At 36.1% G+C, this 60169-nt stretch overlaps 1 protein-coding gene across 1 annotated transcript; it reads right to left on the bottom strand.

The window, feature by feature from the left end:
• Nucleotides 1-613: 613 nt before the first annotated feature.
• On the bottom strand, nucleotides 614-29418 carry LOC132274107 (uncharacterized). Its single transcript, XM_059775275.1, has 3 exons — nucleotides 29063-29418; nucleotides 15592-15869; nucleotides 614-1192 (listed from the first exon to the last, which is right to left on the bottom strand). Exons 1-3 carry the CDS (start codon nucleotides 29307-29309, stop codon nucleotides 875-877), a joined length of 843 nt encoding a protein of 280 aa, XP_059631258.1. The 5' UTR covers nucleotides 29310-29418; the 3' UTR covers nucleotides 614-874.
• Nucleotides 29419-60169: the final 30751 nt, after the last annotated feature.

The following is a 60169-nucleotide window of genomic DNA, read 5'->3' as shown; positions in this document are numbered from 1 at the left end:
GGAAATCTTAAGTCAAAACATTTTGCAACATTCTAACCCCTTGATTGATTGCAGGGACTTCAGCGCAATCCAGAGATTCTTGCACCTAAATTACCGTGTTATCGGTATTATCAACCAATTATATCTCGTTACATAAACAAGAATACAACCATTTCTGGTAAAGCTAACATTTCCATAAAATCACAGAGTCCAGGCCATGCGGTATTACACAGACAATCCAGGTGCGCCCGTTGCAACCAAGTTTTTCCACCAATTGTGATTTCCCAAGGTCAAAATAGTCCAAGAAGGAAAATATCTTTCAGATTCTTCAACTCTTGGTGCTCTAATGAAGCTTTCCCTTCCTTCCCACCATTGCTGAGTCTTGGACAAGGGTATACCAGGGGAACACCAAGTTCCAAGTTGTTATGATATTGAGCCCGAACAACCAGATAACTACTAGTGTTTTTATGTGAGGGGGCTGACGTCATCATGATGGCTGACGCCATGATGATATCATCCCCCACTCACAATCATCCCCCACTCACGTAAATCTCGGACTACATATCATTTTCCAAACAATAATATTAGGGATGAAATGCCAGAATACAAGAGAAAATTTTCAGCACCTGATCAGTCGGTCATGATAATTATCACGGTACTCCTGTAACCATTGAAAAGGTCAATGCTAAGAAAAATATTAAGCAAATTCATTCTAGCCATCTATGTTTAAGTTCTCTGAAATGTGGTAAATAATTTTTTGATTTACAACAAACACAATTTACATATTCAATTCCTTTTGTAGAAGATATATATGCTTTCCCAAGTCCCTGTAAGAACAAAATAATGATAAAAGGGATGAAATTTTAGAATGGATGAGATTTACTTCAGCGCTTAATCAGTCACCATGATGATTACCATTACTCTGCTGGGGATTTTTCTCTTTCCTGTATGCATTGAATAGATCAATGCCAAGATAAATATTAAGCAAATTCATTCCAGCCATCCCAAACAGAGCGAGTGGGAGCGCCACACCCCTTTCAAACTTGTGAGCATCTTTGATCAACTTGGCAGTGATAAGAACATGAGATATCAACCTTGCGAAAATAAAGGCGGCCCAGTTAAGAACCCATTCTGCCTCCACGATTTTGCTCTTGGCATCACGTACACCAGCCATCCGTCTCACTTTCCTCGCGTGCAGAAAGATAGAATGCACCTGTAAGATAACAGCCATTTTAGTTTTAGAGTTATATATAGAAATATATAAGCAAGCTTAGAAACAATATGGTTCAACAAATTCTACATATTTAGCAATTTCAACTAGTCTGACTGCTTCTCAAACCATTTTGGTTGTAAGGAGAATGAGATCCTCTGTTGTGTCAGTCCAATGTATGAGCTACAGGTAGGGATGAACCGATTGAATGTGATTCTGTTGGAATTATTGGCCACTCTAGAATGCATTTCAATCGATTGGCCAAAAGCCAAAACCAGTTGAAATTCATTAATTTCTGGAATTCATTAATTTTGTTCCAGAATGTTTTGGATCTGGAAATCCCAAAACCGGTTTCATGTGTTTAAATCCAAAATGGAAATTGTTTTCAAGACAGACCATTTCCAAATTCTACCTAAACTCTTCCAGACGTCCTCTAATATTTTTACAAGACCTTTTTAGTACTTTTAAGGACTCTCTCTCTAGCTTATAAATAACTAAATTTTGTTAAGGATTTGAGACATGAGCATTATTGAATACTCTTGTGAGTTTTTAAGAAAAATCAAGCTGAGATTTTTTGAGTTTTAATTCTTTGATTTGAGCACACACGTTCACGTTGAGTGTTTAGTGTGGTATTCTACATCTAATTGATCATATCATGAGCTTTGCTACGAAGTTACTCAGTTCGATCACAGCAGCAGACTTCAACGTATCTTCACACGATTCTGTGGAAGATGTGATTGATTACTTAGAGAAGCGGATCATCGTGAGGTGATTGCATTTTCGTGGATTAGTGTTGCTGGTGATTCTGAAAGCACTGAAGTTGGAGAACAGTAGGCCACTGAAAGTTGAAGGTAAAGTAATGGCAGGTGATTCCAAAAGTAATGGAATCAGCAACTCGTGGAGAGCAGTACCCGAAGCACTGGAGTCCCTTGTACTCTTTCTTCGTATAGTGGATTGTTTCGCCTAAGACAGCCAATCTCTGTTATTCTTCCTCACCAAAAAAAATAAAAAAATCACGATATCTTTTCTCTATTTTTATTTATATGATTGTGTGTTATTGATTTATTTGTGCTAAAAATCGGAAAATAGTCTAAAAATCAATCAAGCGAGCAAACCAAACCTATCCCCTTCTACTCTAGGTCTTCTTAATGAGATAAACTTCCACGCCACTTCCTCATGGTGCAACTCACAAGTTTTGATGATGTTTCTCACGGGCTTAAGGAAACTGAAGGATTTCAGAATGATAAAGCAATTTTCCAAGCAAAAGCTTTACACAAGAAGGGCACAAGAGGAGCCTGCAACAACTAAAAACAGGACACAGGACAACACAATATAATTTAGAACAATGCTATTTGTGATTAGGTTTATTGCGAGTATAAAAGTCTAGGTTTTGGAATTCCAAAAGTAGAAGAAAATTCAAATGTTCCCAGGTGGAAAATTTCGTGGTCCTAAAAATGATTGGTTGATGTTATTTCAAGAATTAGTTGCTAGATATTTTCGACAGCAATTACTGTACGAGTTTTGGTGCTTAGGGTAAGGCTAACAGAAATAGGGTTTTGGGATGAACACTAATGAAATTAACAGCTAATTGCACAGAATCAAGAAATAAGGTATTCTAGAAATGTCACCTATGATACCTTAGTCTCCACCACTACAGCTAAAGTTGGATCTTATAATCACTCAAAGCTTCAAAAACCACTCATAAATTCTCTGAACTCAATTCCATTGGATCAAGGGTAGGTTTAGACTTTTCTTTAATTGTAGTGCTAAATTTCACTGCAATTCAAGTCATTTTATTAATTTTATTTTTTGGGAGTAATTACACTTTAACACCATTTGAGGTTTTCCTTAATTACACTGCATTCTTCCATATCAAGAAAACGACGACATAGCTACTATAGGCTTTCGCACTAGTGCGCTCATACATTGCTTGTTTGCTTGTTGGTTTCAGCTCTAGCCTCTAGCTCATCCCTTACCGAAAGAAATAAGCTGCTATCTTTGCAAAAAGCTACACTAACACCCTTGGGGCCTTGTTAGAGTTAATGACATAATGAACGTTAATTGTTTGTCTGAAATGTCATTGTTGCCCTTCATTTAAAGGTAATTTATTAATCAAAAAAAGGGCTAATTGCATTAAACCCCACTCAATTATGACCCGATTGCAAGAAACCCCCTTGAATTAAAAATAACCCCCTGAACTATAAAAATGTTGCATTTCAGTACAATCCGTCAACCAGCCGTTAACGAAAAATTAAAATTACCTTTAAGCCCTTTAGTGGAACGACGACGTCTCTGTGTTAATGGGAATTGATATGTTGACGTGGCAAGGAAATTTCCAATGACCAATAGAAAAATGACAGCACAAATACTAACGTTATCCTTACACAAAAAGGGGCACCAAAGTGACCAAACAAACCCTTACATCAATTTATGGCACCAAACAATTCTTCCCCATCTCTCTTTCACACACATGGCGTCGTGGAAAATGCTTCTCTCAGTCAGATCTAACAACAGCGACAGCAAAGGGATCCTATCTAGGGTTTTGAGTGCTATTTCGCAGTCGTGAATCGTGTACCGAGGCAAGCAAACAAACGTCGAACGCTGCCTACGCAACGATGCGCCTGATGAAGAGCACCGAAAAAGGGCACCCGGATCGCCGGCATGACGTTCCTCATCCTCGTCTTGCGCTTATCGTCGAGATGGATCGCGGTCAGCAGCTCAATGAGCTTGCCTAGTACGAATTGCCCTCTTAGCTTCATGACCTGCTCTGGCTCCTTTGGACATGGTCCGCATCTGTTCTCTTCCTTACCAGATGCAATTTCAAATTACACCCTCTTCTCCCAAAAAATAAACTCTTTGTCCTCACTCACTCGTCTATATGATTTTTTTTTTTGCCTATGAGGCTATCACTTTGAGGATTACATAATTAGTAATCCATTGTCATAGATAAAACAAGCATAAATGAGAATTGAGAAGCAAGATAACAAATTAACTGATGCCCAATCAAATAAAAATGATAATTGATTCCCATGAACAAATTGTGGAAGATGGATGGAGGACAAATAATGGATGATTAATATACCAAGTTAGCATTTACGGATAGATATATATATAATCATAAACATACATATAGAGATAATAAGATAAATAGAGAAAGAGAACACAAGCAAGCTGAATAATCGTTAAGATTTGTTGTTGAACATAAATAGTAGTTCTTAAGATTTGTTGTTGAACATAAATGGTGATTCTTAAAGATTTGTTGTTGAACATAAATTGGGGATTTTCACATGGATAGATATAAAGTGTATATGTATATATAATAATGGGTTTAACTGTCAAGGGTATTTTAGGCATTTTCAAATTGGGCAAGGTCATGTGTGTCACATGCCTTAAGCTAGCATTAAATTTCAGACGGCAATCTAACGGTTTGCAACAATTGGAATAGTTTAGGGGGTTAAGGGTGACAGTTGAGGGGGGTTTTTTGGGAGAGAGAAGTTCAAAAGGGGGGGCCACATTAACCTCTACTAATTGACACAGAAAATATCAACAAATGTTTGAATTGTTCTGCTCTCAATCTGCACATATTTACAGTTTCAACTACCTCAACCGTTTGATTAACAACATAGCAGAAATTCACAGCTAGTAAAGACACTCAAAAGTTGGAAATTGCTCCTTGACAAATGGAAGGTACCCACATTTAGAGCGCCAAAGTATAAACAACCCAACAGTATAAAAAAATAAAAATAAAAAGAGAGAGAGAGAGAGAGAGAGAGAAATCAAGAAGCTATAAGCTTTTGCAATTTGATTCAGGGTTGAGTGGTCATTTGACTCATTTGAGTCTGACAGACCACTAATATGGTAAGGAAATAATTCAAGAGGCTCGCATACGCCACACTAGTAGTTGCAGATGAATATAGGGACCCCAGCAAATAATTTATTTTGAGAACTTAACAAAAAGGAGTGCTCACGGCTTTGCTGATCAAAAAAGTAATATGTAATTGATTAGCACTCAAATTAGCTGATGCACACCTCTTTGTATTGTCTGTAAGACTGCTTACCAACTCTCATCTGTATCTCCTACAGAAATTAAATGCTCATCATCCTTTAAGGGAAATAAACAGTCCCCTTAATTATAATAGTTTTGCTGTTGCTGGTGATGAAGATGAGGATGAGAGTGGTCCATCTTCAACATAGCTGTACAATAAAGGTTTGAAGATATTCAATATATATATGTATATCTAATGACTGTCAATGTTAGCCCTAGAAATAGATGGCCAATCTTCATAGGTTGATCGAATCAATGATTGAATAGCTTTAGAAACCATGAGCGGCAATTTCGATTGATAAAATGCGAATGCGGAGATATTGAGATTTTAGTTAGGGTTTCTATTTGTTCAGGACTTCAGATCTATCTTCATTCTTGGATTTTTTTTTTTTTTTTTTAATAATATCATTTGAATTGAGGAAAGAAAATGATGTTTTCAATTAATTTTCAGGTATTATTTTTTTGCTAATTTGTTGGGTTTTGATCCAAAGAGAAAGGAGAGATCTGAGATACGGTGTGTGTGTGTATATATATATATATAGTGGAAGGGTATAGTTATCCACTAACAAAAGATTTAATGGGATACTTTAGTCATTTCATGTGCTACATTAAAGTTAAAGAGGTTTGAGGTAAAATAGGTTACTGACATATGTTAGGTCACAGATCTAACAACTAGTTAACAGGAGGGGGTGGTAGTCAAACATCAAGATGGTGTTAGTGTAGCTTTCTTTCGCAAACATAGCAGCCGAGTGTAATTAAGGCAAAACTCAGGGAGTGTCAATGCACTTTACCAAATCTCTTATATAATTACAACAAAAAATATTTTCTGGCTTCAGCCCGGCATTGTATTGATTGATTATATAAATATTTATTTGCAGCTAGATCTCTTCTACTTATTCTAACACTCGGTGTCAAATAATTAAATACTCTGGAATTTTTGCTAGTTTGAGCATTGTAAATTGGCTACATCGGAATTACAATGGTCAAACTAGTTACAAAGACCATATATTAAGGTTAAGTATCTAGCCAGTCTGCCCCTCCCATCACCCCGATTAATCATTCCAAATCTTCAAAAGACCACATATTAAGGTACCCAGACACACTAGACCAAAAACAAGATTCCATGGATGACTGATACAATCTATATCCAAATACGGGAATTATTGAACTTTTCTTGACTCAAGGCAAGATAAATTAAATGGAAGAGTGCATCTAGTATATTGTGTGAGAGGTGAATCGAACAGCTATTAGACCACCCATACTTTGTGGCACAAAATGTTGGGTAGCTAGGAAACAACATATGTATAAAGTGAGCGTGGCGGAAATGCAAATGTTGACATGGATGTGCAGTAAGACTAGGAAGGATAGAATTGGAAATGATCACACTCGAGGGATGGTTGGAGTAGCCCAAATTCGAGATAAAATGAGAGAAAATTGGTTAAGATGGTTTGGACAAGTGCAAAGACGACCTCTAAGTGCGCCATTTAGGAAGAGTGACATAGTCCACACTGAGGGTAATACCAAGAGAAGAGGAACGTCAAAGTTAACGTGGGTAGAGTTAGTAAGGAGGATAAGATAGATAGCATGTGGTTTGACAGAGGAAAAGGATATGGCCTAAAATAGAGCAAATGAAAATATAGGAATCATATAGCCAACCCTAGGTAGTTGGGAAAAGGTTTGGATGCTGTTGTAAGAAGATAAGTAAAATAAACATACGACTATACTAACAATGCAACTTTGAACTTAAATAACCCAATCTCTCTCGATCGATTGATCGAGCGAGTGTTATTAGTAATTGTTAGTAGCATATATTTTCTTAATTTCCATGTTTTGTCAATATTCCTAGTAATACATATTGCCTGGTACAAAATCCAAGTTATACTCTTATTGTGGCAAAAAAGGGGGCCGAGGACTATATAAATGGCATGGATGGATTATGAAAGACTGGTTCAACTAGCTAGAGCGGTTTTCTTTTCACCGAGAGACAATAAAGAAGATTAGTGTTGTTAAAGTGCAAAAGTTTACTACATAGATATGTAAATTTATCACACTGCAACTACCATGTAAAAGGATTGAACTATATGTAACCTATTTATGTTGATCTCTTGATTTAATATGTTCATTTCCTTTATCAATATCTTAAAAGGAAAGGTTAAAAAAAATGAATTAATATTTTCGAATCGCCAAATTAAGCTTTTTATTGAAGAAAAAACGATCGTGTTTTGGACTATGCTACTTGGACTCGGGTACATGGATCGGGTACGAGTACGTGTGTAAACGTCATACCTTGCTAAATTCAAATCTTAGGATACGTAGACTCGACTTAAAATGTGCTCAAAACCTTAATACGACTATGTGGACACGTCTTACACACTTGAGAACATAACGCTACATGAAAGTATAATGCATGATGCTATTATTCTTAAAAGATGTTTGATGAAGAACCGGGCAATGGTACGAGAGCTTGAAGTGCACGTGCTTCGCCTCTACGTTTGGAGACGGGGAAAGGATAGATAATTAGGGTTGATTTTCATTTATTATTACTAGTTTAATAATGTTTTAATTTTAGGATATTTTGGTAATTTAATATTTAAGGGTTTTATTAGGATTCTATTCTTATGCTTATTGTTGGAAATCAGTTTTGTGTTTATACATTCTGTTCTTTAGGTCAATATTTTGCTTATTTCCTGCTCCTTTTCCAGGTGTTTGTGGTGCTTGTTTCATGCCATGTTTTTGGCTTTGTCCTAAGCTTTTTGTCTGTTGAGTTATGGCTATAAATAGCATTGTACAATTGTTCATTAGATAGATTCAATATATCAATTACAGTCATATATACATCCTCTCTCTCATTCTTGATCTTACATTTTATATATTTGCTCATATACGAAATTCTACTTGGTATCAGAGCCACTGTCGGAGATGGTGGCATAAGCCTCATCTCCGACGGCGGTCCATCATCATTCCCTTCTTGCAGATTTAAGGTCTCCGTCTTCATTGCCATTCCGTTTTGGTAGCCAGCACTACATGCTTGGCTTCATTTTTAACATTTCTCTTTCATCGATTGATTTTGTTGGAGCTCTCTGTTTTGGGTTGTTTAAGGTCTCTGTTTTGTTGGAGCTCTCTGTTTTGGCCCAAAAGAATATTGCATGACCTTTTTCCTGGCGTTATTCAGGTATTTCCAGCTTTGTTTGGGATCTTTTTCATCTCTCGGATGGATCCCTCCGGTGTAGGGAGGCTCTCCTCCCAGGTTAAGAGCCCTTTTTTTTGGAGGTATCCCCTTAGCATTTGACATGTGCTAAGGGTCTCTCGGTACTGTTTGTGCATTGTTTAGGCTGCCGGTGTGTTCGGTAGCATTGTCCTTTGCCATGTTAGGCTGCCGGTGTGTTCGGTAGCATCGTCCTTTGCCTTGTTGGGCTGCTGATGTGTTCGGTAGCATTATCTTCGCCGTTTCCATATCTCCAATTGTATTTATTGCCTTATTTGGGTTGCCAATGTGTTCAGTAGCATTACAGTCTTATTATGGAAAGGATACGATTGTCTCACCTCTTGATATAGTCAAGCTGAGCTTGGTTGATATCTTCGCTACAGCTTGAGGGGAGTGTTGGAAATCAGATTTGTGTTTATATATTCTATTCTTTAGGTCAATATTGGCTGCCATAAATTGATGGCCAATGTTTGTTGTTTATATATTCTATTCTTTAGGTCAATATTGGCTGCCATAAATTGATGGCCAATGTTTGTTGCTTGTTTCCTGCTCCTTTTCCATGTGTTTGTGGTGCTTGTATCATGCCATGTTTTTGGCTTTTGTCCCAAGCCTTTTGTTTGTTGAGTTATGGCTAAAAATAGCCTTGTACAATTGTTCATTAGATAAATTCATATATCAATTACAGTCATGTATAGATCCTCTCTCTCATTCTTGATCTTGCATTTTCAATGGAAACTCTGATTTATTTTTCACGAGAGAGGCTACCATTTACTCATAATGATCTTTACAGGACAACCACTCACTTCATTGCTGGTTGTTCTTTCTTCTTCTTTAATAATACTTTATACGAACTTGTTGAAAATATCGCATGTGTGTCATTATTTCGACCACATACTTTGCACCTTGGGAACTGGTTTATATCGGGGGAGTTGCTTCTACGACCCAAACCAATTTATGAAGGCAACAATCTGGTGGCAGCCACCGACCTAATAAAGGCTATTATTTTGGATTTGACAAAGACTCTGGTTAAACTTCACAATCGAGGGTTGGTTATTTCAAGAGAATATTTAGCCAGTGTTAGTCCAACATCTCTAAAAGCAATTTGCAAAACTACAACCAACCCTAGGAAGAGGCTGTTCTGCAAGTCATCAAGAACATCTAGGGTCAATTCTTCCAATCCCTGGATCAATCCATATCGCACCCTTGCTACAACATCATCTATATGACTGCGGACGTTAACACTGGGCCAGGAATATCATAAAAATAATACAATTCATATTCAAAGGGTGATCCTTGTGGAATCTTCCGCCACCACAGTGGATAATGTTGCTGCATACTATTACTTATTGTAGCTTCGATTTCCACACGCTCAGCCCCACAATCAGATCTGTCTCATAATTAAATCCAGCTTTTCCTCCGAACTGAGATGCATGTTTTGGTAACACGGTCTTTTTATCCACAAAAGTTGGGTGGTGAAGCAGATGAATGAAATGCTGGAAATCCATTGGCACATTTGTAAAACGTATCCCAAAAATTTCTCCAACTACTCGGGCAGACGATTGTAATCATGTTGAAAGTAGCCATGCATAAAATATATTCGGTCTCGATCGTAAATGTTTCCAACACCATAGCTTTGTATCAGAACAGTCAGCACCGCACGATCATTGACCATGAAAATGTCACGATCTATATCCCAATCTCATGAAGTAACCAACCATCGGTTGTGAAGTTTAACTACAATCTTTGTCAAATCCAAAATAACAGCCTTTACTCGGTTGGTGGCTGCCACCAGATTATAGCCTTCATAAATTAGATTGGGTTGTAGAAACAACTCCTCCGATATAAGTCAATTCCCAAGGTGCAAAGTATGTGGTCGAAACCATGACACACATACGATATTTTAAACAAGTTCGTATAAAGTATTATTAAAGAAGAAGAAAGAACAACCAGCACAGAAGTAGGTGGCTGTCCTATAAAGATCATTATGAGTAAATGGTAGCATCTCTCGTGAAAAATAAATCAGAGTTTCTTCAGTGATAATGCTAAACACCGACAGCCTAAACAAGGCACAAACAATAGCATTAATGCTAAGGGTCTCTCGGTGATGTTTGTGCCTTGTTTAGGCTGCCGGTGTGTTCGGTAGAATTGTATTTTGCCTTGTTAGGCTGCCGGTGTGTTCGGTAGCATCGTCCTTTGCCTTGTTGGGCTGATGATGTGTTCGGTAGCATTATCTTCGCCGTTTCCACATCTCCAACAGAAGTTATTGTCTTATTTGGGCTGTCGGTGTGTTCAATAGCATTGTAATCTTATTATGGAAAGGATACGATTGTCTCACGTCTTAATATAGCCAAGCAGAGCTTGGTTGATATCTTCGCTACAGCTTGAGGGGGAGTGTCGCAAATCAGATTTGTGTTATATATTCTATTCTTTAGGTCAATATTTGTTGCCATAAATTGAGGGTCAATGTTTGTTGCTTGTTTCCTGCTCCTTTTCCATGTGTTTGTGATGCTTGTTTCATGCCATGTTTTTGGCTTTGTCCCAGGCTTTTTGTCTGTTGAGTTATGGCTATAAATAGCCTTGTACAATTGTTCATTAAATAGATTCAATATATCAAATACAATCATATATACATCCTCTCTCTCATTCTTGATCTTGCATTTTCAATGGAAACTCAGATTTATTTTTCACGAGAGATGCTACCATTTACTCATAATAATCTTTATGGGACAACCACCCTCTTTAGTGCTGGTTGTTCTTTCTTCTTCTTTAATAATACTTTATACGAACTTGTTGAAAATATCGCATGTGTGTCATTATTTCGACCACATACTTTGCACCTTGGGAACTAGCTTATATCGGAAGAGTTGCTTCTACGACCCATTCCAATTTATGAAGGCTACAATCTGGTGGCAGCCACCGACCGAGTAAAGGCTGTTATTTTAGATTTGACAAAGACTCTGGTTAAACTTCACAACCGACGGTTGGTTACTTCAAGAGAATGTTCAGCCAGTGTTACTCCAACATCTCTTAAAACAATTTGTAGAACTGCAACCAACCCTGGGAAGAGGCTGTTCAGCCAGTCATCAAGAACATCTAGGGTCAATTCTTCCAATCCTTGGATCAGTCCATATCGCACCCTTGCTACATCATTTATATGACTGCAGACGTTCCTTACAATCAAAAGCAACTCGCGCCCATCTGGTTGAAGGGGCATCTCGTATTCTCTGTCTCCTTTGGCTGTGTGTCTTCCCCATTGAACATTGGGGCCAGGAATATCATAAGGATGATATAATCCATATTCAAAAGGTGATCTTTGTGGAATCTTCCGCCACCACAGTGGATAGTGTTGCTGCATACTATTACTTATTGCAACTTCGACTTCCACACGCTCAGCCCCACAGTCAGATCTGCATCTCATAATTAAATCCAGCTTTTCCTTCATACTGAGATGCATGTTTTGGTAACAGAGTCTTTTTATCCACAAAAGTTGGGTGCTGAAGCAGATGAATGAAATGCTAAAAATCCATGGGCACATCTGTAAAACGTATCCCAAGAATTTCTCTAACTTCTCGGGCCAGACGATTGTAATCATGTTGAAAGCAGCCATGCATAAAATATATTCGGTCTCGATTGTAAATGTTTCCAACATCATAGCCTTGTATCGAAACAGTCAGCACCGCACGATCATTGACTATGAAAATGTCACGGATCTATATCCAAATCTCTTGAAGTAACCAACCCTCGGTTGTGAAGTTTAACCAGAGTCTTTCTCTAATCCAAAATAACAGCCTTTACTCGGTCGGTTGTTGCCACCAGATTGTAGCCTTCATAAATTGGATTGGGTCGTAGAAACAACTCCTCCGATATAAGCCGGTTACCAAGGTACAAAGTATGTGGTCGAAATGACGACACACATGCGATATTTTCAACACGTATAAAGTATTATTAAAGAAGAAGAAAGAACAACCAGCACTGAAGTGGGTGAGTGGGTGGCTGTCTCATAAAGATCATTATGAGTAAATGATAACATCTCTTGTGAAAAATAAATCAGAATTTCTTCGGTAATAATGCTAAACACCGGCAGCCTAAACAAGGCACAAACAGTAGCATTATCTTCGGTGATAATGCTAAGGTCTCTCGGTGATGTTTGTGCCTTGTTTAGGCTGTCGATGTGTTCGGTAGCATTGTATTTTGCCTTGTTGGGCTGCTAATGTGTTCGGTAGCATTATCTTTGCCGTTTCCATATCTCCAACAGTATTTATTGCCTTATTTGGGTTGCCAGTGTGTTCGGTTGCATTGCAGTCTTATTGTGGAAAGGATACGATTGTCTCACGTCTTGATATAGTCAAGCTGAGCTTGGTTGATATCTTCTCTACAGCTTGAGGGGGAGTGTTAGAAATCAAATTTGTGTTTATAAATTCTATTCTTTAGCTTGTTTCCTGTTCCTTTTCCATGTGTTTGTGGTGCTTGTTTCATGCCATGTTTTTGGCGTTGTCCCAAGCTTTTTGTCTGTTGAGTTAAGGCTATAAATAGCCTTGTACAATTGTTCATTAGATAGATTCAATATATCAATTACAGTCATATATACATCCTCTCTCTCATTCTTGATCTTGCATTTCGTATATTTGCTCATATACGAAATTCTACTCTTATATATATGCGGGTTGATACATTGAGAAGACACCTTTTCGTGATTATTGATTAATTAAAAAGATTTGCTTCCCCTCTATTTCTTCTTCTTCTCTCTTCTTCCCTCTCTTCATCTTTCTCTCTCTCAGTCTCTTTCCCATCTTGCATCAATTTTGGTATCGCGTGCATGTTCTGAATAAATATCTCAGTTTTCAGATGTGGGTAACCATTTTCTGCTATCACATTTGAGTGTTTCTTCTTCATCCATCATGAAGATTAGAGGGTCCGGGTATCCAATTTAAATTCGTGTGTCGAACACATATCTCATACCCATATCGCGTCGACTCAGGTACGTAAGGGGAATAGGAGAATCAAGGTAACGCAATTTTGGAGATAACGGATTGCATCAGGGCAATTCATCCATTAATTCTCTCAATTCAAGTATTTGGAAAGCTTTTATGGCAGATTAAAGCACAGGGAAAAATTCTTCACTATTTGTGGAGTAGCCTTCATGGCAAACTCCCGACGGCAGTGAATTTAAAGAAAAGAGAACTTGATGTTGATGGAATTTGTAACAGATATGGCTTGGGGTTGGAATTTGGAAACAATTGAACATATGTTTCATTAGTGTCCTTTGGCCATTAAGGTTTGGAAACTTTGCCCATTTAGATTGATTTGGCTCATAAAACTCCCTCCTCTTGGAGTTTGTGGTTTCAAGATTTGTTGAGATTATGGACTAAATCTGATTAAAAAGATGATTTGTTGAGCTTATTTGCTTTCATCACTTGGCAGCTGTGGATTTGCAGAAACAAAATGATGTTTGAGGACAGATTCTTGGATGAGTACCATATTGTTGGTCAAGCAATGCATCAATGGGAGGAATTCAAAGTGCAAACACCAAACAGCAGTGTCCAATTTCCAACCATACCACCAAACCTATTGTGCACTGGATGGCCCCTCCAGTTGGTAGACTCAAGGTGAATTTTGATGCTGCCTTTGTTCACTCTTCTGGTGTGAAAGTGGGTGGCATGATACTCGGATGCGCAGGGCTTGATTCTCAAGGCAGCCATCCTTTTCTGGCCTTCTGCAGCCTCTGTAGTCATGGCCGAGGCTCTGATGGCACAAGAAGCTTGTCTTCAATTAGTTGAGTGGGGTGCTGAAAATGCTTTGGTAGAAGGTGATTGCGCTGTGGTGACAAGATTATCCTATTCTGACAGGTCCATTGTAGTGACCTCGGATGACATTCAAAGTGTTCTCAACCGATACCAAGAGATGAAGTTAGCTTGGGTTCCTAGACAGTGCAATAAAGTGGCCGACACCCTTAGTCACTATGCTCTGCAACTAAAGCAAAATCTAGTTTTGAATCTGCCATTCCCATAGCTATTAGGGAATCAGCAGCTTTGGATTGTACTTTCGTATAACTTGTTGAACAAAATTTATCTTTGCTTGCTTCTCGAAGAAAAAAAAAAAAAAAAAAAGAATCAACACGAGAGAATCACCAGGATATTAACATTTTCTAGTAACTATGACCTCCATCCTTTTTTTTCTGCTAGGATATTAACTACTTTTTAGAACCTATCAACCCAAAAATGAATTATGCGGCTTGGAGAAGTGAATGGGCAACAGAAAGGCCTTGGAACAAGATCTAATTATTCAATAGCTTAATAATAGATGGAAATAATATATAAATTTGAAGTGGAACATTTTAGTGAAATAGAGAATGAAAAGCATTCCCAAGAATTAAAGTTTGATACAATTTTTTACCCCTAGATATCTGGTAAAACCACTGGCTAATGGGAGAGTGATATCAGATAGGGTTACAGAGAGGATTAAAGGAAGATCCATGCATCATGTATTGAGATAGTTGGGACTATATTTTTGCCTGCAGAAGAAACTAGAATTGTCACTGGAATTCCCACATATTGCAAAACTCTAAAGCCATGACAAAATTCTTGCTTTAAGCATTCTATTTGTTTTATTTACCATGTTAAAAAAAAACATGGTTTGCAAACTTTATCATTTTAAATTAGCATTTATGATCTTTACTATTATTAAAGAGAACTCTATTTGATTTTCCTAAAATATTTCAATAGTACAAGATTCATTGGTTCTGCAAATCTCACTTGGGAGAAAGAATAACTGAAGGAACCCTATTTAAAGAAATTAATTAACTGAATGGAAAATCAAAGGAAAGATAGGGCAAAGCAAGCAGCACAAGCATAATGCATGTAGTTATCTTTTTAAAAATAAGAATTTAATCTCTAGTCCCATCATTCCTTTCTATACCATGCCAGCACCATTTTGCTAGAATAGCTTTGGCAATTAATGTTTACTTCAACAATGAAAAAAAATATGATGCCCGGTATTTACCTTCAAAACCACTGCTTAGTTTATTAATTGACTAAGCTGAAGAATTGGAAACATTCACAAAATAATATAATCTGATAAAAGAACAGGTAAAAGGAAAAAAAAAACAATCACATAGAGATGGGAAATAGCTTCTGAGATGATACAGTGGCATACCTCACAAATGAGAGTGAGAATAAGGTAGTTGATTGTGAAATTTCGAAATAACGCAAGAGTAAAGCAAACAAGGAGTATTAGATGATGCACTAGGATTGAAGGAATCCAACCATGGTATAATCCATAATGCAACATATCCAACTGATCATATGCAAAGTATCCACATGAAAAGCACAAAGCTTGATATGCCAACGGCCAAGTATCCCCAACCAACTGCGAGTGCTCAAACATCGGATACAAACCATTTCTCATCCACTGATTGGCCAGAATGAAAACCACTGTAGAGGAAGTGCATATTTTTTAAAATTATTAAGGATAACATTATAAGGGGAGCCCAAGTAGAAGAGAAACATATGAAGATATACATCAAATGGAACTAAGAAAGTAATGGATAGCATCTAAATATTAGATGATGCAAAAGAAATATATTATTGCGCTCCCCTCTTGAGCACTGTCCATAATACTTTACTAATCATTTTTTTTTTTTTTTTTGTAGGAGTTCTTAGGAAAGCATAATCAATCAGTACAACCAATATTAGGAAACAAGATAAATATATGATCTGGTCACGTAAATTTATAATTTTTATTTCTGAATTCGAATTAAAAATGGGTTGGATATGGATCTTCCTCTAAGTATCCATCATAAATCTGATTCAGATCTGGATATGAATTCTGTAATGAATCAGGTTTTATGCTAGATTCAATCCAAATAAACTATATTTTTCTTTATTAGGATTCTGTCTAAATTATATGGGTCAGGTATGGATCATATCATATTGAATCCAATTCAAAATTTGAAGGATTTTGACATTGAAATATGAATTGGACTTGGGACTCACATGAATCAAAGTTTGCTCCATTTCTAGCCCTAACGAAGGTTAAACTAATTAAAATTCTGTTTTTTGTAAGTTCTACTTTCCAAATACTTCTGGTCAAATCCATCAATCATTTGACAAGTTTGATTGATTGAACTCCCTCCAGCAGCCTTTGAGCGATTTGTCCAGCAGGTTTGATTGATGGACTCATCAGTTGTAGCTCTATGGAGTTGGTTAAAGCGGCAGTCGAGCAATCCATCTATGATCTACATTTGAAGCGCTCTCTTTTTCAACAATTTTATTGTTAACAAATGTTCGATAAATCCATCACAATTTTGATCAATTGTGGGCTTTAACTTTGAGAAAGTTTTTAATTTTAGCTTGAGCCTTCTATAGATCAAACCAAGGTCATTGAAGTTCCAATATATCTAAAAAATTATTCCAACCTGAATCTCTATCAGCTAAGGTCTCAACTTTTTTTATTCTACATGTGTGTTTAAGAGCTTGTCTTCATCATTTTTTATTTCTTCTTTTGAGTGTAGACAAGCTGATTCCAGACATTTTGTTTTTATCTTACAACCCCAATTTTGTGAAGAAAATTGCCAACACGACTCAATTTCCTAACATAACTTCCTGGCAACTATTTAGTGCACCAAAAGAAGATTGCAAGTCTCATCAGCTTCCTTACACATACCAATACCAAATCAGAAACACCTTCCCCTTCAGTACCCAATTGTTGTTCTTTAGGATTCTCCTCAAAGCAACCCCCCATAGGAAGAAAAGCATTTTCGAAAGGAACTTCATACAGCCAAATAACTCTCCAAAGGAAGTCAGAGCCTCCATTAGTGCATCATAGTAGAACCCCTAGACTCTTGTCTTAGAGGGCTTACAAGTCAACGTGTCTTTCCCCAATTTGGCGGTGGCAACATTATACAACAAATAAAATCGTTTTTACATTGAATCCAATTTTCAACCATGTTTGTCTTAAATAACAGAGGATATCGCATCCCCTTTAGTCCGGAAAGGCTAATGACGCATGCATTTTTTCCACTTGCAATAAAGTGACATGTGGCTGCATGTCTACAATACAAAAGGAGGAAAAGATGTTGTGGTACTCATTAATATGCATTAAATGCTGATGAGACAGCACTTGTATCAGAAGAAGACGCAGTTACCTGACTACAGGAAACCTTAAACTGAAACTGAAAGTAAGAGTTTAGAAGGGGAACAACAACTATTTTTAAAGAGTTCAACCTAGTATAAAATGAATTCATTCAGACAATTGAAAGATGTGCTAAGGAGGTTTGGAAATTATCTACATCCAATTAAGCCAGAGTAGGATCTTCCATTTATAGAGAAAATTTGATTCTTTGAAAGATAAAGGGATCATCCAACCAATGTACTAACGTAGCGGAAACGATAAAGAACAGGGTTAAACCCTTGAACTCACAAAGAACACACTCACAAGAGAGAAATTGAAATTATATTGATAATGATGATGTTTGCAGACTTACATCTCTTGCCTTTACATAGGCAAGTCAAAAATAAAATAAAATAAAGAAAGTATGCGTGAAATAATATTAAAGGGGAAATTTGAGATTTGATGGAATAGAATCCTCCTTAAATCTTGCAATGGAGAATAATATCTTCTATTGCTGGCAACTACACCAAATCTCCTTTTGACTTTTCCTTATTTATTTATTTATTTCCTTCTATTCTCCTTACCTTTTAAGCCTCCCTGATTTGCGATGATTCTTTTGACTTTTCCTTATTTTTTTATTTCCTTCTATTCTCCTTACCTTTTCAACCTCCCTGATTTGGGATGATCCTATATGTTCAGATAATCATGAGCTAGCTGTTCTACATCAGTCTCCCCTGCGTAAAAAGAACTCGTCCCCAAGTTACCCGAATCTGGCGGATAATATTCATGTATGTCAGCCACATTGAAGGTAAAAGAAATGGCCATGTCAGTAGGTAAATCAATCACATAGGCGTTGTCGTTGATTTTCTTTAGAATCTGGTACGGACCATATTTCTTGGCTTGCAGCTTGTTGTATGTTCCCACTGGAAACCTCTCTTTTCTTAGATACACCATAACAAGGTCCCCTTCTTCAAATACTCTTTTCCTTCGTCTCTTGTCAGCTGCGGCCTTGTATTTGGTGTAAGTTTCCTCTAGATGTTTCTTGACACTCTCCTAAATGGTCTTAATGTGCTCAACTATTTTTTCTGTAGCAACATTCTTCCCCGGCAACTTTGGTAAGGATACCAAATCCAAAGCAACTTTTGGAGGACAACAATACACAACCGCAAACGGGGATTTGCCAGTGGACCTGTTAACCATGCAATTGTAAGCAAATTCTACCTGGGCAAGAGCAAGATCCCACTGTTTTGGTTTCTCTCCTGAAATACAGCGAATTAGATTTCCAAGGTTTCTATTCACCACCTCTGTTTGGCCATCAGTCTGGGGGTGAATAGTACTACTGTAATTAACAGACGTATCGAATCTCTTCCACAAAGTCCGCCAAAAGTGAGATAAAAACTTGGTGTCACGGTCTGAGGTAATGGACTGTGACACCCCATGTAAACGAACCAACTCCTTAAAGAACAGATTGGCTATATGGACTGCATCATTCGTCTTCTTGCATGCAATAAAATGGGATATCTTGGAGAATCGATCGACCACCACAAAAACAGAGTCTGCTCCTCGATGCGTCCTCGGCAACCCAAGAACAAAATCCATGGATAAATCCTTCCATGGAGCATCTGGAATAGGCAGCGGTGTGTAAAGACCAGTATTCTAAGATTGGCCTTTATTAGTTTGGCAGATTGAGCACCGCCGCACATGGTTCTCCACGTCACGCTTGAGTTGTGGCCAATAATACCGTTCTTCTACCAGCTCTCGCGTCTTATCACGCCCCAAATGTCCTCCTAATCCTCCTCCATGCAATTCACGAACCACTTGCTCCCGCAAAGAGCTTCGTGGAATACACAACTGATTGCCATTAAAGAGAAATCCTTCCTACATGTGCAACCCTTTAAAGGATTGGCTCGTTTTAAATGCTGCCCAGGCTTGGCCAAAATCTTCGTTAGCCTCATATAACTCCTTCAGGCATTCGAACCCTGTGATTTCAGCCTTCATAGTTACTAAGAAAGCTGCTCTCCGACTTAGTGCATCTGCAACTTTGTTCTGTTGGCCTGACTTGTGTTTTAGTGAGAAGGTGAATCGTTGGATATAAGCCGCCCATCGTGCGTGCATCCGATTGACACTGTTTTGATTGTTAATGGATTTCAGTGCTTGGTGATCTATAAACAGCATGAACTCTCGCTGGATAAGATAATGCTCCCATGTATGCAACGCTTGCACTACCGCATAGAATTCCAACTCATAGGTAGTCCACCTCTTGCGTGTTTCACTCAGCTTCTCACTGTAAAACGCTACTGGCCTTCCTTCTTGTGATAGAACTGCTCCGATTCCCACTATTAAGGCATCACAATCTACCTGAAATAGCTTCTCAAAATCTGAAAGGACTAAGATTGGGGCTGTTGACAATTTTTCCTTGATTAAGGCAAAACTTATCTTAGCTTCCCCTCCCCATTGGAATTTTCCTTTCTTCATGCATTCTGTGATGGGAGCCATAATACTACTGAAGTTCTTGACGACCCTTCGATAGAACGTGGATAAGCCAGGGAAACTGCGTTCTTCTCCCACATTCTTTGGCGTAGGCAACTCCCGAATGGCCCTCACCTTCTCCTCATCTACCCGAATGCCATCACTACAAACCACATAGCCGAGGAATACTAGGCTTGGGGTCATAAAGCTACACTTCTTCATATTAATGAACAGTTTATTCTTCTGCAAAGCTGTTAATACCTCTCTTAAGTGCAAAAGGTGTTATGCCTCTGTTTGACTATAAACCAGAATATCGTCGAAATAAACAACTACAAATCGACCAATAAATGGTTTGAGTACCTGATTCATCAACCGCATGAAAGTACTTGGCGCGTTGGATAATCCGAATGGCATGACTAACCACTCATACAGTCCCTCTTTTGTTTTGAACGCCGTTTTCCACTCATCCCCAGGGCGGATTCTGATATGGTGGTATCCACTCTTGAGGTCCACTTTGGTCAAAACTTTCGATCCCGAAAACAATCTTTTGACCAAAGTGAATATGTTGACGGGAACGAAAGAAGTCGACTTCTTTCATCGGACCCAAAACAATCTTTTGACCATTCTTGTATAGAATATACACATTGTCTCTACCACGGTAAGTGGCATCGACATCAAATTGCCATGGTCTGCCCAATATCATATGGCATGCATCCATGTCGACTACATCACAATGCACCTACTCTGCATATGTTTTCCCAATTGAGAATGGAACGGTGCAGGATTCAGTTACTCGCGTTTCTGAGCCTTTCTTGATCCATCCAATTTTGTATGGATGGAGATGTTTCTCTGTTTTAAGCCCCAATTTTCGAACCATTGTTAAGGAAACAATGTTCTCACTTTCGCCGCTATCAATAATAACGTCACATACCTTATGGTTGACAGTGCAACGTGTACGGAACACATTATGACGCTACGGGTGCTCCTCCTCCTTTGGCGTGAACATCAACCTCCTCACGACTAAAGAGTGGGACAACAACTCGTTATTGTCTCTTTCAGTCACCTCTTCTTCTTCAAAGGTAGGGAACTCACCTTCCTCACCCTCGCTTTCCTCATGCTCGACCAGATTTACTGTCGGTCGCTTGGGGCAATTGTTGGATTTATTTCTAGGTTCTCCACATCGAAAACACTTGCCCATACTTAGGTGTGCATAGGGATTTTCTCTCACAGTCGAGGCTCCCCTCCCAGCAGGGCTATGGGTGTTGCGGGTTTGGCCTTTGTTGGACCATCTCCAATGCCTCGCCATGTCATTGGAGCAGGGGCTACCGTGGTCTGTTTACCCATGTCATGTGTAGGACTTTGAGTATTATATGAACCACGAGACCGATTCTTTTACTTCTCCAGTAACGTTTCTGCTCTCTCTGCAGCGGTGACAATCTCAGACAGTTTGAATAACGGTTGCAACACCACTTTCTCTTCAATATCCCATCATAACCCGCCTTTGAAATGGGCCACCATGCTAAATTCGGGTTCCACCAAGTTGTTACAGGATGACAACAGATAAAATTCTTCAGCATATTCAGCAATCGTTCTACTTCCCTGCGTGCAGGACTCATATTTCTGATAAAGAACCTGTTCGTAATCAGGGGGTAAAAATCGAGCTTTCATCAACTTCTTCATCTTAACCCACGTACGTACCGGATCCTTACCCTCACGTGCACGGGTAGTTTACACTTGATCCCACCATGCTAATGCGCCGCCTTTTAACTTATAGGCCACGAGTTTGACTTGCTTCTCCTCCTGGATTTTCATATAGTCAAAGAAACGTTCAACTTCACTAATCCAATCCAAGAATTCTTCAATATGAAAATAACCTTGAAAGGTGGGTAGGTCAATCTTCATACGAAAATCCCTGGAATCATCAAATTTCCCATCGACCTCGATTATCTCCAAACACCTGTACGGCTCGGTAGTTACCAAAACCGACATTTTCCTCATAGGCTGGTTGCCTATTCGGTGGGTTTAGGTCGCGATTGCGAGCAGGATGTCCATGATCATCGTCGTTGGGCAGCCTATTGTTCTCTCGTTTAAGTTCTACCGTTGTCAATCTCGCCAATACTTGACGCATAGTTTCATGCATATCAAGCAAGGTTCGATTAACATTGGTCTGGAACTCAATAAACTCAGCCCTCAAAAGAGCTACCCCATCACAATCACCGTCGTTGGAGGTGTTGCTTCCATCTCGTGAACCGGCCATCGAAAACAAAGGCGAATCTTGGATTCGGAACCTTGCTCTGATACCAACTAACGTAGCGGAAACAATAAAGAACGGGGTTAAACCCTTGAACTCACAAAGAACACACTCACAAGAGAGAAATTGAAATTATATTGATAATGATGATGTCTGCAGACTTACATCTCTTGCCTTTATATAGCCAAGTCAAAAATAAAATAAAAAAAGAAAGCATGCGTGAAATAATATTAAAGGGGAAATTTGAGATTTGATGGAGTAGAATCCTCCTTAAATCTTGCAATGGAGAATAATATCTTCTATTACTGGCAACTACACCAAATCTCCTTTTGACTTTTCCTTATTTATTTATTTATTTCCTTCTATTCTCCTTACCTTTTCAACCTCCCTGATTTGCGGTGATTCTTTTGACTTTCCTTATTTATTTATTTATTTCCTTCTATTCTCCTTACCTTTTCAGCCTCCCTGATTTGGGATAATCCTATATGTTCAGATAATCGTGAGCGAGTTGTTCTACATCAGGTACACAGAATTCTATTTCATGAGGAAGTTGTAATTATTATTCTAAATTCCTTTTCCTCAATCCTTTTGTTGACTTGAGCATTGGAATTCCTCTAGGTACCACACCGTTACCCATATACGGAGTATCTTCTTTTTATTGCAGGATTTTTTTTTTTTTTCCCCCCTTACGTGTCAACTAGAATACTAAAAAGATATGAGAAAGATAAATAATGTATCACGCTAAAAGTAGGGGTGGGAGCAACCTAAGGTCCCGCTAAAAATTTTACAACTGCAGGTAAGGTATTTGATATCATGAGACTTGGATTGGGTTTAGATGACTCCGAAATTATTTCGGCCGGAATTTTGGTAAAGGTTTTACTAACCTGAGCAACCCAAGTAACCTGAAATATAAGGAAGGTGTATAATTTTTATATTTTAAGGACTACACATATTAATATAAAATAAGGTTAAGGCTCAATGAATTATTCTTAAATGGCATAATATGATTGGTAATTATTAACCTAACTTGTGACAAAGTTTTTTTTTTTATATAAGTAATAATCGATTAGAAGAGCGTTCAAAAGTGGAAAGTGTCCCTAATACAAGAACGGAGGCTAAACCTAAGGACCCATAGAGTCCAAAAGATCAACTAAGTCAATGGTAAAGGAGCAAGTGCTTCCTTTCACATAACAAAAAATAGAGCGAAGCATATGAAGTTTCAAGGTCGCCAAAGGCGATTCCTTTCCTTTGAAAATTTTGTTATTCCTCTCTTTCCATATACACCACCAAACACAGTGTGGAACTATCCTCCAATAATCGCGAGCGTGACTTCTCACTTGGCATCCTCTCCACGTGTTAATCAAACCTTTGGAAGACTGAGGCATTACCCAATGCATGGCAAATAAGCCGAAGATGAGGTTCCAATAATCGTATGCCATAGGACAGTGCATAAGGATGTGATCCACAAACTCACCATCTCGTTTGCATAGACAACACCAATTAACACTAGCTAGGAAGCACGAACACTCCAAAATGGGTGAAGAATCCGTGTCCGACACATGTTGGACACCGACACGCGTCAGACACGCCCCGACACGTGTCAGACACACCAAAAAACGTGCCTGAAATTTTTTATGTTTTTAAATTTTCGAACACGTCACGGACACTCCGCGAACACGCGTCCGACACGCCAGGGGTGTGTGTCCAACGCGTCTTATTTTCGAGGGTCTAAAAGATAATTTTTGAAAGAAAATTGGGTTAAAGTATAAATATGTGAAGTTATTTAACAATTTTTACTCACTTATGTGGTCAATACATGATAATTTTAAACTTGTAAGGTTAATATGCAATTTTAGACAAAACAAATAGATATTTAAGGCCAGTCATTACACTATTACAGTAGATGAGTTATGATTTGTGAATTTTTTTCATTATGAGGCTGATGAAAAATAGTAACACTCAATAATTTTTAAAGTACTACATCATATATATATATATATATATATATACATACACACACACACACACACTATTCGATGTGTCCCTGCCGTGTCCATGTCTGTGTCCGTGTCCGTATCCGTGTCCTAATTTTTTTGGATTTGCCGTGTCCGTGTCGTGTCGTATCCGTGTCCATGCTTCTTAGGACACTAGTATTGCCTCTCTTCCTCAAATTGTCTAGCATCAAGATCTTACCCCAGACGGCAGTCCAAACAAAGAATGGCGCTCTAAGTAGAGCCTTAGAGCGCCATATAGTCTTCCATGGGAAAACAGGACCAGCGAAGTTGGAAAGGCATTGTGACATAGTTACTCTACAAGTTTGAAGTAAAGTTATTTTAACTGATATTAAGTTAAATTTATAAAGAATAAGAAGTTTTGAGTCCTTTCCAAATTATAATACGAAAGAACCTCAGTGAATCCGCAAGTTTAAGAGGATTTATTTCAGATAAAGTGTGTATAGTTTTGGTATTTAATGCATTTACTTTAGTATTTTTTCTTTTTTGTAACTTTATTTCTTCGTAGGGTATTAAAATTTTGAACAAGATGAGCAACCAAAAAAAAAAATCCGTGCAACCTATATAGTACGGTGTTTGTTGAGATGTAATGGGTTCCTCGAGATCTAGTTTTGAAGCAGGCTGAGATGTTAGTAGGTTGGGACCGTTGGGTCTGGCATGGGCTGACCCCTTGCCCCCCCGGCCCGCCCGATTCACACCCCCAACTAAAAGCACATCCTACCACCTTACCATCCATTCAACGTCATTTGAAATCCACTCATCTCCGGCACTCCCATATTTTCCGGCCACCACCCACTCTATGAACTTCCCCCCAACTAATGCAAACCTTCATAGCACTTCCCAGCAATGCCTGGTTTAAAATTTCTGTCTTTTTGATTCACAATCCCCCTCCTTCTACAAGGTTGAAAATTCTCTCTCAATCCAGTAAATGACATTGAAATTTATCTCCTAATCTCCTTCTTAGTCCCCCATGAAACTCATCAGAAGCTTTTCAAATCTCACTGCAATATATTTTGGAGCATATAGACATGAAATAAGTATGAAGACAGAATGTAATATCAAGGACATCAAGTATACCTCCCTTCTAATAAGTATTACATTTCCTACCCAGTACCCACCACCCTTTCACAAACCCTTCATCACCAAGCCATAGATAAATTCATCTTAAGAAGCAAGACAAAAGGCTGGCCTATAGTCAAGAAGAGTTCCACCAACTATCCAATATATTTGAGTGTCTTGTTCCCTCAACTCTCCAAGACTCCAATCAAGACTCATTGGTCCTGAAGTAGACTCAAACTCAAGACCGCTTTAAATCGTACCAGAATGCACCTCAAATAGCAAGTTGCTTCTTCTCAGCCCCATAGTAAAGAATTGTAAAGCAACATACAAGAGATGAGAAATCAAAAAAAAGAGCTCTCCACCATTCAGAAATTTCTCACCCACCACTCAAGCGAACAGCATGCTAAAAGCCTCCATAACATAATGACGAGCATACAGACAGGATTTCCTTGTCTGGGCCCTTGAGTCACTATTAAATCAGACTGGGGAGCCAATAACCGAGGTGAAGAACTTGGCTATAGAACATACGTCTATATTTCCTTCACTCGATCCCAAAACCCATCCTCTATAGTCTAAATCATATAATGTAAAAAAAAAAAAAAAAATCACAGTATCACGGGCCTTCTTTTGGTCATCTTGTTGAAAATCCCAGATGTTTTGTTTATAATTCGAGAATCCATGTAACCATTAGCTACCAAATATGCAACAATAATTTGATACCTCCTGCAAAAGCATTTTCAGAATTCAAAATCACTCGCTCCATCCTTCTCAACCTCAACACTAAAATCATAGTCAATGCTTCGTATGCATAACCCAAAAAACTACTAAACCTAAAGGCCGGAATCCATAACCCTTTCATTTGTTAGAACAATAATAAAGCATTCAACATATTCTAAAATTTACGGTTTCAAAGAACAAATGTATAAATGACATAATGTCATCCCTGAGTATGCTCCAACCTCATTCAACTCCGCCCCATCAAGCCAGTCTCATCATAGAAAGATGTTGCTTCTTTCAACCACAAAACTCTAAATTTCTACTTTCAGCTTGTCTCCTAGAAGAAGGCAACCCTCCCTAGCTCCCTCTTACTGACCTTTTTACTAACAAATTTCTCCTCGAATTAACCCCTCTTTTTTCTTTTTCTTTCTTTATTTTTTATTTTTTATTTTTTATTTTTTATTTTTTATTTTTTATTTTTATTTTTAAGATCCAACTAACACACTTAAATTTCCAAAGTCCTTAATTTCTTTAACTTAAATCCACCTAAAGTAGTTTAACTTTCCTATTGTTGAAGCTATCACCATAAAAATACCCCATCATTGCCATAAAACCTCCTCTTTTAACCATGCTCTAGATGTGGCCCATCAAACCTAGCTTTATAGTTGATTCAAGACTAAGGATTAGGACTATGTGTTGGCCAAGATATCCTTTCTGATTACAACTAAGGAACTCTAATTTCTTTGGACTCAAAGCACTAGGCTCTCATAACACATAAATATAAATATAGAGATCTCTCTACATATTATTAAGAGAGCATATAGAGTGATCATATATTTCAGAGAGCATATATCTTTTCACCATGTAGCATCTTGCATTAAATGGTGAGTTGTTATTCGGAGTATTAATCATCAACTTGGGGAATTCCAATCGTCATCAACACCAAATCATACAAAGAAACGACAACCAGACTTTATTAGTCATTGGAAATCAGAAGTTTATGGATAAGCAGATTGAGGAGAGATTATATCGATAGATCAGCAGCTGGAGAGATCCAGGGAGATCTTGGATAAGTCTAAGTTGGGAGGGACTAGGTGATTCTAGGGTGAATCCATTAACTTAGTTGTAAAATCTTTCTTATTGATCTGACCTGCACTAGGTATCGTAATTTTTTCTTCATACAGTTTTCCACGCAAATATCAAGTCTTCATGTGTCATTGCTTGAGTTTTATTCTCGCTCTATATTTAAATAATTGATATTGTTTCTTTATAAACTATAATTGTGATAATTTAAAATTAACTATTTTTAGTCAAAATTCGAAAATATATATTCATCCCCTCTAGAACTGTTCCGGGCTTAGCACACTCTGACGTATCAGAGCTTTGGGTAACGGTCCTCAGTTATCTTATTATTTCTATTATAATAGCTGCGCGCTAATCACATAGTATTCTGAAACAATTTACCACTTCATCCATCGAAATATACTCCTATGTGCAATATCCTCTTTGATTTCTTCGTCTTTGAAAAATCAAGCCTCAACCAATAATCTTCACTTCTTCATTTCTATTTCTAGTTTTGACATTTCTTCAGGGATTGGTTAGTCCTTTAGTGTCTAAGAAGGATGATTAGGGTCATATTCTGCTCCTTTTACAGTTCTCATGGATGAAAGTGCCACTACATATATCTAGTTTCAACCCACTTATCTTGAGACCTTTTGAAATGGTCAGGGGAATTCTCCTCTCTTTGGCAGTCATTCTACTATAACCATAATCACATCCATCATATTTCTCTATGGAAGTTAAGAAAATTCATGACAATTAACTTTCACCCGAGGAAGGCAAAGCTAGATGTGTGTATGTGTATATATTTACACACACACACACACACACATATATAGAGAGAGAGAGAGAGCTTATTAAGACGAATTTATCAAGAATAATGGTCTTGTTTGGTTTTTGAATAAGGAATTTAAGATTGTTGTCATTATAGTCTTGTTTGCATTGTACACAGATTTTTAGTGTACCAAGGATTATTCTTCATCTCCAAATAATGGAAAATGGTTCCCTTTTTTTGCCATTTGGGACAACTGTTTCCAGGAGGTAAGCCAATCTCAGCAGCCTCATCTCATGTTAGCTAATTCCTCAATAGTTTAGCAAAATAATACTATTAATCATAATAATGCACAAATCATTAATCATAATAATGGATAAGAAAAAGACTTATCAAAAAAAAAAAATAATGCACAAATCATTCATGGGTGCTGCCATATTCCTGAACTTATATCCATTATCTCGGACAAAATTTTTATCCATGATTATGCTCCAATTAAAGCAAGTAGAGTCCACATAAATTCCATACACTAAACAATTACCAAAAGATATAAATTAATTCAGAAACTTAGAAAACATCTCTAGTTTCTCTATAACCTAAATTTTGAACTAAACACCTCAATATAGTTTGCTGATCTTATTTTCTTTTTCTGACATGTCCCTTTCTGTCTAATTATTTTAACTACTTTTCCCAAATTGCAACTGTATATCCAACCCAAAATTTTACAGTCCTACACCAAACTATATATATATATATATATATATATATATTCGACAAAGAAACCAGACAAGTAAATCAAAATCATCATAATGTTTCCATTTAGGTGGGAGGTGACCAGTAAATCAAAATCAACATAATGTTTCCATTTAGGTGGGAGGTGGGCACCCCCACAACAACAAACAATTAAAAAATTAAATTAAATAATGGAAAGTCTAAATATGAAGGGAAAAAACAATCATAATCATACCAAAAATAAATAAATAAATCAAAAAAAACAAAACCCACAAAACCCAAAAAGAACACGTTAAAAAATTCAAGAACACAAACAAACACGAATACCCAATTCGTAGGAGAAACCAATGAGTACCCACAATTGAATATTACATATATATATACATTAAAAAAATAGAAAATTAAAAAAAAAAAAAAAATTAAAAAGAAGGAAAAAGAGGGCACCTGAAGCAGAGGTAACGGAGGAATGGAGGAGAGAGACACAAGTATTGACGAAGAGGGGGTCACGCGAGATCCAATTACGGATGACCCAGTTGGCCGATTGGAAGAAGCAAAAACCAGCAAGGACTGTGACGAGCTCTGTTCGCCTATTGAAAAGTATTTCGAAGAATACAGAGACGGACCACATGACCAGTGTGGCCATGAAGAATGCCCCAGCCTTGTTTTGATGATCTTGTTTTCCTCTCGCCATCTCTCTCTCTCTCTCTCTCTCTCTCTCTCTACACTTAAGGGTTTATGCTCTGTTCCATATTTTGATTCCTCGAGAAGAGAGAGCGTATATGACACGTTTGTTTGTTTTACAGCCTCATATGTGACGACTCATCTGTCGACGTTGCTTGTAGAGTTGTAGATAGGAAAATAAGAATCAGATTCATTCTCCTTTGTTTTTTAAAATGCGAAATGTAATATATATATATATATATATTCACAACAAAAATGTTATTGGTTACTGAATAGTGGTTAAATCTAGGTCACACAATTTTTTTTAATAAGTGTCGTTCTTACGGTTCGAACGTATTTTCACTATTACACTCCGCGCGTATTCTCATTCAAATTCTCACTATTTATATTGTCATTAATAATTTTGTCGCTCTCACGCTTAAGTTCTAAAATTCGTACTCGCTCCTATTCTAGTTTTATGTGATTTAGGATTAGATGTTAATGGGGAGTGAATAGTGTAAGGCTCAAGAGACACCATAACAACCCAATCATTTGGACATTTAATTCTTTTATTATTTGCATTAAACAATTATAGAAAAAATTCATAATCATTCGGACATTTAATTCTTTTATTATTTGCATTAAACACTTATAGAAAATATTCATAAAAATTGGTTGTAAAAGTTCCAAGATGTAAAGTAAAATTCCCATCACTAATTTATTCTTTTATATTTATAATTAGGACAGTAATACTATTCGTGCAAAATATAATTAGAAATTTAACGTGAAAAACAAGGAGCTATCCCATGGGTTGCTCCAGTGGAGCAGAGGTGTGAAGTAGCTTCTATACAAAGGAGGAGGTGCCATTTCAAAGACGCATTGAATATAGCACTCTTTCTAAATTGTTCCGGACTCTCCATATAAGAAATTTATCACCGTAGCTAAGCTATAATTTTTTGAGCACGGATTATTCATCTAGTCGTTGGAACTCTTTTCTTTTAGTCTTCGTCACATTAGTATAATCCTATAATCTTGATCTATTAGTGTTTCTTCACCTTCAAAAGTAGAAGATAGAAAGGTTCAAATTTTTTATAAAAGGCGGAGTAAATGTGTGTGAGTTTTAAATAATAAAAAATTATAATATATATACATTTATATAAATGATCTCTAACTCATCCATGAATAAGAAATTTGCTCATCCATAACAAGAAATTTATCCACACGAAGTTATAATAACGTAAAACATGATTAATACACGTATGTATACATATTCACCATTTAAACTGGGAAATAATTAAGGGGACGAAATTAAAGAGATGCACAGTGAATCTATGTCCATACCCTTATTATAATGTCAAGCCATATTTGGATATCAAATTATATGAATACAAATATATATCTAGCTAAATAGTTCATACTTCATATATAATCCAAATAAATCTTACTACTTAGTGTGTGTATAATATATATATATATATATATAGAGGGACAAGTGCAAAAACATCCCCAAAGTATACTCCTTATAGTACTTTTACCTCTTATTTAAAAAGTGTGCAAAATACATCCCTAATATTTTCATATTATGCAAAAATACCCCATCTGACATAGATTAGTATTGTAATATCCGTTTTGCCCTTTTACTCTTCTGAAAATATCCAAGGAAGTATATATACTACTAATCTCATAGTATAGAGGTGTTATGTGCACATTACCTTATATATATATTTTTTTTTTTGAAACTTTTTTCTCTATATATATCTCTAAACATTTTTTTTTTTTTTTTTAAAAAAAACTTTGAGAATTTGTAGAACAAGGATTTGAATTTTTTGAAATTTCAGTTTACTCTTTTTTACTAAAATTTGTTTTTTTCCCCGTACCAACAGTGTTAAACAAACAAAAAAAAAAAATTCCCAAAATCAATGTGCACTGGTTTTCGGAGTTTGGAACTAATTTGTTTTCTTTAGTTTGCACTTTATTTTTATTTTTTATTTTTATTTTTTATTATTTTTATTTTTATCTTTACTTTTCTTTTATACTTTTATTTAATATTTTTATATTTACTTGTCTATTGCCAATGTCCTCCATTGTGTTATTTCCGGTCATTTTATAAAATTATTTATTTTTATATATTTTATAAAATGGTTCAATAAGGGTAAATTAGTCAACTCAGGGTTTAAATTTGTCAAAGGGACCTATTTGTATCAGATTAAAACTTTTAGGAGTGTTTTTTGCACGTGAGGAGCATCCTCTAATAGTGTCTTTTTTGGTCATTTTACAAAATCATTTATTTTTATATATTTTATAAAATGGTTCAGTAAGGTTAATTTAGTCAACTTAGGGTTAAATTTGTCGAAGGGAGCTATTTGCACCAAATTAAAACTTTAAGGGGCTTTTTTGCACACGAGGAGTATGATAGGCACAGTAAATATACTTTAAATGTGTTATATATATATTATGAAAGCCGACAGAAATGAAGCCCATTTAAGCATATATATATATATATATAAAAACTTTAAGAGGGTTTTTTGCACACTAGGAGTGTGATATGCATAATAAATATACTTTAAATGTGTTATATATATATTATGAAAGCCGACAGAAATGAAGCCCATTGCTTAAATGGGCTTCATTTCTGTCGGCTTTCATAATATATATATAACATATTTATGTTAAATTACTCATATCTAAATAAACGTGGCAATTTAGGGTGATATGATCGGGTAGGATGTAAATCGCATCACATGATGTCATGACTTCATGTGCACATGCATTAACTTTCCATTTCTTGTTATGGTCAAGTTGGAGAGAGGTTGTGTCAATTTAGGGTGATGTGAGTAGGATATGGATGTTGATGGAGATTGCAAATCCATCATGTTCCTGCAATCTGCTAATATAATGTCTTTGGAGATGGTGATTCAATCATAAGCTCTAGCCAAGGTTTAAAATTATGTTGGATTCCAAGAGTATATGGAAATCAGGTTGTTCATGAACTGAGCAGAAGTTTGGATACTAGGCCGTTCAAGTTTGGACTTTTGATTGTAATTGTTTATCAGTTATTTAATGATAATTTGGTGCTGTTAAGAAAAAGAAAAAAAAAAACTTGGAAGTTTTTTTTATAATGTATTTCATAATTATATAGACATTTCTATAGAGTTAATGTTGAAGTGGGGAGGATTTTAGAACACAGAAGACATTATAAATATGCTAAATATGTTAGATATTTCAATAGAGTATTCTAAAGAATTATCTTAATCACTTTCCATTCTAAGCAACCGTTAATCGAGTAGCGGAATGTCTATAAAAAGGTTGAGATGCTAACTGTGAGATGAAGATGGTTATTGTTACTAACCAAAAGTATGGATGGTGTTTGGATAAGGGTTGATTGAGTATGAGGCTTCTTCTGTTTTATTAAATTCTTTTGCATCACGGTGGTGAGGATGCAAGAATGAAATATGCAGTCAAAAAGAGTAATTTTTTTTGTTAGCATTCGTTTAAATTTATACTATTTTCTTGTACTCTGGTATGAGCCATATAACTATTAATTTTAAGTTTAATTTTCTTAAAATATAGTCGATTGCATATTTAAATAATTAAATAAGTCAGGCATAAAACTAATTAATGTAATCAACATTTGAGGATTAATCCAATTAAGGATCATATCATATGCATACATAGACTGGCCATCTTGTTCAAAATATGTTGTGTCTAATATATAATAGAAAAAGAGAGGAAAAAAATGCAAATAAATTATTCTGTATTTAAATGTGAAGATAATCACATATGACTTTACGGTTTTATTTTTCCTTTGAATCTGGTGTTGTAGTGAAAAATGGCACTTTCAAATCTGTATAGAAAGCATTGGTAGGCATTTATTAAAAATCATCGTTTGTTTCACATATGGTTATCGGTTCGATTTGTGTTCAGTTTTGTATTTTAGTGGTTTTGTGATCAAATCTTCAGAAAGAGTTGAATTCCTTGGGCTTGAGATCAATTACATTCCAATTACTTTGTGCGACGAATTAGATGTAATTTCTGATTTCTAGTGAAGATCTTAATAGAGGCTTGGGGTTTAAGGTTAACAGGAATTACAATGCAAGAAAGAAAGAGAGTACAACACCTCCACATGATATGCATACATAGACTGGCCATCTTGTTCAAAATATGTTGTGTCTAAAAAAAAAAAAAAAAAATTGCAAATCAATTACTCCGTATTCACTTGATTTCTAGCGAAGATCTTAATAGAGGTTTAACGTTACAATGGGAGACTTGTCCCACATCTGATCCAGATGTGAAGTGAAATGGATATAAATGGGAGGGTATGCAGTACTACCCAATAACTTAAACTTTTAGGTAAATGGGCAAGCGTCCACCTGTTACAGTTGGTATCAAAATCAGACACAATCCTTGATCTGGTACCACGCTAAGCGCTCGGCTCGAAAGACGACCAGGTGTGCCACCCTGGTAGGCAGAGTAACCCGACCGCAACGAGAGCGTTGCGAGTTTTAGTGGGAAAAAATGTTATAAGGGGAGCCTTGTCCCACATCTCTCCCCCATTAGATCCAAATGGGAAGTGAAATGGGTATAAATGGGTGGGTATACAGCATAACCCAATAACTTAAACTTTTGGGTAATGGACAAACACCCACCAGTTACATTTGGGGTGTGTTTAGGGTTTAACACGAATTACAATGCAAGAAAGAAAGAGAGTACAACACCTCCCTTTACAAAATCATTTAATGAAAGAGATGATTCTTATAAATTGGATACCTTGAAGCGGAAAACGCTTGAATCATGAGGATCCATTCCGATTGTGTTAAGAGCTCCACTAACGTATGTGTATTGAACTAATGTTGTGTTTGGTATGCAAGAATGGAATGGAATGCAAGTGGGAATGAAATAAAAGTGGGAATGGAATGGAATGAAATGGAATGTCCATTCTCATTCTATTGTTTGGTTGTAAATATGTAATATGTAGGAATGAAATGATAATAATCATTCTATTGTTTGATTTGACCAATTTAAAATTTAGAATAGAATAAATTTTAAATTGAGTTTTCCAAAATATCCCTCTTAGTAAAAAATAAATTAAATTAACAAAATGACATTCTTTTATGATGTTTAAAAAATAAATAGTGGCAGTTAGTGGATGGTCGTGGAGGTGGAAAGCAGTAGTGGTGTTGGAAGGCGGCGGTGTGGTGAAAGACGGTAGTGGTGTTGGTGGAAAGCGGTCGCAGTAGTGTGGTAATGGTGATGGAAGGAGATATTAGTGTAGGTGGAGATGGTGGAAGCCAGTGGAGGTGAATGTGGTGGTGGTGGAAGACAGTGGAGGTAGCTGTGGTAGTAATGGAGGGCTATGGCAGCGGTGGTGGTGGTAGAAGGCAGTGGTGGTGGTGGAAGGTGGTGGCGGTGGGTGATGGCGTGGTGGAAGGCGGTGGCAGTGGTGGTGAGGAGGTGGTGAAATGTGGTGGAAAGCAGTGGCGGTGATGGTGGTGTAATGCGATGGGGGTGAAGAAAGGCGGTGGTGGTGGCAGTGGTGAAAGGCAGTGGCGGCGGCAATGGTGGCTGTGGTGGAAGGTGGTGGCAGTAGTGAAAGGCGTTAGCGGTGATAGTGGTGGTACATTGTTGTGACAAGGGAAGGTGGTGTCGGGTGGTGAAAGGCAGTGGCAGTGGTGATGGTGGAAAGTGATGAGCGGTGGTGAAAGTTGGTGGCGGTGGTGGTGGAAGAAGACGGCGGCGGTGGTGGCGGTGAAAGGCGGAGATGGTTGTGGTGGAAAGTAGTGATGGTTCTTGAACTTGGAACATGAGGGTTTTTTGGGAAGTTAATTTAAAAAAAAAAAAAAATTTACTTGAGAATGGAATGGTCATTCCATAGGTATAGTTGTGGAATGGATTTTTCATTCCAATGGAATGAAAATTCTCACTTTAAATTGCATACCAAACAAAAGAATGGTTGAAATGGACATTCTATTCCATTCCTACACACCAAACGCAGCATAAGAATATTAGTGACTATTTTGAAATATATATAGAATTGCGAGATGGACAATTTATTTTTTATTTTTTATTTTTTTTTCCCCTGAATGGGATGGTTTTATATAAAAAAGAAAATTTAGTACAAGTGCAGAAGGAGGAAAGCTAGAATAAACCTATTTCCAGTACAAACTGGAAAACAAAACTGAATAATTAACATTAATCTATTAAAACACAATTATAAAATCATCTAAACTTAGTTTGAGGTAAGACAAAACTTCTCAAACTATAGTCTTAGCAACAAATGAAGCCTAAGACATCCATCATGGAGCACAACATTCCTAACATTCCAAATCTTCCAAACAGTAGTTGCAAGTATAGCACTCAAAATCTTTGTCTTAACAGATTTAGTAGAAGTTTGCAACCAAAACCAGTCCACAACTTGCATCAGTGTATCACAAATTGGCAACTCCATTTGTATTACACAGAAAATTTCCTGCCAAATTGCATGAGCATAAGAACATTTGTAAAATAAGTGATCATTTGTGTCCATACTCTTCCAACAATTGTGACATATAGATGTTAAAACCATCCCATGCTTCTGCAAATTAACCAACGAGAGATTTTTGTTGTGTAAAATAATACACACCACCACAGCAACTTTAGGTCTGCAGTACCTCCAAATTAAAGCACTCCATTTCTGTACTTGACCTGTATATCTGCATGCACTCCAAGCTGCTTTCAATGAGAATCGATAATGCTTCCAAGCAATTATATCTGTTCCAGGATTTATTGTAATTGTTTGAACAATTCCACAGGCATAGAGCAGGGATATCCCACCTGCCCTCAGTTATTATATCAGCTGCCATAAGATTTCTGTTAATTTATCTTAACATAGCAGCCCTTAATTTCTGTATAAAAGACTGATTCTTACACCAAGGGTCGGTCAGCAATTTAAAAGCCCTTCCTGTTGGGAAACATGCATGGTTTTAAAAACTTTTGAGGGATTTGCAATTATAGATCTTGATTCATCACATAGAGACAAGTTTTATGCAAAAACAAATAGAAGATGATGTATCATTCAATAAACAGATTGAATACTTACATCAAAGGTCTGAGTAAACATTTTAATCTTTCCTCTAAAGTGAATGTTCTCACTTATTGTAGATCCCTTTAGTAAGATCATTTCTCCTTCTTCTTAATTATAATCTTCCCTTTAGCAATCACCAATATGCCTTGATGAATGACTTTGGAATCAAGGCTTGTGGTAGCCTCATTTAGAAGAGAAAACAAACCCTAAAATCTAGAGATAAAAAGTGTATTCATTTTTCTTGTTCTAAAAGTCACACCTAAAATATACATGAACCCATGTATATATAGACAAAATAAAAATAAAAAAAAGGAAACAAGAAATCATTCTCCATCTCTAAATCAAATTTCTCAATTCTAATAGGACCCCAATATCAACTTGGGCTATTGGTGAGAATCCTTTGGGCTTACTATTTTCTTGGCTCCTATAAATTAATAATTGTTCCGGTCCATTAAACCATGGACCCAATTCAATTAATTCATAAATTAATTTCTACTCCACTAAAAGAAATTAATTGCACTCCAATTAAATAGTAAATAACCTCTAAGTCAATGTTGCACTTTGACCCCTTTATGCAGAATTATTTATCGGATAATTAAAGCCATCAATCCGACAACATAATTAATATAATTATTTTGTTACCTTTGATTATTTCCGGCTCGATCACAATAAAATATTTATTTGACAAAAATAATAATTTACTAAATAAATATAGAAAACATTTGTCTAAAATATACGAAGGCCTTCGAATTTAATTTGTGATCAAGCATAATCAAAACAAAATAAATACAAAAAGGCACTGATGCAAATATTGAGAATATAGACCTCTAACTATTAATTACATAACTACCCAAAGTACCGATCTAAGGATCCCGAGATATCCGCCGAACAAATTAAAGTAATTATTAATTAATAAAAGAGCCTATACTTCTCTCATGCTTGAGATTCAAAAGCCATGACTATGATAGAGAGCAATTGCATACGACAGCTCTCGCAATATATCTTAATCTATCGTGAACTCGGTTCAAGTCTTAACTAATTAAATGTTCATCCATAATTACCGAATTTGAACCATTTATGATTGCTAATTTATAACTTAGTATTAATTGCCATTACATACATATATAAATTTATCTTGTAATCAAATGAACACAATCAATTCCATAATGAATTGAAAAATAATACATTCTATTCACCAATTGTATAATGCTTTAATAATAATATTCAGATAAGGAACCATGACTTTTGCAATTCAATATAAGAATTTGCTATGCTAGGGCATACATATCCCAATAACTCCCACTTGCACTTATAGCCAATTCGAATCACGTCTAACTCCCATGTTCTCCATATGACGATCAAATATCTTGATCGGTAAAGCCTTTGTGAATGGATCAGCAAGGTTATGTTCCGATGCAATCTTGGCCACAATTATATCTCCTCGCTTTACTATATCACGAACCACATGATGTTTCCTCTGAATGTGTTTTGTTCCTTTATGAAATTTTGGGTCCTTGGTTTGGGCTATAGCCGCACTATTGTCGCAATGAAGCGTCATAGGCCAATCTATATGCTCCACAACCTCCGGTTCAATTAGAAAGTTTCTCAACCAAACAGTTTCTTTTGCTGCCTCAGAGGCCGCAATGTATTCTGCTTCCATGGTTGAGTCAGCAGTATAACCCTGTTTGACACTTTTCCAACTAACTGCCCCTCCATTGAACTTGAACACATATCCAGATGTAGTTCTCCTGGCATCTGGATCTGATTGAAAATCAGAATCCGTATATCCGACTAGAACCAGATCATCACTTCCATAAATGAGCATGAGACTTTTAGTTCTTCTAAGGTATTTTAAGATATTCTTCATAGCTAACCAATGATCAAGTCCAGGATTGGATTGATTTCTACTGACAATCCCTACTCAGTAGCAGATGTCTGGTCTGGTACAGACCATGGCATACATAAGACTACCAACAGCCAAAACATATGGTATCCGCCTCATTTGCTCAATTTCATTATCAGTCTTGGGAGACAGGTCATTAGAAAGAGTCAATCCATGTCTAAATGGTAAAAACCCTTTCTTAGAGTTTTTCATTCCAAACCTAGTCAGAACTTTGTCAATGTAAGATTCTTGAGACAAGCCTATTTTCTTTTTAACCCGATCTCGCATAAGCTTGATTCCAAGAATATAGCTTGTTTCTCCAAGATCTTTTATCTCAAATTTATTGAACAACCACCTTTTAACTGATGACAAAGCCTCTACATCATTACCAATGAGTAAGATGTCATCAACATATAAAATGAGAATCATGATGGCATTACCCTGTTTTTTCTTGTAAATGTAAAGTTCAAACACGTTTTGTTCAAAGCCAAATAATTTGACTGCCTGATCAAAATAAATGTTCCATGTGTGTGAAGCTTGCTTAAGTCCATAAATGGACCTATTCAACTTACACACACAGTTCTCACGACCTTTAACCACGAAACTGTCTGGTTGCATCATGTAGATGTCTTGTTCAAGATGGCTATTTAAAAATGCCATCTTAACATCCATCTGCCATATCTTATGGTCATAATAAGCACTAATGGCCAAAAGAATGCGAATAGATTTAAGCATTGCAACTGGTGAGAATGTATCCTCATAATCAATACCTTCACGTTGAGTGAAGCCTTTGGCAACCAGTCTAACTTTGAATGTCTCAACATTCCCATACATTCCTCTCTTTCGTTTATAGATCCACTTACAACCAATGGGCTGAACCCCACTACGAAGTTCTACAATTTTCCAGACTTTGTTAGAATACATAGATTCTAACTCTGATTTCATGGCATCTTTCCAACGATTCGCATCTATATCGGTCAACGCTTCCGCATAGCTCACTAGGTCCGACTCATGCTTATCGGGGACGGCCTCATAGACCTCACCCAAAAGCGTGAGTTTCTCGGGTCGGATGATAGTCCTCCTACTATGCCGAAGGACCGATGCAGGAATTGATATACTAGATGATGGTAATTCAACGGTGATTTCTTGTGTCTCATCATTCTCAGTATTTATATTAGGTGTGTCCATAGGGGGTATATCTGATGAGCCAACCATCTCCTCTAACACTATTTGGCTACTAGGTCTGTGGTTCATAATATAATCCTCCTCTAGGTAAACAGCATGAGTGCTGACAATAACCTTATTGTCCCTGGGATCATAAAATAATCCACCTCTAGTGCCCTTAGGATAGCCAACAAATAAGCATGCATCTGATCTTGCTTCCAACTTGTCTGCCTATTTCTTACGCACGTGTGCTGGACAACCCCATATATGCATATGATTTAAACTAGGTTTATGCCCAAACCACAGCTCATATGGTGTTCCCGAAACAGACTTGGATGGAACACAGTTCAAGATGTACATCGCTGATTCTAAGGCTAATCCCCAAAATGATAGAGGTAATGAAGCAAAACTCATCATAGATCTAACCATATTAAGCAAAGTTCTGTTTCTCCTTTCTGCCACTCCATTCTGTTGGGGGCAGTCAGGTGCAGATAACTGGCGCACAATACCCTCATTGACCATACGATCCTTGAACTCCCCCAAGAGGTATTCACCTCCTCGATCAGATCGAAGTGTTTTGATAAGTTTACCTAATCTACGTTCCACTTCCGCTTGAAACTCACGGAATTTTCCATAAGCTTCTGACTTGTGTCGCATTAGGTAAATATATCCAAAACGTGAATAATCATCAATGAAAATGATGAAGTACTCAAACCCTCCTCTCACTTGGGTATTCATGGGACCACACACGTCTGTGTACACCAACTCTAATTGTTCTTTGGCTCTATATCCTTTAGCTGAGTAAGCCTTTCGAGTGATCTTTCCTTCAATACAGGATTCACAAGTTGGCATAGGCTCCTCTGCCTCACAAGGTAATAAACCTTCTTTAACCAACCTTTGAATCATATCTTGATTGGTGTGACCCAATCGTAGATGCCAATGATACAATGAGTTTGGAAAAACTGCTTTTCTTTTAACATTCAATCTAGATGAAGTTGCATTTAATTCATAATTTTGCATTTGATATGAGTTAGGAGTTAAAATATATAGACTATCTTTCAATGCACCAGAAGTTATAACACAACCATTTAATTTAATTAAAAACATTTTTCCCAAAAGTAAAAATATAGTTTTTGCAAACCAACGAAGAAATTGAAATAAAATTGCGCCTAACATTTGGCGCATAAAGACAATCTTCTAAAATAAAACTCTTCCCACTATCAAACTGCATATGAACCACTCCCACTGTTTTAGCTTCCACCTTGGTATTAGATCACATATGCAAGTATATCTCTCCTTCATTGAGGCTTCTGAACTCTTAAAATCCCTGTAATGAATTGCAAACATGATTAGTGGCTCCAGAATCTATACACCAGGAATCTATAAATTCAACCATATTACATGCCTCAACAATGAATATACATTTTCCTTTGCCTTGCGTGCGAAGTGTTGGGCAGTTAGGTTTCCAGTGACCCCGTTGACCGCAATGGAAGCAGTTTCCTTCGCCTTCAACCCCGCACTTTCTTCTTCCCCTTATCCTTTTGGATTACTTTGTTTGACACAACCACAGTTTAGGCACTATCTTTCTTCTTTTTCTTGCCCCTCCTCTTGGGCCTAGAAGTGGAATGTCCAGCAGACTGAGTGTAATTGATAGATGCACCTTTACTTTTAATTATCCCTTTAAAGGTTACCAACTCATTCAGAAGTTCAGTGAGTGAGTACTTAAGCTTATTCATAGAATAATTAACCTTAAAAGAGTTAAATGAGTCTGGCAATGAAACGATAATTATGTCAACCTGAAGTTCACCATCCAAGTTGTATCCAAGGATCTCAAGTTCATTTAGAAAACCAATCATTTTAAAGCATGTTCCCGAACTGGAGTACCTTGAACCATTTTGGTGGTCATCAAGTTTGGCGTGCACTCTTACCAACTTACCCAAACATTTCTTTGAGGTTAAGCATGATGTCTGTAGAAGTGAGATAATGAAGATGTTGACTTTGGAATACATTTGAGAGTGAAGCAAGAATGTAGCACCTATTCATCTCATCTGTTTTATTCCATTTCTTAAAAACTTCATGATCCCAGGAGGATCCTCAGGCAAAGGTGGAAAAAGTCTGGGAGTAGTAAGCACATAATTGAACCCCTCATATGTGAGTACAATATCTAGTTGCCTTTTCCAATCGATATAATTAGGTCCAGTTAATCGATTTTCTTTTAGTATGTTTGCAAGTGGACTGAATGGACTAGTCATGAAAAATCTGAAAATAAAAGCATTCATACAATAAATAAAGTGAATAAAAATAATCATGCAAGAATAAAATAATTAATCGTGGGTCTCTTAACCACATTGCATGAAAAATCGTATAATCAATATGCCAATAACTTATCCGGTTGGCGGAATTCATTATTACTTGTTGACGAGAATAACTCATTATTTTCATATTTCTTTAGACAATGCCTTATCTATATATGAAATAATTCCCGATTAAGTTTAGCCTTTCTAAAATCACCTAATATAGACCACTCTGTTGGAAAGCTGATACTATTGATTTTAGATTGAGTGTCTAACGTAATTAATGTTCCAACGAAAAATCAAATATTAAATATATTGCCATTATTAGCTTAGACTCTTTAAATCATGCGTAGGGCCTTATTTTTAAAGATCTAACTATAATAGTCATTTAATAAATATATTTTTGTGAGACAACCATTCTTATAATCTTGACTCTTTAAATCATGCGTGGGGCCTTATTTTTAAAGATCTAATCACAATGGTTATAATTATGAAGGCCATGGGGTAATGTATAAAAATCCCCGCTCCCATTCAATTTTTAATTATATATAACTAGGGTTTTCTATTCATGATTTAATGAATGCAAAATGCCTTGATTTTAATCCAATTAAATTTAAAAAATATATGGATTTTAAATGATTCACTAATATTTAATTTGAGGCATTCTTTTAAAATAATTTACAAAAATAAATTTTCGTTTCCCGATAAATGCCCTCAAATTAATTAGCAATCCAATTCAATCCAATTTATCTTCATAATTTTATCAATATAAATCAAGCCATTTAGATAAAAAATCATGGATCCAATGCATGAACAATTATAATCAGTATTAAATTATTCTATGCATCACATAAATAATTAAACCACAGACATAAGCAATTTAAATGGCCAATGGATTCAGCTTTAACATTTACATACTATTTTTGTTGTACGGGCGTCCTTCAACAGTCTATAAACACATATAGGAAGCTGGTACGCGTTTAGAGAAACAAAACGCCGCTTGGATCGAGCCCGAAGGACCCCACACGCGCTGGCACGCGCCTAGGGAAGCTGGTACACATTCCCACGTGCTGGGAGTAGCAACAGGCTCGTGGCACGCGCCTTCAAGGGCTGCCACCCGCCGATGACAACAAAGGGAGCGTGGCACACGCTATCACGCGCGTTGAAGATCCTTTATGTGCTGGCGCGTGCTTGAATACCAAGGTGCTGATTGCACCTTCCTTGCGCCGCATGGGATTCCTCCTCTCCCCTTGATCAGATCCAATGGTTATGGATCAGGTTGCATGGTATGGTTGTGTATCGCGTCACACCTGATCCCGTGTCATCTTCCGGCAGTACCTTTCACCGCCGACAAGCCTCCGGTCACCGGAAAAACGCCGGAACAATTCCAGAAATTAGGCAAAAATTCCAGAAAATTAAATTAAGCCTCAAAAAAATTCCAGAAAAATTTCAAAAAATTCCAGAAAATTACTGAAGCATAATTTAACCCCTTCGAACTTTCTTGAAGCTTCAAAGCATCCTTTGATAAATATTACATGGCTTTAATAAATACTTACAATTTGAAATATAATGAAAAAAATTAAATTACATCATTGAATTTTCAAACGGCTAAATCAAAACCTTAATTACATTCATCCAAAGATAAAATTACATTTAATATACCTATAAGCTTCATCCATGGCCCAAACACACATCAGCATCCATTCAAAATTATACATACATCATCATTTATCAATATATATCAACATAATAAATCATACATCAACATACATCAATAAATATATATATATGTATATATAATTTGGATCCATGATGATGATTTTTATAAACACATGATCTCTAGTAATGAATCAAACCATATTCTGATACCACTGTTAGGAAACGTGCAAGGTTTTAAAAACTTTTGAGGGATTTGCAATCATAGATCTTGATTCATCACATAGAGACAAATTTTATGTAAAAACAAATAAAAGATGATGTATCATTCAATAAACAGATTAAATGCTTACATCAAAGGTCTGAATAAACCTTTTAATCTTTCCTCTAAAGTAAATGTTCGCACTTATTGTAGATCCCTTTAGTAAGATCATTTCTCCTTCTTCTTGATTATGATCTTCCCTTTAGGAATCACCAATATGCCTTGATGAATGACCTTGGAATCAAGGCTTGTGGTAGCCTCCTTTAGAAGAGAAAACAAACCCTAAAATCTAGAGAGAGAAAGTGTATTCCTTTTTCTTCTTCTAAAAATCACACTTAAAATATACATGAACCCATGTATATATAGGCAAAATAAAAATAAGAAAAAGGAAACAAGAAATCATTCTCCATCTCTAAATCAAATTTCTCAATTATAATAGGACTCCAATATCAACTTGGGCTATTGGTGAGAATCCTTTGGGTTTACTATTTTCTTGGCTCCTATAAATTAATAATTGGTCTGGTCCATTAAACCATGGACCCAATTCAATTAATTCATGAATTAATTTCTACTCCACTAAAAGAAATTAATTGCACTCCAATTAAATAGTAAATAACCTCTAAGTTAATGTTGTACTTTGACCCCTCTATGCATAATCATTTATTGGATAATTAAAGCCATCAATCCGACAACATAATTAATATAATTATTTTGTTACCTTTGATTATTTCCGGCTCGATCACAATAAAATATTTATTTGACAAAAATAATAATTTACTAAATAAATATAGAAAACATTTGTCTAAAATATACGAAGGCCTTCGAATTTAATTTGTGATCAAGCATAATCAAAACAAAATAAATACAAAAAAGCACTGGTGTAAATATTGAGAATATAGACCTCTAACTATTAATTACATAACTACCTAAAGTGTCGATCTAAAGATCTCGAGGTATCCGCTGAACAAATCAAAGTAATTACTAATTAATAAAAGAGTTTACACTTCCCTCATGCTTGAGAGTTAAAAGCCATGACTGTGATAGAGAGCAATTGCATACGACAGCTCTCGCAATATATCTCAATCTATCGTGAACTCGATTCAAGTCTTAACTAATTAAATGTCCATCCATAATTATCGACTTTGAACCATTTATGATTACTAATTTATAACTTAGTATTAATTGCCATTACATACATATATAAATTTATCTTGTAATCAAGTAGACACAATCAATTCCATAATGAATCGAAAAATAATGCATTCCATTCACCAATTGTATAATGCTTTAATAATAATATTCAGATAAGGAACCATGACTTTTACAATTCAAAATAAGAATTTGCTATGCTAGGGCACACATATCCTAACACTTCCATCTCCAATCTTAAACTCCACATTATCCAACACAACCTGTCGAACCCCTAACAACTGATTCCAAATCACAGAGTCATTGCATTTTGGAACCACAAACCAGAACGACCTCTTTGCAAATACATAGCATGAAGCCATTTGATCCACAATTTATCCTTCTTCTGCACAAAATCCCAACAATGAGTAATTTTTGTAGCAACATCTATATCTTGGATTCTTCTATTATTAAAACCTCTCTCTGAAATAGGTAGAGTAACCTGGCTCCATTATAATTGAGAAGTTTTCTTTACATCCAGTTTGCCATTTGCGATACCCCTCGGATCCGAGACACGGGTTGATCAGGCCCAGACCCAAACTCGAGGGATATCAGACAATTAAAAGTATTTTAAAGCGAACACAGATGACAAAATGAAATAATAAAGATAGAATAAAGCTGAAAGAAATATTAATTATAAAACCCTTCATGTAACTGAATAATAAAACTCCAATCCTCAAAACTTCAAGGTTACAACTTGGGAATCCACTGGTGGACCCCTAATCAAAAGTTCAACTGAAACTGAAACTGAAAATGAAAATAGATAATGCTAAAAACATTGAGAGAAGTCCTACGTAATCAGATGAATGGGAGACTGTCCTCGACAAGCACGATCAAGCTCTAAGGCTGGAACCGTCCTGTACCTGAAAAGAATAATAGAAGAGTGGGTCAGGCCCACGAGCAAGTTCTAATCTAACTGCAATCCATACAGTGACCCGATACGCAGATACATCGTAGATACCTCCCAATAACTATCTAGTCCATACATAAATATATCCACACTAAGGGACATTCACTGGTCTATAATAGGGGTCTCAACCTGAATAGAAGGCAACATGCGAAAACGCACCCAAAGGTGGGCATGAGTACCTAGACCTAACAGGGTACACCTCAACCTATTACAACCAGCTACGTATCCACTGCATATACGCACCATAACCAACAAGTCTGAGACTCAAGCTCATCTTGTGGTACCATAAACATATATATAAAGTCCTTCCAAATCCAGAGTATGTCGTTCAAATATTTATTGAACTGACATACAATAAACCAATTAGTTAGTCACTCAACTTATTCAGTTGATATGACTTAACTACTATCTAGTAATCTAGGAAGTCACTCAACTTAGTTGCAATTGATTTGACTTAAATATAATTAGGTTTCAATATTTATAAATCCATTCCTTTAATCCGTTAGGTTAGGTTTTGGCGTTTTGAGCTAAACCGTCCTCAGTATGTCACCGTCCCATACCGGTGCATACAATCCTCTATATCCAGGTAAATTACAATGTATACATAATAAAAAACTAATTTACAGTTCAAAACCGCTATCCAAATAATTGCAGAAAAGTATTTAAAGTTTTAGCAATTTAAATCCAAGAATTAAACCATGTAAGTGCAGGAAAACGGTTTAATAGTTTACACAACTAGCATCCAAAGCAGGTATAGATCAAATCTAATATATCAATGACTCTATCATGCATTGAAAATGAATTCTATAATCATATTATAGTCCAATAAATTGCTAAATTAATTTAAGCAACTTAGTTCTTTTTATCGGGTAACAGCGTACTAAGTTGTACACTAGTTCCACTAATTTTCTACTGTTTGTACCAAGTGCTTAGAACTGACTTTTAATTATTTTAGAGTCTTAATGATAGCCAAAACCACCCTTTTAATCATTCTGTACAGTCCTAGAACAATCAGATACACCCATGCTCCAAACAGTAACACACAGTACGTAGAAAAACTAAAAAAAAATAAAACAAAACATAAATTGAAGAGGGAGCCTGCTCCAAATTTTGGGAGCAGGCTCTTTCAGCCTAGAGCCGGCTCTAGGAGTCCTTGGAGCCGGTTCTACTTGTGTGGGAGCCGGCTCCCACATCCATGGAGCCGGCTCTCACCTCCTTTGAGAGCCTTCGTCCCCGTTCTGCTCCGTTTCAGCCTATCTTTTCCACCTCCGGTCATTCCAGTTCCCCTGTTTCTCTTAAATACTAAACTTAATAGTCTTATACAAACCTAGTATCATTCTAATGGTCTATTTACAGTAGTTGAAAAGAATTACAGAGCCTAAAATTGCAACTAACTTAACATGCTTTAAGAACAGAATGCTGAAATGAAAACATGCATAAATTTTGTTTTACAGAATTAATATCAACACCTAAAGATCATTGATATAACATGTATTAAACATATATGTTCCAGTTAATGTTCAATTAAACCCTAGAGACTATCTAGGTGCACAGAACATGAGCCAAAGAGAAGGAGGAAGATAAGAACTTGCCTGTACAGTTTTATAAACAAAACCTTGTCGCCGTTGTTCTAAACTTTTCGGCAACCACTGCAATATTGTCTAACCTCCTAATACTTCTGCCCTTTCCTTCTCCTAGGTTTGGCCTTAAAACCTCAGTCGAGAACTCACATACTTGCTCTGTTCTCTCAAAACCTCACTCTGTATCTCACGTCTTTGTTATGTCGCTCCGTTTCATTGTGTTGTGAATATGGTTCTTAAAACCCTAAGCAACCATATGACTTGTATATTTATAGGCAATTCCAAACCCTAATTATAATTAAAACCCTAGACTGTAATTTAATCGGCCCATAGAAAACCTAGGTTATAATACATAATAGATATCTGTATGCCGTCTCTAAGAAAACCCTAATTAAAAAAAACGTATTCAAATCCTTATGTATCTTCATTACATAATTAACTTATTCAAAATCAACAATTTATAAATAATTCAAATAAATTCAAATAAATCAACTAATGAAAATAAAACAAATAATACACACAATTAAACAATTAATTAAATAAAAATGCAATTAAATCAATTAAACAAATAAAATGCAATTTAAACAATAAATTAAATACCAGGACTATCCTTTTGAAATTAGGGGTATTACATTCTTCCCCCCTAACAAAAGGAATTCCGTCCTCGAAATTCACTCTTACCTTCTTCCAATATTTCAGGAAACTGCAAGCGAACGACATCCTCTCATTCCCAAGTGGACTCAGCCTCATTGTGATGACTCCACTGAATGCGCACCAAAGGAATCACCTTATTACAAAGGATCTGATCCCAACGATCAACAATACGACACGGTGGCTCCAGATAAGTTGCATCCGGCTGCAACTCAATCTCCCCAACATTGATATGCTGATACCGATCCTCATCTCGCAGAAATTTCCGCAACATGGACACATGGAATACGTTGTGTACGTGGTCCAAATTATCCGGCAGTGCCAACCGATAAGCAACAGCTCCAACTCGATCCGTAATCATGAATGGACCGATAAACAGCGGAGACAATTTCCCTTTCCTCCCAAAGCACATAACACCCTTCATAAGAGACACTTTGAGTAGAACCTGATCCCCAACCTGAAACTCCAATGCCCGAGTACGACGATCAACATAGCTCTTCTGCCTACTTTGGGCAGTACGCATGCGATCTCGAATAAGAGCTATCTTCTCAGAAGTATCCTTAATAAACTCAGGATCCAAGAATCTGCTCTCGCCAACCTCCATCCAACAAACGGGCGATCGACGCGGTCGGCCGTATAACGCCTCAAAAGGCGCCATCCCAATAGTCTTCTGAAAACTGTTGTTATAAGCAAACTCCACAAGTGGCAAATAATCCTCCCAGTGGCCCTTGAAATCAAGAACACACGATCGAAGCATATCCTCCATAATCTGATTCACCCTTTTAGTCTGCCCGTCAGTTTGATGATGATAAGCAGTACTAAGATGTAACTCCGTACCCAAAGCCTGCTGAAAGCTCTTCCAAAACCTTGACACAAAACTCAAATCCCTGTCTGATATAATAGACAATGGAATGCCATGTAGCTTCACAATCTCTACAATGTAAAGCCTCGCCAACTGCTCCGTAGTGAAATCAGTGCGAATAGGTAGGAAGTGAGCGGATTTGGTCAATCTATCCACAATGACCCAAATAGAATTATGACCCTTGAAAGAAGTGGACAATCCCTCCACAAAATCCATTGAAATGCTCTCCCATTTCCACTCCGGTATCGGCAGTGGCTGTAGAGCTCCTGGCGGCCTCTGATGATCAATCTTGACCATCTGACAAGTACTACACTGAGAAACAAAAATAGCAATATCTCGCTTCATACCTGCCAACCAAAACTGTCGCTTCATATCCTGATACATCTTGTCTCCTCCTGGATGAACAGAAAACTCAGAATGATGAGTCTCAGTCATCACATCCTTCCTCAAATTATCAGCAAAAGGTACCACTAAACGTCCCTTGTACCTCAAACCTCCGTCAGCCCCAATATAGTAAAATGGAACCTCTCCAGAATCTATCTCTGCAACCTTGTCAATGCACTGTTGACCGTGAGTTGTGCTTGTAAAACCTTGTGAATGATGGAAGGTGTAACCGCCATGCAAGCTATAAAAGCATCCGATAACTCATCCACATTCTTCAAGGCATTCCACTCAGTGGTGAATAAAGCAGAAAGACTACCAACAGGTCGGCGATTGAGTGTATCCGCCACCACATTCGTTTTCCCCGGATGATACTGTATCGAAAAGTGATAGTCTTTTACAAACTCCAACCATCTGCGCTGTCTCATATTCAGCTCTCACTGAGTGAACAAATATTGCAGACTCTTGCGATCGCTGAATAATCTGAAGGACTCACCCAACAGATAATGCCTCCAAATACGTAATGCAAAAACCACAACTGCCAACTCCAAATCATGTGTTGGATAATTAAGCTCATGAGACTTAAGCTTCCGAGATCTATAGGAAATCGGTCATTCTTCCTGCATCAAAACACATCCAACACCCTGCATATTTATTAGAAAACTTCATAGTTAGTTTCAAATAAATTTTTAAAAGAAAACTTCATATTTATCACATTTTCTTTCTTATTTACTAGCGGTTAATAAACCGGGCTTGAAGCTCTCGCCTTACCAACGAGCCGACAGCTGATGGCTGCTGGTCACGACTACTACCAAAAAGCTCTAATGAAGAAGAATATTTCACATGGAGGAGTGTGCATCTTTATGTTGGGTGTTCTTCTGCCGTGCGATCAAGCGGCTTATATGCGACCTGTGGCCCACGCCTCCTATTTGTTCAGGGCGGGCGGCGTGAACTCTGATTCGATCCGGGTATTCAATCCCGCTGCTGAGATGCTCAGTTGACTCCTTACGCGAGCCTCCCAACGAAGCCAACATAAATCCTATCCGAATCAAAAAAAGAAAAGGCAGTTTCAGCCTATCCGTATGAGCAAAATTATGACTCATATTAACTCGAAACTTGGAGCTAGCTCGGGGAACCCCGCCAGACCTTAGTTCTAGGCTCTTTGGTATTGAGAGCCGCAACTGGGTGTTTAATTAATGTCTAGTTTCCTAATTTAAATTAAATTTATAACGCACATAACTCACGTTTTTTCCTTTAAAAGACCCGTGAACGAAAATCACTACAGAAGAGAACTCTACAATCTTCTTCACGAGAAAACCGTAAATGGTTGAGCGTGGATTGATGATTAAGCTTCGATTGAGCATCGATTTTCTATCATCGATTGTGAACCTACAATCCAAAAATATAGATCTGAGAGTTTGAGCTTCCAAGTATTTCAAAGAGCTTTATTGTGATCGTATCATCACAGTCACCGTCTTCACAGTATTCTTGGTATTCGCCTTGTTGTTCGTCCTCCGATCATCGACAAAATTTTAATTAGAACCTCTGCAACTTCTGTTATTCTTATATATAAGAATATGTATACACACATCTTATATGTTATGTATACTATATTCATACCTGAGGGGTGTTTTTCACGCTAAACCCCTCTTTGTACACTATACACCAATTAGAAATTGTGATCATCTGATCATTTGCAGTAATTTGCGTTGTATTGCATTTAATGGTTCAAATCGCAAACTTGGTCTGTAACACATGATCCAGACTAACCAAGTAGACATACACCAATAATATTATAATACCAATTGTATCAGCAGCTTCATGTGCATGCATGCTGCATGCTTACAGTGAATATTTGACCAAAAATAAGAAAGAAAATTTTTTCATGTAAAAAAAGTTACTAGATGCAATATATATATATATATTGGATAATTGATGCAAAATATCTTAAAGTACATGCATAATTTTTTTTGAATAATACTTAGGTCCTCATATCTTAAAGTACATGCATAATTTTTTTTGAATAATACTTAGGTCTTCACTAGTGAGGATCTACATCATCCTCACTAGTGATGTAGACCAATAATAAATCACTATTTCTATGATTTAGTTGTGATTTGGTAAGTGTGTATTTACCTACCATAATAAATTATCATCTCTAAAATGACATGTTTATTTATTATTAACCCACATTACTAATAAGAATGGTGTAAATCTTCACTAATGAGGATCTAAGTATTACTTTAATTGTTTTTTTTATTTTTTTATGTGAAAGCCTTAGGCTGGGCCATGATATGAGGGCCATGATTACGCATTTATATAAGTTGAAAGCCTAAGAATTAGGGTCACAGTCACGTTGATTGAGTCTCTTAAGTTGCAATCATATTTGATTGACACGGAATCAAAGAAAGTGATCATTATGTTTAATATTTCAATTCTCTATTTTGTTTTTGCACAAAAAATGTTTTTGTGTACTTTGCATGGTAGAATGTTAATTATTGTTGATTTAACTCTGAGAGGCTACAAATAAATTACTAATCGACATCTGATGATGACACATCACAAGTCCAACTTTGCTGATGACACATCACAAGTCCAACTTTGCTCTCCTACAAAGTTTGTCATCGACACAAGTATCTTCATATTGTGCTAATGTTATGGTTAATATTTATTTAGTTAGTAAATACTAACTTAGCATAAGATTTTTATTTTATTTTATTTATTATATTATTATTTTTAGGTGCTAGATAACCCATCAACCTATCCTACTTATTTATTATATTATTATTATTATTATTTTTATTATTATTATTTTTTTTCACACTTTTTCCCTCAAATTTACACATATGAATGTCTATCTTTAAGCTAAATAATTCGTGTATAATCCAAATATACATACTTAATACTTTGACAATAGAATATAAGTATCGGATTTATTTTAAAATTTAAATTTATTCCTAAATAAAAATACATTGATGTAAAATAAATTTCACATCAAACTTAATTCATTCCATTTCATGGTGTGTTATTTACTATATAATAGCATAATGTCACACCATGTCAGATTGTACAGAGGTTGTGTCACGTTGGTGACGCAAATGCTTATTGAACACTGCATGATGTCTTTATAAATAATGTTTACCGGACACTGTATGACGTCTCTCTAGTAAACTTAAAAGTTAGTTTCTAAAGTCTTTTATAAATGTATAAAGATTTCTATAGACTTAATTTTTGTTGAGTGTGGGGATTTTAGAATATAGAAAACCTTGTAGAGATAATAAAATTTTTGGATATTTTGATGGAATATGCTAAAAGAGTTGATATTAGTTGGTGGCCATATAAAAGCAGTAGAGGTTTCGTTTGTTGAGTGTCGGTGTCTTCAAATGTGAAAATATGATATGTGTATATCGTTTATATAGTTTTGTCGTAGGGAATACAAATGCTAATTGATTGACTTGGAGTGATTCATCATTTATACTTAGAGTGGAAGATGGTTGTTGTTACTACCAAAAAAATATCAATTTAAATTGTTTTAAATTTTTTCTCATCATTTATGCTTAAAGAGGAAGATGGTTGTTGTTACTACCAAAAAAATATCAATTTAAATTGTTTAAAATTTTTTCTCATCATTTATACTTAGAGAGGAAGATGGTTGTTGTTACTACCAAAAAAAATATCAATTTAAATTGTTTTAAATGAAAAAACGTTACCCAATCCAACGAATAAATTGGGATATAATATTCGTACATTTATATATATATATATATATATATTTGTTGAATCTATATATATTTTTTACATAACCAAAAAAAATTATCCAAAATAAAAGTTTTTTCTATTGAATAAAGTGCCTCTTTTCACCGGACCGGGTAAAAGGTACCTATTAAAAAAAATTTATTTCTATTGAATAAATTATTATTATTATTATTATTTTCCCATAAATGAATCAAATATATAAAACCGACAAAGAATACAACAAAAGAAGGCCAAGCAAGGCCCAACGCGCAAATCTAAGCAAGCCTGGCAAACAAACCCCAAACAACAAGCCCAGCCCACCAAACTAACTATTGCGGCAACAGCACCATAGAAGGTGTTTGAGCAACGGAAGGGGGAAAGGAGAACAGAGCATTGGAGGCCAAGAGGATCAACTAGTAGAGGGCATGGTTTCTCCGATGACTGAACTTGGAAGGCTCCAAGCAGTAGCCGTCGATCGACCATCCTTGCAGTCGGAGAATTTGACAGATGAAAGACGATTCCTCACAGAATCATCAATAAGTTTGGTAGTTGCCATGCATGAGGATCGGTTTGTTGAGACGACAGGATTATTGACTAAATTATTTCTTTTGGTAAGACCAAAAAATAAAAAATAAAAAAAAGAATTATTATTTCTATTTAATAAATTATCTCTTTTGACAAGACCCATCATAAATTACGAAAAACAAAAGAAAAAAAAAAGGTTAGCTCTTTTGATATGAAAAAAAAAAAAAACAAAAAAGGCTGACAAAAAAAATTAACTTTGTTGAATAAATTAAGGTTAATTTAATAAAAAAAACACTCTAGGAAGCCATATTTATTAGAAGAATAGAAACACTTAAAAATAAACCCATCAAAAAACATTTTAGACAAAAGATATTACAAATATGTCAATTTTTATTGTTCATGAATTTATGAGACAAAATTGCCCTTAAAGTACTTTTTGGAATTTACTAAATTATCCTTACTCCTTTTATTTCTTCCCTTACTAACTATAGCTGGGTTTTTCAAATTCAAGAACACATTTTACATAGGGCACAATTAAAGAAGGGAGTATAGATGAGTCTTTTGTCCGAGACTTTAGAGAGAGGAAAAAGAAAGAGGAATGGCCAGATCAAAGGAGGAAAGAAGTAACAAGGCTAGACTGTAGGAATTCCATTTCCCAATCATCTTCATCATCACCACATCCTAGCACCATGTTCATCAACAGTTCCGGCAACCCAACATACGATGCGACCCCAATTACCATGGGCCTTTGGTTTGTTTTGTTCATGTATCTAAATAATGTAAAACCTTTACTGAATAATATAAAAGTTGCACTTAAAGAGCATTAAATGGTCATTGGACTAGTGTAAAACATTCACTGCAACAATGTAAAATATTTTCTAAATAATGTAAAACATGTACTTAAACAAAATAAATCAGTATAAGGAAGTGAGTGCAATGCAAATCTGTCAACTGGGTGCTAAAATTCCCCTCTTGAATACTTCTATCTTACATTTGGTATTCGGTTTCTTTGCATGTATTGTAATGATTAACTTTGTACTGTAACTTCCAATTCGTAGCAATAAAAAAATATTATAACTTAAATAACTGATCATGCACAATTAGAATTGAGAATCAAAGATACATATAGCAAGCAAAAAACACATATTACATTCAGTGCATTCATGTAAAACATTCACCGTATTAATGTAAAATCTTAATTGAATAATATAAAACTTTTAATTAAATAAAGTAAAACGGTAATTACATTAATGTAAAATTTTTACTAAATAATATAAAACCTTTACTTATTAATGTAAAACTTTCACTTTAAGAATGTAAAACTTTCACTTAAATAAAGTAAAACGTTCAATGCACTTGAGTATTGCACGAGCATACTTCCATAATTGACCCTGCTCCTTTAGAAAAAAGTTAAAGTTGTATAAAAAGTAGTTTTGACATTATAAAATAAGGAATGATGCATTGATGAGTTTATGAACTTTCTTGTCGATCATTTTCTTTTTTAAAAGAAAAAGGTAAGTGAAATGCAATTGGAGAAAAATAAAGTGTGAATATAGCTACCATTAATTTTCAATTTTAATTGATAGTTTTTGTTTTCAACTCCCAACCTGTAATTTTTCAATGAAAAAGATGAGCACATTCCAAGCCCAACCGTCTGAAAATTAAAAAAAATAAATAAAATAAAGTTTCTGTGGGACTCGCTGACCCGTCAGAGCCCAATAAGCCTAGGCCCAATTTGAAAATAAAATAAAAATAAAATAAAATAAAAATAATAAATAGTGCAGTCTCAAAACATGATACACGTGTTTTTTTACATTACCATGTTACCACTCAATAACAAGCTTATAAGTTCAATAATTTATATTTAGATAGTAGAGACAAATGTTCAAAAATAAATAAATAGTTGAGACAAAGAAAAGGAAATTAACATGTACTCTTGATTTTTATAAAATGAATGGAAATAAATTTGCAATTTCAGGTCTGTGTAGCATTATTATTATTATTTTCAGAAGGTAAATTTGTATACATGTGAAAATGTACAAAAAACCCTTAGTCCCAAAACCAAGTCCAAGCCCAAGTCCAAGTCTGGACTCGGAACAATACAAGCCAATTGCCAAAATAGAGTATAACCAAAATCAAACACATGACCATGGTTCACAGTTGCGGTATTGGTATTGGTCATGGTCACGGTGTAATGGATTCGAACGAATATCGATGTAAACCAGCCAATTCATGAAGGCGTGTATGGTATCGAATTATTTAAAAAAGGTTACGAACTGATTGATACGTGGAACCATGCAATGACCTAATTTAGGCTAGGCTTGATCACGGTTCGGATTGGTTTGGATTGGGGGTAAAGATCAAGCCAAACCGGTCTCCACAAATTGGTGAAAATTGAAACCGAATCGATCCGTGGGGACCTTCAATCCGAACCAAACCGATCCGTGAAGTAACGGATCGGTTCGGATCGGTTTCCACGCATTGGGCTGATTGGGCTTTTCAAACAGATCCTCTTTCATACCCAAATCAACTTGATGTTCAAGGGGTTATTAATTGGGGTTTTCATGGTGTGTTAATTGAGAGATGCACATGTGGCTGGTGGAGGTCAATTTCTGGCCGTCAATTACAGTAGTTATAATATATATATACATAATATAACATGGGTTGTCAATTTACAAAACAAAATTAAAATCATGTAAGGAAGGGAGGGCTTCAGCAATTGATTGAAGGCCAAAACACCGCCATCACTCTCACTGATGATTGTGAAAATTTAAGAAAAACATACTCATTCTCACTCATAGTAATCAAACCTAGATTAAAATTTTTTTAGAAAGAGGCATATAAACAAAAAAAAAAAAAAAAAAAAAAAAATTAAAAGGGCTTTATGGGATTTCACTGTGTGAAGAGCTTGAGGATCAAAACATCCCCAAATGGGACTCTCCATCACCGGCGGCAAGCTGTTTTCATGTCCTTTCCCGATGAATTCCAGACATACTGGTAATCAAACAACAGTTAATTTATGCAATTAGTAGAAAACCATTACAAAAAATAATTTTTAAGAAGTAGATCAAGTCGAAGAAAAGAGGAGAATAAGAAAAAACAATTTCCAAAAAATGTTTAGAGAAGAGGAGAATAAGAAGATCCATGCAAAAATCTTGTGAACTCATCGGAAAAGAGGTAGATCCAGTCGAAGAGGTTGCCGTTCCTTCGATACGCAGAGGTCGCCGTTGCTTCGAATCTGGTGAACGATGGTTGAGAGGTGTTGGATTGAGAGGCGAGAGATTGGGAGGCGAGAGGAAGACAGAGGCGAAGAGTGTCACAGACTCACGGAGGTGAGAGGAGAAGACTGAAGGGGTGAAGAGAAGAAGCTGAGTTAGTGAGGGAGGCGAGGCTGAGTTAGGGTTAGGTTAACATTAAAAGAATAATGAATAAAGAAAAAAAAATACGGTATATTGTGTATATATATATATATATATAATATTAATATATTATTTATTTAATGATTCGGCTCGGATTGACTAACAGTTCGGATTGGCAACGGTTAGGTTCGGATCGGTTAATGGTTTGGATCGGTTTTTTCAGGGTCCAATCCGTTAACCGAACCGCAAATACCGGATTGCAGATTTTTCAAACCATCACCGAATCATGAGATCTGAAAACCGAATCGAACCACATGGATTGGATTAACGGATTAACGAATTATTTGTTCACCCTTAATTTAGGCCACTCAATCTGTTGATTAAAGACATTTGTACCCTAGAGCCCTAGAGACTGATGTCTAAGAGCAGCTCTAATGGGCTGCTATATGAGCTCTCAAACTTAATATTTGAGAGGTGGGTAAAAAGTGGGCTCTCATTTGGGTTCTCAAAATTTGAAATTCTCAAATCTCCTCTCAAATATACGAGCTGCCAAATTTTTTTTGGCAAGTCTATTATTGCTATGCAGAACACCGTTTCTTCTCTCTCTCCCTCAATCTTTCCTCTGTACCTTTCGTTGCATTCTATCTTTGTCCCTTTCGTGTCGTCTCTCTCTCCCTCTCGTCTGCAACGACCGGTGATCACCATCACCGATCCATCGACTATGACCCAATCGGGACCCAATAACACCATTGCTCACCCAATCGGAACCCAATAACACCAACATACATCTTTTGCCGCCGCACCTCCCATCATCTTTAGCTTCCACCACCATCGCTGCCACCCCACCGTAAGAGCCAATATATTCAGAACCCACCACCCTTTCTTACCGTCGATTGCCCCTACCTTTTTTCCTTCATGGTACGATGACAAATCAATCTCAAAATTAGGGTTGTGATTAGCTTCAATCTATATATTGTTAGGCAAAAGGAATTAGGGTTTGAAATTCAAAGTACGATAAAAACCAAGTAAGAAATTGAAAAAAAAAAAAAAAGATATCATAACATACAAAGCCAAACCCATAAAATAAATCACCAAAAGAATATATACAGATCAACAAAATATCATGGCTTTGGCGGCGGTGAAGGGTGGAAAATGAGGTGGAGATCGAGGAGAGAGATGGTGCTTGTGATGGTGGTTGGTGGAGAAGATGAGTTGGCCGGAGAGGACAGAGATGGTGGCGGCAGTGGGTGGAGAGGAGAGAGAATACAAATGAATTTGTAACTGTATAATATATATATATATATAGGGCAAAGTATAGAAAACCCCCTAGGCTTGTAACATTTTCCAGTAAACCGTCCTTGTCTATTTTTTTTACCAAAGAACCCCTTTCGATTTGTAACATTTTTTCAATAAATTCCCTATCTAATTTTTTTTACCAAAGAACATCCCTCAACTATCTGAAAAGGGAGGGGGGGGGGGGGGGGTAAAAAAGTTGATATTTGGACTAAAATCCCCTTTTTATTTAAATCTTAATTCTCCTGAACTTTAAAAATTCATATCTCACAAACCGTACATTTAAAAATTGTAAATGATATATGTACGGAAAGCTTATGAAATAAGGATTTCAGAAATATAAGATTTGTACAACAAACCTTCATAACCAGAGAAAAATGGACAATCTAAAAATCTATTCCAACAATCTTATTTAATTTTTAAAAAATAAAATACTCAAGATATTTGTAGGATAATTTTCAGAATTATTCATTTATATATGGAGCCAAATATATTTTTAAAAAATTAGCCCCAGTAGAGATCAATTTTATGAGATATCATATTTTGCGTCAAAGTATTTTCATTATTTTATTGACTCACAATTTTAAAAAAATAATAAAAATGAATATTTGGTCTCTATTGGGGCTAATTTTTTTTATATGTTATGCTCTATACGAAAATGAATAATTCTTAAAATTTTCTTACAAATAATCCGAGTATTTTTTAAAAAATAAAATAAAATAAGATTGCTACAGTAGATTTTTAGATTGTCTATTTCTCTCTGGTTATGAAGTTTTGTTAAACAAATATAATATTTTATGGAATCCTTTTTTTATAAGCTTTTCGTGTATATATTAGTTGCAATATTGGATGTACGGTTTGTGGGATATAAATTTTTGAAATTCAAGAAAATTAAGATTTAAATAAAAGGGTTTTTTGGTCCAAATATCAACTCTTTTTACCCTTCTTAGATAGTTGAGGGGGGTTCTTTGGTAAAAAATTAGACAGGAGGATTTATTGGAAATGATTACAAGTCGAGCAGGGACGGATGCACGTTCAAGGGTGTGGGGGCAATTGCCCCCACTGATTTTTTTTTTTAGTATTTTACTCTTATAATTTAGTCATTTTCAGTAATATACCCATAAAATATTACATTTGCCCCCACTAAAATTACTAAAAAAATGCACTAGTGCCCCCACAAAATTCATTTTTGCCTCCACTTACCTAGCTTCCTGTCTCCGTCCCTGAAGTCGAGTAGGGTTCTTTGGTAAAAAATTAGACGAGGAGGGTTTATTGGAAAAGACAACAAGTCGAGGGAGTTTTCTATACTTTGCCCTATATATATATATATATATATATATATATATATATATATATATATTCATTTTTGCCCCCACTTACCTAGCTTCCTGTCTCCGTCCCTGAAGTCGAGTAGGGTTCTTTGGTAAAAAATTAGACGAGGAGGGTTTATTGGAAAAGACAACAAGTTGAGGGAGTTTTCTATACTTTGCCCTATATATATATATATATTCATTTTTGCCCCCACTTACCTAGCTTCCTGTCTCCGTCCCTGAAGTCGAGTAGGGTTCTTTGGTAAAAAATTAGACGAGGAGGGTTTATTGGAAAAGACAACAAGTCGAGGGAGTTTTCTATACTTTGCCCTATATATATATATATATATATATATATATATATATATATATATGCAAGTGTGTGTGTGTGTATATATATGGTTTTAGGTGTGGCTGTGATGTGGTTGGAGGAGGTGGCATGGATTGTTGGTAACGGGAAGAGAGAAGAAAGGAAAAAATTATATATATATATATATATATATATATATATATATATATATATTTGTCTCCTTCTGGACTATAACATGCTCCGCAAATTGGGGTTTTTTTTTAATTTATTTTTTGTGGTGTTATTGTTGTTGCTAATTGGCCTTTACTATGTAAGAGTTAGTTGAAAATGGTAGTTGTAAATGGTAGTTGAAAAAGAATGGTGGTTGTGTCAAAAAATATTATTTTGGATTAAATGCACCATTGGAATATAATTGTTAAAATATAATATTTTAAGAAGTATTTTAACATTATAACATCTCTTAAAATAT

The sequence above is a fragment of the Cornus florida genome, unplaced genomic scaffold (assembly GCF_030987335.1).
Source record: "Cornus florida cultivar Cherokee Brave unplaced genomic scaffold, ASM3098733v1 CherokeeBrave_3.0.0_Hap2_Chr09, whole genome shotgun sequence".
NCBI lineage: Eukaryota > Viridiplantae > Streptophyta > Magnoliopsida > Cornales > Cornaceae > Cornus > Cornus florida.
Note: the sequence above shows the minus strand (reverse complement) of the source record. Positions and strands in the feature narration are given on the sequence as shown.

Bases quoted from the DNA above. Each gene is read 5' to 3' on its own strand.
- LOC132274107 (XM_059775275.1), bottom strand. From the start codon at position 29,309: ATGGCGAGAGGAAAACAAGATCATCAAAACAAGGCTGGGGCATTCTTC. The intron at 15,870-29,062 runs GTGCCCTCTTTT...CTTCCTCTACAG, and splicing joins CTCCGTTACCTCTGCTTCAG to TGGTTTTCATTCTGGCCAAT. The intron at 1,193-15,591 runs GTATGCCACTGT...GTTATCTTACAG, and splicing joins TTCTCACTCTCATTTGTGAG to GTGCATTCTATCTTTCTGCA.